The 72,089-nt window shown below is 36.2% G+C and overlaps 4 protein-coding genes across 4 annotated transcripts; 3 read left to right on the forward strand and 1 right to left on the reverse strand.

The window, feature by feature from the left end:
* Positions 1 to 7,187: 7,187 nt before the first annotated feature.
* Positions 7,188 to 13,173, reverse strand: eci2 (enoyl-CoA delta isomerase 2). The gene is made up of 10 exons (XM_065294745.2): positions 13,031 to 13,173; positions 12,501 to 12,663; positions 11,476 to 11,574; positions 11,074 to 11,256; positions 9,858 to 9,927; positions 9,653 to 9,755; positions 9,077 to 9,197; positions 8,885 to 8,974; positions 8,395 to 8,538; positions 7,188 to 7,929 (listed from the first exon to the last, which is right to left on the reverse strand). The coding sequence occupies exons 1-10, from the start codon at positions 13,081 to 13,083 to the stop codon at positions 7,774 to 7,776; spliced, it is 1,182 nt and encodes a 393-aa protein (XP_065150817.2). The 5' UTR covers positions 13,084 to 13,173; the 3' UTR covers positions 7,188 to 7,773.
* Positions 13,174 to 15,641: 2,468 nt separating this feature from the next.
* Positions 15,642 to 22,208, forward strand: cidea (cell death inducing DFFA like effector a). The gene is made up of 5 exons (XM_065294746.2): positions 15,642 to 15,775; positions 17,152 to 17,290; positions 18,718 to 18,873; positions 19,851 to 20,023; positions 20,578 to 22,208. The coding sequence occupies exons 1-5, from the start codon at positions 15,720 to 15,722 to the stop codon at positions 20,684 to 20,686; spliced, it is 633 nt and encodes a 210-aa protein (XP_065150818.1). The 5' UTR covers positions 15,642 to 15,719; the 3' UTR covers positions 20,687 to 22,208.
* Positions 22,209 to 22,912: 704 nt separating this feature from the next.
* tubb6 (tubulin, beta 6 class V) lies at positions 22,913 to 27,537 on the forward strand. The gene is made up of 4 exons (XM_065294747.2): positions 22,913 to 23,062; positions 23,769 to 23,877; positions 24,058 to 24,168; positions 26,362 to 27,537. The coding sequence occupies exons 1-4, from the start codon at positions 23,006 to 23,008 to the stop codon at positions 27,423 to 27,425; spliced, it is 1,341 nt and encodes a 446-aa protein (XP_065150819.1). The 5' UTR covers positions 22,913 to 23,005; the 3' UTR covers positions 27,426 to 27,537.
* A 7,523-nt stretch (positions 27,538 to 35,060) lies between these two features.
* dipk1c (divergent protein kinase domain 1C) lies at positions 35,061 to 56,320 on the forward strand. Its single transcript, XM_065294748.2, has 4 exons — positions 35,061 to 35,851; positions 48,629 to 49,363; positions 52,105 to 52,269; positions 55,774 to 56,320. The coding sequence occupies exons 1-4, from the start codon at positions 35,639 to 35,641 to the stop codon at positions 56,032 to 56,034; spliced, it is 1,374 nt and encodes a 457-aa protein (XP_065150820.1). The 5' UTR covers positions 35,061 to 35,638; the 3' UTR covers positions 56,035 to 56,320.
* The last annotated feature ends 15,769 nt before the right edge of the window (positions 56,321 to 72,089 follow it).

The raw sequence follows: 72,089 nt of genomic DNA on the forward strand, positions 1-72,089 counted from the left end.
TCCAGTGTGCCCTCGCGGACTCGCGTCAAGGGTCTACATTATAAGAGCCCTGTCCCAAATGTGAGTGTGCCATTTGGGACAGGGCTGTTATGTTGTCTCATATGATGACATGTTTGTCCTGTGGCGGCTCCTGTAGTTTCTCGTTGCGTTTCGAAATTGAGGTTGGTTGCAATTCCCAATCACACCAGTAGATGCTGCTTAAAAGCCCATACTGTACCAGATAACGGAATTTCTTCCTCAGGTGTATGTATAATGTTTATCATCCAAACACGCAGTAAAGTCTTTAAATCTAATAAAACTTTATGCTTTGTTTGTCATTGTTTGAACTGTTCACCTAGTCATTTCCAAGTGAATAGTGGGTACCGCCTGTGGGCATGACCTCAATGAGAATGGACATCAATGAAATCAATAAAAAGGTGGCACCTGAGCAAACCTTGATACTTTTCTGTCATTTATTGAGCTTATCAACATCCCCGTCCGCATTTACTTTCCTTTGCTATTAGGCACGATGCAAAGCGGAGTCAATGCAACCCTTTCATCCATGAAAAATTCACAATACAGCACTAGCCTAGAGTTACCACAGAAATATTATAGCAAAAACATATGTACCAGTGCAACTTTCATAAAGTAAAATCCATAAAAGCCATCCTTCTGCTGCATAAAAAAAGTCCGCGCCTGCCTGTGAACAGCAACAAATTGTTTCACATAGGTTTACGCTGCTAAGGGAGGTTGCTAAGGGTGCTGTGCAGTGCACTGCCTCAGAAACAGCCCCCTAGACGCACCATTTGAGGGACATCCATTTAAAGTGGTGTCCGAATTTATTGTGGACATTATTGAGTACAGTCACTCATTCCCATAATGCACCACAATAATAAGCACACCCAGTGTTCGAATTATGTCAAAGATTATGGGGGTCCTCTAGCCTCTTCAACCCTGAGGACCCTGTCCCGGGTCCAGAATTTCGTATTTTGACATAATATAAAAGATTATTTTAATCTTTGATGCTCCGTCATGGACCCCAGTAACACATATGAGATACTGTTTGAAAGCTTAGAGTCTCTACTTTCTGCAGATATGCATCACTTTGACACATATTTTACTGTAAGAAAGTTATTTACACTTAATTTACACTATCACCCCCCCCCCCCAATATTTTTTGATATCATATAATATTCACATATTTCATATTTTTCAAAAATGACAAACATGGGCAAGTCTTATATCAAATGAAAGCTCTCACTCTCAGGAATAAGGCTACAGCATTATTTTTGTTCTAATATCAACACATATCCAACAATCATCGAATGAATAATAAGGTAAAAAATATGTCTTTTGTAAACATATGTGAAACTTGAGTGTGAACTGCCTCAGATAGCACATATAGCCACAAATGATACACCATCTTTTATTTTAGGTCCTACTGTAAACAATGAGTCCATTCACAGCATTTTCTTTGGTTGTTTGCATAATTAATCCCTAGCTTTTTATTATATGTGCAAAACAAAAAATTAATATTTTTATGAAAAATGTATTTCCGCACCCTTCAGTAAAATAAGAATATCTTTTGAATGCGACATGATAAAGAGTTCATTCTTTTTTTGGGTGTTTACTGTCTGCTGCTGCTAACAACCAGAACTGTCTGCAGTCTGCTAGAGCACACAGAACCAGAGTTATACACTATCAAAGACAGTGTTTACAAAATAAAAAATAAAATTTGGTGTTTCATCATATGAAAAACAACATAAATAACAATATTTGTCACAAACAGCAGCTTTTTATGTAACTTCAAAGGGTTTTCTTTAAAATGATATAAAGAAATTGCATTTATTCCACTGTATGTGGTTATGGGAGCACTTCAAATGTTTTTTGGCAGAAATTGTACACCATAAGCGTATTATTCCTCCCATCAGTTGGAGTAAAATAACTTTTGCATTTATAACGATAGAGAAAAAAATCCTTTTTCCTCTGTAAGCTGACAATTGCTGGAATCAAACAAAACCGTCTGCAGGGACCTGAGATACCCAGGGCCAGAGTTATATACTTTCAAATAAAAACTTTAGAAAAAAAAACATAAAAAGCGCCTATTTATTTTTGTGTTTATTAGAGGGCTGATATCACATACAACCATGTTTAGCACTTTCAATAGTGTTTTATGTAATTTCAAAGGGTTTCCTGTAAAATGATACCAAACTTTTGTATGTAAACCTCTGCATGTGGGTATGGGAAGCTTTTGAAATTGGGTAGGCCAAATCCAGGCGAAAATCCCCAAAATAGCTTCAGGGTGGAAGAAGCTAGCTAAGAAACCCCCCGAGCCAATTCCCCCGGTTCATTATAGGGTCGCCATGATTTCACACAGTCAGATGTGATCCTGGATCAACGTTTTAATCACAGAAATACCATATTACCCTTAAAGGGAAAGTTCGGCCAAAAATGATATTAAACCCATGATTTACTCACCCCCAAGCTGCCCGAGTTGCATATGTCCATCGTTTTTCAGACAAACACATTTTCCGATATTTTAGAAAATGTTTTAGATCTTTCAGTTGATTACATGTAATGTTACGGGTTCCACCCATAGTCCACGACCTTCAAGTCCAAAAAAAGTGCGTCCATCCTTCACAAATTAAATCCAAACGGCTCCAGGATGATAAACAAAGGTCTTCTGAGGGTGATCCGCGCGGTGTTGTTGTAGAAATATCCATATTTAAAACTTTATTAACAAAAATAAATACCTTCCGGTAGCGCCGCCATCTTAGTCGCGTCCTCATTCAGGATGAGAGCTGCGTAATGCGGACGCGACTAAGATGGCAGCACTACCGGAAGGTAGTTATTAACGTTAATAAAGTTTTAAATATGGATATTTCTACAACAACACCACGCGGATTACCCTCAGAAGACCTTTGTTTATGATCCTGGAGCCGTTTGGATTTAATTTGTGAAGGATGGACGCACTTTTTTTGGACTTGAAGGTCGTGGACTATGGGTGGACCCCGTAACATTACATTTAATCAACTGAAAGATCTAAAATATTTTCTAAAATATCCGAAAATGTGTTAGTCTGAAAAACGATGGACATATGCAACTCGGACAGCTTGGGGGTGAGTAAATCATGGGTTTAATATCATTTTTGGCCGAACTATCCCTTTAACTCAAATTTTACCATTTACCATTTTACACCTCAAATTAGTGTGAAATAATAGTTTGAGAATAATTTTAAAATCCCTAACCCAATCCTAAATCTTTCAATTTCTCCAGAAAACAGCGTAAGGCGCACTTGAGAGTTATTTATTTCAGACAGAAATCTTATGGATTCGTTTATTGCGAAATTGGGAAAATTGAGCATTTCTGGCAAGTTCAAGTTTTTAAATTACCTCGTTTTCATGCACTTCTTCATATTAGTGGGGAATAGTGAATGAGGGACATGAGAGTCATAACCGTGTTTCATCAGAGTTTTATCATTTTTTACATTATCCTGTTTCCACCGATAACTCTTCATGATCATTGCATTTCCCATCAATTTCCTGTTCTTAGGAAATCTACACCGAGCAGACAATGCTACCGTGAACCAGCCATGTAATCCTGCCAATAGCGGAGCTTCGTGGTGGATGTGTGATGGATGAGTTTTGCCTTCTATCCCAGCACCTGGTGGCTTACCGCTGCTATCCCCCTGTTTGTACAAGGTGTAACCTATTCTTACCCCTGCAGCTGACATTTGCAGTAGCGCACAGAAAGGACGTCCTGACAATGAACATGAGAACGTAATGGCGATGAAGACAAAAAACTCATACGGTGGGTGAAACCCAAGCTCAGAGAGGAAGATGGCCTTTAAATCACAACCTGCAGCTTTACGAGACTTGGAAAGGTCTGTGTTTTATAGCCTCATGCTGGACTACCCGAAAGATACCTAATGCATCCGTTTAGCTGGAAAGTATATTATGGATCGCGCCACGGATGACATAAGTAGTCGGCGTATGAGCGACGTAACTCGAAACAACTTAAATTTTGGAGATCACAATCTTGTGGGATTTTCATATTGGAGTGCCGTCCTAAAACTGGGGCATTGAGTGAAATCTAAAGCTAAACGTCGCTTCTTTGTCCTTAGCTGTGAGGTTAAATCTTCACTCCCCAAACCCTCAGACAGGAAGCAATCCAGATGTTTTAGGGGGTAAATTGTTTTTTATTTAAGTGACTCTAGGACAGTTCCTAAGGGTAATCTCAAATTAAAGCAGATTGCTCGTTCAAGTCCGCATTTTTATCCACTATCTGTCAAACACAAGAGAAAAATGCATGTCACAGAGACCGGACAACCAGGCCTTCAGTTTTCGCTCATTGTTTTATGAGCAGGGAGCCACGGCGGCATCATCATTTCATCTGGGAGTCTTTAAAGGTCCACCTGCTTTTTCATTTTATTTATGGATTTTTACAACCTTTTTATTGAAAAACAGTGGAGAGAGACAGGAATGGGATTCATGCCAAGTATCTAATTTCAAGTAGTCTTGTTTAAGTGATATTTTTATAGATACACCCAATGTTTTCCCCTCATGAGCAAAGCTATGCAGAATGTGGACATCGTGAAATGTTTTGATTAACACAATTGTCTTTCCTGTCTTGGATTTCCTAATAAAACAGGATGTTTTTGTACATGATCTGTTTTCATGGAATGCTGGATCTTGATTGTTCAATCGTGGCATTTAGCGGTCAAATAATATGCAGTAACTCACGACTCGACCGGAGATTTCAAGCGATCCGTGTTATCTATCCAACTTACACAGCAGCAGCAGCGAGTCGCATTATCAGATCATAAATAACATCATGAGGCAACACTTTCCATAAGGAAAATCTCAAGATAAACGCTTTCATTTACAGTTCCACCAAGTTGACGCCCAAATCCGCATGCTGGGCATTCGTTGAGTTGACAGACAAAACGCAAATGGATTTATCCATGACATCACGTGTCACCTCTAGATATTTGAATAAAAACACACTGTTACTTTTTACATACACAGGAAAACTTATCGCCCGACCGGTTCTCAAGTCTGAAGCAGACGGGCGTTTATCTGAATGATGTTGCACAGTAAAGCGCTATCGATTAAATAATCCACTGTCTCCTTTTATACTCTTCAAACGTACAGACGTTGTGGGAAAAGCTGAGGAATTACGTGTTCCTGCCACTCATAATCTCCAGTGGCATATTGAGTTTGTGAACCTTAACGGAGACAAATCGATAACCACAAACTCCAGACAGGGTTATTGTGCCCACTAAAGATAAGGGGCTCCTAACCTTTCAGCAGGACTGTCGCTTGAACTTCTTTCCATAAAACAGCTAAAAAATGGGGTTTGCTATCGGTCACGCAGAGGTTGATGCAAATCAAGTTAAAGATGCAAAGCATGTGAAGCTTCAAATGTTAGGTGAGCTCATTGCTAGGGAGATGCACGAATAGGCAGTCCTGGACTAAAACACATCTCCGTCTCAACTGAAAATAACTTGCACGTACGGATCTCAGAATTGATCCCATTGTTTTGTCTAGTGCAGTGCTTCCCAATCCTGGTCCTCAAGGACCCCCTCCCAAAACGTTTACAGGTAAGATGTTTCCTTATTTAAAACACCTGAGTCAACATATCTGCCTCCTTCCAAATGGTAAATATATCAGGAGACATCAAAAACCTTTTGTGAGGGGGTCCTCGAGGACCAGGATTGGGAAGCACTGATCTAAAGCCTGGAATAGACTGCAAGATTTTTGCTCTCCTATAAGATCATTACCTTATTACGCTGTGCGACATGGATCGTTTAAACTTGGGTACAACAAGCATGTAGACTGTCAGATGATGGCACGGAGGCTTCGACAGCTGCGTCACACGTTAGTGGTAAACAAATAGCAGTACGCATGTCCAAGCAGCAAACACACTGTGCGTTGATCATGCTGAATTTCTGACACTGTCAGAAAACTATCGTAGGCTATCTTTGGACGCAAGACCGGAAAAATAGAAGCACTGATAAAGAGCCACGATCATAAAAATCGATGGCAATCTTTCGTCTGGGACCGCCAAAAACAGGGTGACCATACGTGCCATTCCTAGACGCGTCCTGTCCAGGATTTCGTTGCGTCTTCCGAAAGTCGTATTTGTCGAACGCATACGTCAGAGAGGATTATTATTATTATTATTATTATAGAAAAGCAACCGTTACATTTTAAGGTAAGAATGAAACTACAATTGTATGTCTTATGTTTTTAACTGAACGGCGTATGCCACTGCAAAAAATTATTTTCAAGAAAAACATTTCTTAGTATTTTTGTCTTTTTTTCAGTAAAAATATCAAAAAAAATCTTAAATTAAGATGCTTTTTCTTGAGGAGCAAAACCACCCAAGAAAATAAGTCTAGTTTTCAGACCAAAAACATTAAATTTATTGATTTTGTGCATAAAACAAGCAAAAAAATCTGCAAATTTTTCTAAACACTAAATTCAAGAAAAATGTAAGAAAAATTAGCTTACCCCATTGGCAGATTTTGTTTTATGCTTGTTTTATGCACAAAATCAATTAAATTTGATATTTTTGGTCTAAAAACTGGACTTATTTTCTCGGTTTGTTTTGCTTCTCAAGAAATCTTTTTTTAAGAATTTTTTATATTTTTACTGAAAACAAGACAAAAATACTAAGAAAATTTTTCTCGAAAATTTTTTTTTGCAGTGCGGTCATCAAATAAGACCGAAATCCTGGACAGTACGGGTCCGGGAAGAATGGCACGTATGGTCACCCTAGCCAAAAATCGTGCAATGTATCCCAGGCTTAAGGCATATTTATAAAAAAATGCTTAAGGGGTGGTTTCCCAGACAGGGATTAGACTTGTCCTAAACTAAAATAACTTTAAGAGCAGTCCAAACTGAAAACATCTTGCACTTACATATCTTAAAATACATCAGGGCCCTTTGTTTTGCCTCAAAATGCACACAATTAATGTTTTTAGTAAGGCATGTTTGTTAAAACTAGTTATATTTCCTAATTAAACTAAGCCCTAGTCCTGGTTTAAGCTAATCTCTGTCCGGGAAACCACCCCAGTATGTCTTAATTTAACTAAGGGGCCTGGTACTGGCTTTTGCTATACTTTGTGTGTGAAACCGGGCCTTAAAGTTAAACTTTACCGTGGTGTAGTGCGCCATCTGCTGGATATATATTGTAACAACAAGCATTTTAAATATCACATTTTAATAAAATACCAAAATGAAACATTTACTGATAATTGTGGTATTACTCTCATACCATAGTATTACCATGGTACATGTCCAAAACAAAGAAAAACACAAGCTATTACCATGATACCTCTTTGTTGCAGAATGTATACAGTATAAACCCCATCACAAAAATGTTGTGCTATGTAATATAAAAAAATCACCGTTAGTGTTTAAAAATTATATTAAAATTTGAATTTTGGCCTTTATGAAAATATACTGCTGGGTTTAGATGTAAATGTGGTCACTATAATCAATAAGGCACTTATTTAACTTACTGTAAGTGTTGCTAAGTGCACATCTGGTAATTGGAACAAATGGTTTAACCTGATTTTAACATAATTATGTTACACTGTTAAATACAATTATATGTCTAATGTGATCGTATCGTACAGTATCCAATACTGTTCAACTCTATACAATACGTTATTAATACAACATTAAGGTTTGGATGTGGTTAAAGTTAACTACTGCTGTAGTTGAGTGCTCGCAGGTTAATTTCAAGTTCATTTGACACTATGAACGGGTACATCTTGGTCTCTCCTCACAGTTTAGATTTAGACTGAAAGAAGCTCATGATAGCCTGCATGCACTCATCTGAAAGCCAGCGCTCCACCAATCTCTCCACCTCTGCGTCATTCACAGCGTGAAGTTTCTCTTTCTCTACCCCTCGGATCAACTGCTTCGATAGGGCCAAAGACTGGTGGGATATAAGAGAGAGAGATCGATATAAGAGAGAGAGAATCAAGATTCATTTAACTAGGGTGAACATACATGCCATTCTTCCCGGAGGTGTCTTGTCCAGGATTTTGGTGCGTCTTCTGGAAGTCGTATTTGTTGACCGCATATGCCATTTAATTAAAAACAAAGACATAATCATAGTTTCATTCTTACCTTAAAATGTAATGGTTGCTTTTCTGTAATAATAATAATAATAATAATAATCCTCTATGACGTATGCGATCGACAAATACGACTTCCGGAAGACGAACCCGAAATCCTGTCCAGGACGCGTCTGGGAAAAATGGCACGTATGGTCACCCGTATTGAGCTATATTATTCTTTTTATCCAAAGCGACTTTAAATCTTTAATCAATACTTCATTTTACCCTTGACAAAAATGAGAGGAGCAACATAGGATCATGTTATACAGTCATGCACTTACATTCCTGGGCAGTTTGGCGTAGGCCTTCAGTCTGGTCCACACCTCCGTCTGAAAGCTGCTGTCAGGAAAGACTTCGGTCACAAGACCCAATTCACAGGCCTGGGTGGCCGTCACCTTCTTATTGAACAACAACATCTCATTGGCCTGCACATAGCGACGACAGTCACACAGTAAATAAACAACAAACTAACCAGCTGGGGAATATATTTGAGAAGATACTGACAAAGTCCTAAAATTGTCAGGGAGCTTCATTTAAGTTTCTAGAAGGTTTTGTGAGTGTTGTTGGCGTGGTCGCTTTTGTCAATAAAGCATGTAAAGTCTTTGATGTTTCAATCACTAAATATTCTTCTTCAAAGTAAATCTAAGAGTTTTTTCAGCCCTTTCATCATTCGCCTGGCACAAAACTGTAGTTACTTTGAAAACTGACTAAGTTAGGCATACAAGCTAATCTCACGTTTTAATCTTGAATTTTGACTGTGTATGCGGATACCTTTGCTGCACCCATCACTTTAGGGAAAAGATATGAAGAGCAGCCCTCAGGACTCTGTCCCAGCTGACTGAAGGGCGTATGAAACGTTGCCTACAATCACAAGAAATAGGAAATAAAGATACAATCAAACAAAGACACTTCAATGAATCTTGAACAGAAATGTAAGGTTTACTATAAAAAAAATCTGCTTACCCTTTCTGTGGCATAAACAACATCAAAAAGTCCTAACAGCGTGACTGACACTCCTACTGCGGGTCCATTTATAACTCCAATGAGAGGTTTGGGAAAGTCAATGTATGCCTTTACAAAACTCCTAAAAAAAATGTAAGCACATGTGTGTCCATAAGAAGTTTAATAACTATCAGCAGCTCACAAAATGGTTTAAAAGCAGTGGCAGCCGGTGACCTCTTTATTCGAAGGGGCACGATGCGAAGTTCATATCACGTCATGTGTGTGGTTCGTAATTTCAAAAGATGTGTTCGGCGTGTCAAGTGAACCATGTGCATCACGTGTCTTGTCAAAATAAGTGCCTGCTGCAGACACGTCTAAAGGGATTATGATAAAAGAGACGCTCGTGTTTGCCAGATACTCACTTAATCTCATGCATAATCAGAATTTACTGTTAAGGGAGTGCCTTGCGTGTATTTTGTGAACGTGAGCGTCACTTTTATCATAAACGGTTTTGACGCGTATGCAGCAGGCACTTATTTTGAATTTACGCCCCTCAGAAGAGCAGTCACGAGCCGCCACTGTTTAAAACTACTTTACCTTAATAACTCGCCAGATTGCTTCGCCAGCGCCTCTACGCCACCCGCTGGGAGGTTAGTGAAGTTGTTCAGGTCATTTCCACTGCAGTAATAATCTCCACTGCCTTTACAGCCATTAAAACAAAGATAAGCACATCAAGACATTGTTTTTATAAAACGCAAACGACTGAACATCATAATGCGGTGACATTTTAAATGGCACATACCCGTCATCACTGTAATGGCAGAATCATCTTTGCCAGCAAGTTCAAGAGCCTCAGTCAACTCATTGTACATCTGCAATATACAAAAACATATTTTTAATCATTTAGTAATGTCCAGGGTAAAAAAAAGACATTATGGATTTAATTCTTGTTAGAAATATGCAAGACAACGGGCCATTGAATTATAAGAAAATAATGCACATCCAGGGCGGTAATGCGTCACGACCAATGCACAGTACAGGTGGCGAGTGTGCATTATTTTCAATTATACCACGGGTCTGTTGAATGCTTTATTCTGATTGGCTGAGAAATGTTCCATGGGTGTTGATTATTTTTCTGTAAACCGCACACCTAACCTGTAAAAAAAGCAATGTTTGTGGTACTCGTGGTGTAAGCCGAATAATTGACCCGCATTACTACCTTGGGTGTGCATTATTTTCTTATAATTCAATGGCCTGCAATAATATTATCATTAATATACCATTATTAATACCATTGTCAATACTATCATTATTAATATTATTACTACTCATCATCCCTCCCTATACAACTACCATTATCATTAATAGTATTGATATTATATTAAGATTACCATTATCAATATTATTATTATTATTATTATTATTATTTTATTAATATTATTATTGCTATTACTACTACAATTACTTATTATTTATATGATTTTTTTTTCTTCTTCCTGATCCTTCACTCTCCCCCTAAGTCTGGATGAAATTAGTATTTTTGTTAATTTGTTTATCATTACTATTATTCCTATCTGTCATTTCATATTAATATCATTTTTCATTATTATTATTATTGTTAATAATATTCCTATTATTATTATTATTATTATTGCTTTTATCACCCTCCTTATCCATTTTGTTTATTTATTTACATCTAATTATGTCTGTTGTGCTTACGCTCCTTTATTCAAAAATTTTCCATTCTTAAATCCAATTACATTTACAGTTATACACATACACACACACACACACACATCTTACTGGTTGTTATGTATGTTTTGTGGATCTATGTATTTGTATTTTGCATTTCACTTCTAATCTGTAAATATTGTAATTGTCTGTTTGCAAAATAAAAAAATAAAAATAAAAAAAGGAATTCAATGGCCCGTCGTCAATTATTCCTTACATATTTCAAAGTCCCAAAGTTGCCCTCCAGGGTAAGATTTGAATAGCCCTGGTTAAGATGAATAATTTACCTCCACAGTGATTGCGTTTTTCTTCTCAGGTCGGTTTAGGCGAATGGTGGTGATGTTGTCCTCTGTGCTGACCAGCAGGGTCTGAAAGATCTTTGCACTCCCAGTAGGCTGTGGTGCCACCGCAGGGGCTTCTGATTTCAACAGAGATGTAATGAGCTCCACATATTTCTGCCTGGCCTCTTCCTAATAGTTACATTTTAAACATAAAACACACGCCTGTTAACATGAGTAGTACGTCAAAAATACGCACGGCAAACACACTGCATTGGGAGTACAGGGGTTATACTGTATGTTACAGAGCGGTTTGTATACGCCACCCTAAATTGTAACTTTAAGCTTTCAAAATGACTATTTATATATTGTGGTGTTTGTATTGGGATTGTATTTGTTGTGTTCTCCTACCTGCGACACAGACCCCAGACTTTTCCAGGCATCCCATTTTGCTTTGTTGACAAAGTCCAGCATGCCAGGTTTAGGGGTGTTACAGGGTCCCTGAGTGGCCTGATCATTCACAACAGAAACACAGGACAGGTAAAAACCCAGGATTTGTACAGTACTAGTGTAACTAATGTTTAGATCGCATACTAAAATATGTGGATTTACATGACTAGATTTTATTTTACTTATTTTTCTTGAAGCGTAGTGCACTTCTGAAAAACGTAAAGCATGCCAAACACTAAAAATTACATAAATACATCAAATCTACTTATTTATTGATTGATTGAAGCTTAGTGCTTCTGAAAAAAAAATGTAAGCATCCTAAATACAACAAATTACAATTATATTTAACATTTCATTAAAATTATTTAAAAACATCATTTGTATTTATAAAAAAAACAATTTCACCCTAAATTTCGAGCCTAATATAAAGATGCTACAAATTAAAGTTTGCATTTATTTACACACACACACACACACACACACACACACACACACACACACACACACACACACACACACACACACACAAACGTATTTACATGTAAGCAGACACTTTAATCCAGTAAAAAGTGCATTTTAAAGTCAATCTGTATTTGATCAGTATGTTTGCTGACATATTAAGCTACAGGTACAGTCAGTAGGAAGATCTGCCTAAACCAGTGGTCTCAACATGGTGCCCGCAAGCACCAGGTTGCCCGCACAGAGTCTGTGAGGTGCCCACCCACCAAGGCACATTCTATTAGTCTCAATATTTATTTATTACATATTTATTGCATAATATTCATTTATTACATAAACAATGATAAAAACTATCAACAAGTAAATAAAAACGTTTCGAGTAGATACCTATCAAAAAGTAGCCCTTCATATTGTTTTATCCATTTGCTCACAAAAAGGTTGGAGACCCCTGGTCTAAACCAATAATATTGTGGCCAATCTAAATTAATTTCCTTGACCTTTACTTAAATGATTTCCTAATTTCTCACCTGTTTAAAGAGTGCATATATTTTGAGTTTGACCTCATTCCCTGGGTCCTTTTTCAAAGTACCTAGTTGCTCTTTGGCCCTGTTAAAATCATCTACTGTTGCTCTCATTACTGCGGCAGTTCTGTGCAGCTGAACACAGGGGATGAATGAAGCCTTAGATACTCTGTATAGAAATACAATAAAACGTGATATATTAAAATGTTGGCTTTGAAAGACTATCACACTTCATTAACTGACCAATTTTATGTACATATAAATATGCAAAAAAATCCCGTGTAGAGAGGGAGGGAGGGAGAGGAAGAGAGAGACAGAGAGAAAGTGAGTGAGGGGTGAAGATCTGACATCACGATTTAGGGTAAAGGTCACCACCGCGAACATAGATTGCTTGTTTTAAATAAAACTAACGTTACATACAGATCATATAAACCAGGTGTACGGTAGTATTGTTATAACAATTACACAAACACATTTTGCAGACAAGATCAATACATCTGATCCAAAAATCAACCCTCGTTTAACGTAGATCTTACCGAGCTAATCGGACAAATCTCCACGGTGAGATGAATTTGAACACAGCTGCCATTACACAAACAAAATAAGATCAAAGTTTATAATCAGTCGATGCGCCGGGCTGCTGTCAATCATCTGGACTGGAAGATCATACGATCCCGCCTACTACTAATCATCAGCCAATCAGACATGAGCTTACTCTTACTTTATTCCGGTTTGGTGTTGCCCACAACTGTTAGAAGTTTGTGACTGCCATCTAGTGGTTGGAGTATTTGCTTTAATATCCATATAGCACTTTCTGACTCCAGATTTACACTAAATTGCCACAGAAAGTTTGTTCATGGAGTCACATTTTATCTTTGAGGCATTAATTTCGCTTGACGGTTGTTGTCTTGGAGATATGGGTGCAATAAATACATCTTGAGACAATGTGATTGGTCCATAATAGATCGCGAAGAGAAAAGTCACACGCATCGCGTGACCACGCCTTTGACAGTTCTAAACGATATAAAAACTTTAATAGATATTAAAATGACAGTAGAGATACGTGAGTAAAAGTAATATAATTATGTAATTTACTGAAAATTACAATTGTTATTTATGCACATTATTAGGCGTTTATCCCATTTGTGTTCTGACTCCATGAATATTTTTACAGCTGGTGATAGTCAGTCTCAGATTTAATCTTTAGATCATAATAACCAGATAACATCATCTCAAAGGCCCCAAAGCCAGATTGTTTTCAAGAACAATTTAATCTTTTCATATTTACAAACATATGTTTTTTTCTGTGGCCTTTACTCATTTTTTCTCAGTAATTTATCATCTTTGACTCAGTAACTCATCGTCTGTTGCCTTTACTCCACTTCTTTGCAAAACCCAAATGGCCAGCAGATGTGTTAGAAATATCACATTTCATAATCATCACAGACACACAACAGCCTTTAAGCTGCATATATATTAATGCTACCAAAAGTTTAGAGTAACTTGAATGAAATGTTAACTCTGAATCTTCTGATCTGAAGTCTTAAGTGTTTTTTTTTTCAAATTCTAAGCAAAAGGTGCTACATTGAAGATATTACAAATTAACAGTTTTATTATGGATTTTGTTCACAGTAATTGTGTACTGAGCATTCACTAATACACAAATCTATTTATATTCGTCTCAACAGGGTGCGATTTGCCGGGGGGGATGCGTGGGATTTCCCCCTTTCTGGTCAATGTATCCCTGCCTCTGCTTAATTATTTTTATCCCCGGTGGGGATAAATTTATCCCCCCCTCAAAGTGATCAGTGCTACTACACTAGTGGCGAGACGGATCACAAAACTTATCACGGATCCGTGGTTTGATTAAAGTCAATTTTGTTTTAAAATGCGCTGCTTTGGCTGGCTCTGATACAGCTGCCGCGCAGCCTCTCTGTATTCACCACTCTGCAGACTTGCTCAATGTCCGGCCCACGGCGCTATCTGATTGGTTACAGACCCGGTTACACCTCACGAGTAGCCTATCAACACATGCGAGATGGTTATGGAGCTGTGTGTCGAAACGGTGGAAGGCAGCATATTCATCCGCATATTAATAAAGCGGGAATAAACATCACAATCTGATTATCTGTTTATGATGACAAGCAGAGTTAGTGTCCCAGTCACACCACTGAGAATGGCCGAAGTTACACGCAGATGAGGCGTTTAGCGAGGCGCGGGCGCGTCCAGTTTGCGCAAATGAGGCTAAGTGACTAACACATAATGCATCTGTCTTTTCTATCATTTCACTGTAGCTCCGCATTGCGGTGTAAAGTTAATATTATTACTTCAAAAGCAGCAGTAAAACTGTTTCTACTGTAATGGTTTAACTTTGCAATAAATACATTGTTCATATTTATGTTTAAGTTGACACTACATTGTGCCATACAGTTTTGCCATTCAAGATTTAATTCTTGCGTGTTTTTTCGTTGTGCATGATCACAGCTCATATGTGTGGGGAAAGATAAGCTATTAGAATAAAAATATTGCGTAAGGCTGCTTCATGAGTTAATAAGAAAAAAGATTTTACAATTCCTGCAAATGCAGTGATGAGTTCATGTTCTCATTATTTATTTTTATGAATTAAAATGTTTTGAAATGTGCTGTGGACAGAGACGCATTATGTCAAGAATGATAAAAAATCGTCAATAAGCTCATAATTTGGGCTAAAATAGTCTAAATGTTAAGTTTTAAAACCATTTTAAAAAGCTGGTTATATTTTGATGTTTCTGCGCAAGTTCAGCAGACAGTGAGGTTCGGGTTTGTTCCGATCAGAGCTCGTGAGCGGAGAGCGCATTTCTGAATATTAGAAATATTTTAATTAGAAATATATAAAAAATAATAATAATATTATAATGGATTTTTGTTAGGTCAGACAATAATTACCAAATTTCTCTCTCATATTGCTCTTCATAACCACTGAAAACAGTCAAAAAAGTAAAAACTAGTGGTGGGTACAAAATAACTCGACGCCTATGAAAACATCCCCCCCTCTGTTTTTTTCACAAATCGCACCCTGCGTCTCAGTCACTGAGCAACAACCAATAATGAGAGAGATGTGTTAATATTAATGGTGCTTAAAGTTATTACATCAGCCTTTAGCACAAATTCCCTCTGTGGGTCAGACACATTTGCTGCTGAAAGTTTGTTTTTTTTAGCTCCAGTTCAATTCTTGTTTTTAAAATCATGGTTCTGTCAAGTATGGAGTATGCAAAAGCTTTAGTTCCCACATCTTTAATAAGGTAAGACATTATTGGGATTTTTTCTTAAATTTCATCTAGATAATTAAAGTTATATTTTAGCCAGTTATATATATTTATAAATTGTTTAAATTATATTTTTATATAATTTATATTTTAAATTGATTTACTGTGTTCTTTAAACACTAAAGTGTGATATTTAAAAGGTAATATTTAATTAAGGGAAAATGCCAACTTTTTATGCATTTTATATTGTTGGATTAACCTTTATGCAAGTTAAAACAAGTTTGTTTTTGCAAGTCATTTACATTTTGACCTGTGATAAGTTGACATAACTTGTAAAAACTGTTTGAAATTGTTTAACTTATCCTTTATTTAATTCATTTAATTATAAAAATATGGACAAACCCAACTAATGGCTAAAATTAACTTAGGCAATGTCGATATTTGTTTTAACAAGTGGTGGCCGGTGACTTCTCTTCTGAGGAGCGCAAATTCAAAATATAATTTTGGAGTGTCATGTGTGTTGCTCATCATGTCAAAATATGAGTTTGCTGCGTCATGTGAACCTATGTGAATCATGCGTCATGTCAAAATATGTGCCTGCTACACACGAAATGAAAGGGTTTATGATAAAAGAGACACTTATGTTCACAAAATACTCGCAAGACACTAATTTAACACTAACTCTGATTACACATGAGCTTAAGCGAGTATCTGGCAAACATGAGTGTCTCTTTTATCACAAACCACTTTGAAGGCACGTATTTTGACATGTCGCATGATGCACATATGTTCACATGACGCGCCAAACAGATATTTTGACAAGACGAGCCACACATATGATTGGCTAAATATATGTTGTGACGAACTTCGCATCGTGCGCCCTTGATAAAGAAGTCACCGGATGCCACTGGTCTTACATTGGTTGAAACCACCCACCATAGGTTAATTTAAATACAACAATAGGTCTTGTCTGTATTTTACACAACCCAGAATTTTGTGTGTAACATCTTATATAGAACATATAGATCTGTAAGGTGTGTCCATACATAGAATGAATTTATTTCTCATTTACTTTTCACCTGACATATATTCTAACTGTCTAGATTCACTTCTCTGTGCAAAATGTTTTAACCTAAAAATCTGGCCATTTTAACTACAAAAACAGTCAACAGTCTTACAGTTTGTATAACCATAACCTAATTCCCTTATAATAATCTTATTGTTAGGTCACTACGGTACTGTACGTCACAAATCCTTTTTTAAAGCTGCTATTTCTGGATTTTTAAACAAGTTGAGTCTAAAAACTATAAACTACTGTGGTTGCAGATTTGGTCACCAAAGCAGAAGTGACACATTTCAATACTCTCTCATATTGAAAATGGTAAATAAACACAGATGTTTTTGTGCTGCAGGTCTGTTTCATTGGTGCAGAACTCTCTCACACAGCGCATGGTGTCTCCCCCAGAGCCTCGTCCATACAGGGTTTGCACACAGAACCGCCGCAGGAGAAAAGGTTTCACAGCCACCTCTCTGGAAGATCTCATGGACAAGGTCTGATATTCTGTACCTGTTATGAAAAAACAACTTGAAAACAATCAAGTTCTTTATTCTCAAATGATTTTTTTTCTCATATAATAATGGACTTTATTTAACCAGGTCAATGTTATGCACAAAATACAGTATGTAGAATGAATTCAAGCATGTTGGGACACTTAATTCACTGTTAACCCAGATATTGTTTTTACTTAAAGAATGAAGTAAACATCACTTAATATTTTGAGTTTTGGACCAAATACTTAAAAAGTACAGTTCAATTAACTTTTAAGCGTACAAAATTCATTAAACTAAAACATTTGAGTAAATTGAGCTTAAAATTATTAGTTTATGTTAAGTGGAATACCCACAATCCTTAGCGCCTGAATATTTTGATTATTTTCTCCTTTTTCACAGAATAAAATTGATAAAAACGTTCAATACTTAAATATTTGTTAATAAAATGTCATATAGGTTTAAGCTTTTATATTATTGATGTTGTTTTGGATTAAATATAAAGGATTAAAAAAATGGCAACTTGATTCGTCTGCTACACCAACTAAATGTTCTATGTTAATACAACTTAACCTGTTACCCTGTGTATGTTATTTAGTGCAACAGGTTTCCTCGCAAATTTCTAGTATTAATTCACTAATCCATTCACTAGTCTATTCAACTTAAAATTGTTGTTAGAACAGCTTATATGTTTAAGTAAACTTTACTCAAGTTGTTAAATAATCATTACTTACATTTTTTAGGGCAACAAGTTTGCTTCATTTTTTTAAGTAAACTCAACTTATCTGTCCTTACCGTGTTGTCACCAATAACCTGAATTCACCTTTTTTTTCAAAGTGGGCTATTGTCTTTGCTTATTGTACATGTTTACACCTTTTTACATTTCACAAAATTTACATTTTTGACAAAAACTTTTTGTTTGTTTCATATTTGCATTAATAAAATGTGCCAGTGGATTTTGTCTTTGATCAAATAATTATGGAAACGCAATTTATTTTATATAAATTATTATTTTTTTATAGCTGAAAGAACTAGATTTTGATTCCAAAAATAAATTGGGTTTATAAGTCATCTGAGGTTATGCAATAGTTTAAATTTCATTGCAGATTAAATCCTATGCAGCCTCTTTAGCTGTGATGGCCTTTGATACGGTTGAAACTTTTACATATTAATAAAAAGGTCTTTTTTATTTAAACATGGTTTTATTATAAGCAAATGGAAGTGTCAGCTACTGTAGCTACTGCTAGTAGATATACGCTCTGCATACATACCGGACATAGCTGTGACATGCATGTGAGAGCTGCTTATTTGAGCTGGAAGAAAAGAATGACTTTTGGCCAATCTTGCAATAACTTTATATTTAGCCTATAATTATGATTTAATTTTTCAATTATTTAAACATGTGATGATATCTCTCTCTATGTATATAGGTGGCCAGTTCTTTTCTGCTAACATGTCATGCCCTTACTCTGGTACTAGAGGATGATGGGACTGTGGTGGACACTGAGGCTTTTTTTCAGTCTCTACCAACTAACACATTATTTATGGTCCTAGAGAAAGGAAAAGTTTGGACCCCAAATAAACAGGTAAGGTTAAAAGTTGTATACTTTCTAAGTTTTATGTTTTTTGCTTCGTATATTACACATATATAACCCAGCACTCTAAAAGATGTAATAAATTCATTCTATGGACACACATTATCCCAGCTAACAATTTTTGGTTCCCAAAACGTTCCCCTAACGTTAGTTTTTGGTTCCAATAACATTTTTTTTAAGGTTTGTTTTTGGTTAGCCAGTTTTCTTTAGAGAAATAGAACGTTATTTTAGGATAGTTTAAAAATAATCACCCTGCAACATTATGGGAACATTATTTTATGGTTCGAAAAAATTACCAAAAAATGTACACTGTAAAAAATACTTTGCTGCCTTAAATTATTTTGTTAAATCAACTTAGATTTACAAGTCATGTCAACAGAGATAGATTGTCACAACTTATAAAATATAGTTAAGAAAAGTCAAATTAATTTTATAAATTATAACAACTCCCATGTAGTTATAACAAATCATCTCTAGTCAAGATAAATAATAGTAAGTTGAAATGACTTGTAAATCTGAGTTGATTCAACAAAATTTTAAGGCAGCAAAGTATTTTTTACAGTGTATAAGTTATTTTTAGGTTATTTAAAAATAACCACCCTGCAACGTTATGGGAACGTTATTTTATGGTTGCAAAAAATAAAACCTAAAAATAATGTTCCAAGAACGTTATTATTTGGTTCCCAAAAAATAACGTTAGGGTTACATTCTGTGTTGCTGGGATAGATCTATATTTACTATGATGTTACACACATGCTATAACACAGCATATTTTAAAGTGTGAATACAATAAAAACAGACAAGTATAATCAGTATTATATTCCATATACCAGGATTAGCAGAGTCTCAGTTCAATTCTTAGTTTTAAACATAAAACGTGATTGGAAACATAAAGGATTTTCGATGCTTGTTTCAATCATTCACTTGTAATACAGATATTAGTTTCACCCCCTTTTCATTTTTCACAGATTACATCAAGTTCCACACAAACAAAGAGGAAAGGAGTTGCCAATCTGAGCTTTGACCTGTATAAACTAAACCCACAAGACTTTCTGGGTTGTCTTACTGTTAAAGCCACATTTCATGAAATATATACACTCTCATATGACATCCACTGCTACAAAGCCAAGGAGATCTTGAAGTAAGAGCACAAAAAACAAACAATGAAAGACAGTAGTAGTCTTGATGGTAACAAGCCACACTGAATAAGCAAAATTACTGTTTTAAAGTTACATGTGTACACCTTAACATCTTTATCAGACTTTACATTGTAAATGTTAGCTTCTGTGTAGTTTCAGATTGTGCTTGTTTAATATCTGCCCTCTGCAACTGACCCAGAATTTTGGCAGCTTTTAATTCTCACTCACATTTTTCCATTGGCTTTATTTCCCTCATTGGAGTGTGATAAATCATGTCCTGTAATGGTGCAGAGATATTATTTTTCACCATATGTTCTGGATCCAGTAAGGAGGTCAGCTTGTCTGATCATTTTCATGTTTGAATATTAATCCATAAATAGGAGAGAAATGCTAAAAACGTCTGGATCAAATTTGAAAAAGAAACACTGCAAATGTAAAATGTTGCATTACCATGGTATCAGATCTAAGGAGCTAGCATGCTACATATACTATAAAGTCTTCAAAGTGATGACACTCATATTTGTTTTGTTCACCCAATGCTGTTTTCTTTCTGCAGGTCTTTATTGCGATGTGTTTTGAATGCAACCAGAGTGGCCGGTCACGTTCTTCTCTGTAGCTCCACATATGCATTACAGCAGATTGAGGAAGACGAATACTGTGGCTAAAATCACCTCAGATTACAAATGGTTAAAAACATCTACCCTACTGTAGTTTTGGCTGATATGTATCAATGACAGCCTCAGTAACGTCTCTGGTTTATTATATTTTGCATGAACTAACTATAGCGCTTCAAATGTAAACTGAATATTCTGCATATCTTATCTTTCATCGCTGTCTGACAGTTTAACTAGTTTTGTAGCTGGTAGTCTTGAACAACCTATTTAAAGAAACGGACAGTGTAAAAAACCAGCCAAGCAAACAGGAAGCAATATGAAAACAGAATTATAGTTCGCAAAGACCGAGTTAAGTTTCTTTATGGGTGACCTGCATTTCTGATTAGTTTATAATAGTAAAGTGGTTTAAGTGGGATTAGACACATTTGTGTAACACATTCTTCATCAATGAGAAATCAAAGGAAAGTCTAAACTGTTGTGTCTTTATGGTTAAGCTTTTATGATAATGGAAATATATAGAATGTCTAGACATGAACTTATGATTTGCTAGACAGAGGATTTAGGTCACATACACATCAATATAATTATGAAACAACTTGACCGAATTGACTGGATATGTGACATGTCTTCAAAGCACTCACTTTCCTTTAACATACACTGTAAAAATGGTTTTGAGGCTTAGTAAATTTAACTAAATAAAATAAATAAATTCTATAAAAAAATGTATTCTTGTTTTTTAACCAATCTTTTTGTAAAAAATAACACAAACAGGTGAGTTGTTCTAAATGAAGACATTATTTATTAAATTCAATTTAATTTTATCATGTAAAATTTGTAAGAAGGAAATTAAATTAATAATTTTGGGATGAAACTACTTGAATTATTTTAGTAAATGTAGGCAGTGACCCTAAAAACAATACGCTGAAAGTACACAAAAATATAGTGCATAATTTTTGCATCCACTTTTTTGATTAAATTTTACATGGAATTTTAAGAATTTGCTTAAATTGCTTAAAATTCCATGTAAAACTTACTTTAAAAAAATTTCAATTGTTTAAATTGCTTAAAATTCCATGTAAAACTTACTTTAAAAAATTTGCACTTGTTTAAATTGCTTAAAATTCCATGTAAAACTTACTTTAAAAAAATTGCAATTGTTTAAATTGTTTAAAATTCCATGTAAAACTTACTTTAAAAAAATTGCACTTGTTTAAATTGCTTAAAATTCCATGTAAAACTTACTTTAAAAAAATTGCAATTGTTTAAATTGCTTAAAATTCCACTTACAAAAAAACTTACTTAAAAAGTGGATCCAAAAATGATGTACTATATATTTTACATTTTTTTAGTAAATCCAGCATATAATTTTTTCAGTGTACTGTACTGTACAACCGTACATAGTATGGTTTTGAGTCAAATGTCTAATAGGTCGAATGCCTATTCTCATTGTTTATTTTGTTAATGTTGATTTAAAATGCCTAGTTTTGTCTTAAAGTATTCATTGTAATATTCTTCACATATCTACTAACACTTAATTAACAGCAAGTTTATATTGTGTCGATTTATCCGTGCAATATGCTTACAACAAAATAAACTTTACTGTATCATCATATACTTTCATTTTTGTCTTCATATTAGTTTTTAATTTGTTTTATTGGTGTTTCATATAAAAATAAGAAGAAAGAGTAGGCTAGGTGTCTTCAAACATTACAAGAACATATACCAAGATCAAAATCATTCTTAGAGTAGTTTTCCTAATTTGCTTTAATCTTAAAGCCTCAATGTTTTAATCCTATTTTATATGTTACATTTTTAGCTTTAGTTCTGTTTTTACTTTAACACTTATTTCTACTCTGCATAATTGTTTTTTATCTTAAACAGTCTACGTCATACCAAGTATTTCTAGTTGTGCTTGAATAAAAAAAGTCTAGTTGAGCATGATGTGATTTCAAATCTATAAAGGTTAAACCTGAATATTCGTTTTAACAAACGTTAATATATTTAATTTTACAAAGCAAAGAGTAGCCTACAGAAACAATAGGCTTGTTCGACTACTTCATGCAAACTGACAAGCGGATGACGTCAAAAAACCGCGAGAGCGAGTCGAAATTAGACTTCTCTGTCGATTCTCTAATCGCGCTCGCGGAACTTGGACGTCATCCGCCTGTCTGTTCTTTTTGCGCTGCGTGAAGGTGAACAAGCTTAATGACAGCACACTCATGCGGTTACCCGGCTGTGTTACGTCACTCAGTTGTCGACCAATCACCGCAGAGTCAGAGTGAAAGTTGGAAAGTTGCAGACAGTCAGAAAGTCGCTGCAGAAGTCAGAACAAGTCATTCAGAGGAGCATCATCATACACATCTGATAATAATGAGAGAGATCGTTCACATTCAGGCCGGCCAATGCGGAAATCAGATCGGTACAAAGGTAATGTATTACATTGTTTACTGTGAATATCGAGCTTTATATTTTACAATGAAGAATAAAACTATTGGCATTATTCGTGCAGTCATTCATTGACTCCTTATATGGTGTTAAAAGCACAGTGGGTTATTTCTGGCTTTATGTTAAAACTTAAAATGTGTTTTAATGCACGTGTCTAAAGACTGACGCACTAAAGCGCATAAGCATTGACTCGTTACAGGCGCATCAGTATGGGTGTGGTGAGATGCGCCTTACTGTGCGCAAACTATTCAAACAATCTGAAACACTCAGACACTTTACTTTTTTATCGCTTTGTATCATTTCTTTCAGTTTTATTACACATTGATTAGTGTTTTATATATATAAACTATACAGTAGTGGCCAAAAGGGATGTCCAATGTATTTGTGTAGGAGTGTAAACTGAAGCTCAGCTTTGGTAGGAATTCAAGAAAAATACTCAAATGCACAAAACTTACTGTCAAGCCCCAAGTGAATGACAATAATGAATTGTACTTAATGTATAATTTATTTTATGTCAGCTTTTTGTATATAAGTTAAAACCACGTTACTTTTTCTCTTATTTTGATGGCCCTATCTGAGCAATTGTAAGAAAAATACCCTCCAGACATCTCTTTTGGCCAGCACCTTTTATTCATCACAATTCACAAAAGATTGTTGTTCATTTCTTGTGTGCGTCTAACACGTTTAGTTCTGGGAAGTCATCAGCGATGAGCATGGCATTGATCCAGTCGGCAACTATGTAGGTGACTCAAGCCTGCAGCTTGACAGAATTAATGTGTACTACAATGAAGCATCCTGTAAGTATGTGTGTCAGTGTCCTGTTTCACTATCCCTCTCAAACTCACATTGACTCTGAACAGTGTTGTCAGCTCAATGGAATTTTGTGGGCTGCTCGTTCTTCACTGTGCTTTAATATATCACAGTCTGTTGATATCTGTTTTAGTAGTTGTTTGTGTGTGTCTGTGTGTGTGTTTTAGCCCACAAATATGTTCCCAGAGCAGTGCTGGTGGACCTGGAGCCAGGCACTATGGATAGTGTTCGATCCGGGGCATTTGGACAACTTTTTCGACCTGACAGCTTCATTTTTGGTAATAACTGTTCTAACAAGTCAAACTCATTATGGTAAATATCTTACTATTGAAAGAGTATTTATGTAGCCTGTGTTTAAAATGAAGTCCTGTTAAAGAATGTTATCATGCAAACAGAATATTGATAGCAGGATGGCTACTTGTTGGTTATGTGGCCCCTCATGTAGTCATTCATGAGTTTGTCTTCATGATTGTAAGACATCAAACGTGACCCTGGACCACAGCATAGTCATAAGTAACACAGGTATATTTGTAGCAATAGATAACAATACTGTACATTGCATACTCTCAGAAAAAAAGTTCATGAAGATACAAAAGTTATCACTGGTGTGGTACAAAAAGTACACTTTTGTACCTAAAAGGTGCATATTGGTACCTCAAAGGTGTACATATGTAGCTAAATGGTACATATTAGGACATTTCTAATAGGTACCGTCCCAGTGATAACTTTTGTATCTTTCTTTCTGAGAGTGTATGGGTCAAAACTATAAATTTTATGCCAAAAATCATTAGGATATTAAGTAAAAATAATTTTCCATGAAGATATATTGTCAATTTCCTACCATAAATATATATATAAAATGCATTTAGCATTAGTAATATATGTTGCTAAGGACTTCATTTGGACAACTTTAAAGGAGATCTTTTCAATATTCAGATTTTTTTGCAAACTCAGATTGCAGATTTACATAGTGGTACCAAATGTAAATACATGTAAGAAATTACAGTATTACTGGGCATTACTGGCAACTAGCTGCAAGTAACTTACTGTAGATTTTACATTTATGTTATTTACTGGGAATAGTTTGGTCAAAGTTAAATGAACATGAAACATTTTCAGTCTTTATCTTCTACAGTTAGTTACTGGCAACCAGCACAATTACAGCACATATATATATATATATATATATATATATATATATATATATATATATATATATATATATATATATATATATATATATATGGTACATCCCATACGGCAAAATAATACATTTGTCTGACAATAAAAAATTTTTTATAGTTATGATAAATAATTTTTTTTTAGAAAGTAATGCTTAATTACATATATTTTTTTAAATTAGAAAGTATATTTTGTTTTATATATGTCATATATTAACATATATTTCAAAATGTATTTCAGTGATAACTAATACACTTTTAAGTTTTACAACCCATACAGAAAGAAATATGTTTTGCTTTGCCAAAATATAAAGGGTTGTATAAAACGTAAAAAGTATAAAATATATACGTATGTATAAAATATAAAATAAAAATAAGTATATATTTTACCGTTATTTTTTTGCAGAAAATTTATTTCATTTGAACCTTTTCAAACCTGTTATGTTTGCAGGTTTGTACCATATAAAGTTTGTTTTCAATTTGATGTGAATATATTTATATATACATATATATACATTTTTGTATTTATATATTACAATTTTGTATATATATATATATATATATATATATATATATATATATATATATATATATATATATATATATATATATATATATATATATATATATATATATAATTGTAAATATATTACAAAATATACAAAATTGTTAAAAAAATGAATTGGTAAAAAAAAAATTTTGAAAACATATTTCAAAAAAAAAAAAAAATTTTACATATTTTTTTGGCTATTTTTTATATTTTTAAATAGATTTAAAATTATATTTAAATAAATATATATATATATAATTTTTTTTTTAAATATATATATATATATATATATTCCTATATGGGATATAAGGACCTTAAATGGTACTGTCCAGAGACAGCTTGGGCCGATTTGTTTTACCATTTTTATTCTGACAGTGCAGACACAGATGTGTCATTGTGAAACATTATGTTTGTGTTTCAAATGTATATTAAAGAACTTTTACATATAACAGACACAATATATATATTCACTCATAGTGCGCCTCAAGCTTTATTTTGACATAAATAACATTTACTAATGCATGCACTGCAGTTCATCTTTACCACAGACATTGGAATTCTGTAACCTGGATGTATCTCAGGAATGTTCTATGTCCCAAGAAAAGACTTCACATGGAGCGTTCCTCCTCTCAGGTTATGATGCATGGTGGACAATTGGCACCAGTCTCCCCATGCTCAGTGGATTATATTTCATTTTCTTTGGAATCTAATCTTCTCCCATGGTTTTTGTGCCTTCACAGGACAGACAGGTGCGGGAAACAATTGGGCGAAGGGACACTACACTGAAGGAGCCGAGCTAATGGACTCCATCCTGGATGTGGTTAGGAAAGAGTGCGAACATTGCGACTGCCTCCAAGGCTTCCAGCTCACGCATTCCCTGGGAGGTGGAACCGGATCCGGGATGGGGACTCTTCTTATCAGTAAAATCCGTGAGGAGTATCCTGACCGCATCATGAACACCTTCAGCGTCATGCCTTCACCTAAAGTGTCCGACACAGTGGTGGAACCCTACAACGCCACGCTATCTGTACATCAGCTGGTGGAAAACACAGATGAAACCTACTGTATCGACAATGAAGCTCTTTATGATATCTGCTTCCGCACGCTCAAGCTCAACACGCCTACGTATGGAGATCTCAATCACTTGGTGTCGTCCACCATGAGCGGGGTCACCACGTCACTGAGGTTCCCCGGCCAGCTTAACGCAGACCTGCGCAAGCTGGCCGTCAACATGGTTCCCTTCCCTCGCCTACATTTCTTCATGCCTGGTTTTGCGCCGTTGACCGCACGAGGGAGTCAGCAGTATCGTGCCCTCACCGTCCCTGAGCTGACCCAGCAGATGTTTGATGCCAAAAACATGATGGCCGCCTGTGACCCGCGCCACGGTCGCTACCTCACGGTGGCTACGGTTTTCCGTGGACCTATGTCAATGAAGGAAGTGGACGAGCAGATGCTGGCTATTCAGAACAAGAACAGCAACTATTTTGTCGAGTGGATTCCCAATAATGTTAAAGTTGCGGTGTGTGACATTCCACCGAGGGGGCTCAAGATGGCTTCCACTTTTATCGGCAACAGCACCGCCATCCAGGAGCTCTTCAAGCGCATTTCCGAGCAGTTCTCGGCAATGTTCAGACGCAAGGCTTTCCTGCACTGGTTTACAGGAGAAGGCATGGATGAGATGGAGTTCACTGAGGCCGAGAGCAACATGAATGATCTGGTTTCTGAATATCAGCAGTATCAGGAGGCCACAGCCAATGAGGGCGAGGAGGCGTTTGAAGATGATGAAGAAGAGGTGAACGAATAACCGGCAAGCAAAACGTTTTGTGCAGTGAGGGTTTTTTAAGCTGTGATTTTTCTTTTTGTATGTGGATTGTAGTAAACACAAGTGTATGCAATAAATACATTTTGAAGGATAATTTGTATTTCTAAGTGAATATTTTGAAGAGATGCTACAAAACTGATTTATTAGGCACCACTGTAAAAACGATTTGTTGGTTTAACTTAAATAGGTAAGTTACCTGGTTGCCAGGTTCATTTAACTAAAATTTAAGTTGAATTAACTCAAAATTTAAAGACAACCAGTTTTTTTAAAGGTGAACCGCCTTTTTTTGCTTTTGGACTTTCAAATTGCACATTACAATTACAATCTGTCCAAATCTGCTGTAACCCTTCATACAGTACTAAACGTCTGTATCACTTAAAGAGTAATTGGCACACCTTTGTTGAATAAGTGGGTTAAATTATGTTACTCAGAAGTGCAAATCCAGCATTTTTAAATATTTTTGGTCTAAGAAATTTTCCTTATTGCACTAACTTTAAGTTTAAAAAATGCTTTAGGGGCAGCCACTCGCATGCATTGTTCAACACATGCATTGTTCATCGGTTTGTGTGTCCAGCGTCGGATGCAAATCCTGCTCATCCGACCTTCTATTATTCTCAACAGCTGCTGATCAGGCCATTCTGCATTTAGCCATGTAACTAACAATAGAGGAAGTCCTGTCTCAACATAACTATTTAACCCCACAGTATTAACAAACAGAAAAGGGCTTCAACTGGATCGTGAAACTGCAGAAAAATATACATAGTAACGTACAGTATAGTTTAAATAAACCTTTGGTAACACTTTACAATAAGGTTGTATTTGATAACATTAGTTAACATGAACAATACTTCCATTTATTATTCTTATTTCATGTAATTTCAACAATAATTTTAACATTTAATTCAACAATGATACAAAAACATATTTACAATCAAAAGTAGTTTATGCACATTGAAATAACATTAACAAAGATTAATACATGATGATAAATGTTAGTTATTTTACATTGTTAACAAATATATTACACAGTGTTACCAGTTTACTCTCTTTGCTACAGTATATAAGACCTAATGAGAAATTCGAGGGTGAACATTATACAATATTATCATAATATTATTATATAGGTGACACTTTACAATAAGGTCTCATTTGTTAACATTAGTTAATGTATTAACTAACATGAACTAATCGTGAGCAGTTCATTTGATACTGTATTTGTTAATCTTTGTTTACGTTAGTTAATAAAAATACTGCTGTCCATGGTTTGTTCATGTTACTTCACAGTCAGTGGCGTAAGCAAGTCAGTCCCGGGCCCATATGCAAAAAAAAATTACGGGCCCCCTTAAGCCAAAGCCCCCCCCCCAACCTTGCCCGTTGGCACTGTTAACTGTGACGCGCAGGTCTGTTACTTTTAATAAGGTAGTCAAATATTTTTACTTTACTTTTTTACTTTAAAGGGTAGATTTAAATAAAGAAAAACTAAATGTTTTGGGTAGTTTTTGACTCGTGACTAACTTCTCCGCCTTCTCTTTTCTCTTTAAGGCCCCACTTTTATGTTTATATTTGTCCATCCTTAATGTTCATGTAGATAGCCGCTATAGTAACCTCTCACACTGTGTTTTCTTTTCTTTTTTTGCCGCGGCGATACGTCATGTAAAAAAACGATGGCGTAGTCTATGGCAGCCGCAGAGTGCAAAAAAAAATATAAACGCAAACAAGAAATGACGGAGAAATTAGACATTATGGAGAAATAAGTAATCACTACACATGATATGGATACAAAAATATATTTAATGCAGCAACAAATAAAAATTACATTGAAAAATTTTTTTATTAAAAGCTGTGGCGTGCTCAGGGCCGGGCCCCCTATTGGCCCGGGCCCATTTGCACGTGCAAACCCTGCATGCCCAGACGCTACGCCACTGTTCACAGTGCATTAACTAATGTTAACAAGATTTAAAAAAGATAATTGTTTAAATTAACATGAACAAAGATTTTTTTTAATGCTTTATAAGTGCAGCTCATTATTAGTTCATGTTAACTAATGTAGTAAACTAATGTTAACTAATGAATCTTATTGTACATTTTTTCCCATATATATCAATAATCAATATTATTGGTCCTTCATATTTGATTAAGAATTTGAGAAAAAATAAAACTGTAATATAGTTCAAATGTTATTGAAATTATTTGTAAACATTTTATTAAGATATTTCTTTGAATTGTACATGTATTTTTTTGTATTTTGAATTATTTATCTTAACTTAAAATAATAATTAAATTCTTTAAAAAGAAAAAAATGTTTAGCACATCCTAGTGTTTTATCATTACTACTATCTATAACTTCACCAGAATTGACTTACAATATTAACAGACACCGCTTATCTTGACATCCTGACCATGTGCCTGGTGTTTTAACAAATAAGATCTTCATCAGTATGGCAGGAGCGTGCAGCTGTGGATGATGTGCTTTAAAGACCTTTGGTATGTTTAACAGCTGCTGCAGACTCAGCTGAGAGAAACTGGGTCACACTAATATAACCATAAATACTACCAGAATACTGGATCCCCCACAGTCCTATTAAAATCTTTAAAGTAAAAGTTCCTCTAAAAGGTTCTTTGTCAGGCTTATGGTTCATTTAAAGAACCTTTAACATCCACAAAAACTTTTTGTTGCCCAAAAGATGCATTATAGTGAGAAAAGATTTTTAAAGGGGATGGAAATCTGACTTTTTTTCATGTTTAAGTGCTGTAATTGGGTCCCCAGTGCTTCTTTAAGTAACTTAGTTTTGGTAAACCATTCTCTGCAAGCATGTGAAAAAAATAGGTCATTGAAATGTGCCCACCTTGTGATGTCAGAAGGGGATAATACCACCCCTTAATCTGCACTATCCAACCACGACACTGCCATTTAGTGCAGAGATCAGCTCATTTGCTCATTTTTGCTCACACCTACAATTTAGTGGCAATTTTAACAAATTATCTATATGATATTTTGAGCTAGAACTTCACATACGTACTCTGGGGACACCAAAGATTTATTTTACATCTTAAAAAGGTTTTCATAATTGCATTTGTAAAATTAATAAATGCTGTTAAAATCCTGTTAAATGTAAGTCTCTGTTTACAGTAGACCTCTGCTTTAACAGTATTACACATGAAATGGCAAAGCAAGTGGGCAAATCAAATTCCCAATAAGGCTTTGAATATCTATGTCAGGGATGTTAACCATGCAGAGACAGGAGCAGGATTGGACACCCCAGATCAGTTTACTTAGTGCAAACAGAATACTCCTTAACATTTATATAACATCATTTAACTGTTATCAGGATAGCAGTAGGAATGTTTTGGCAGATTGGCTGCATATTTTAAGTCTTATTTTATGGCTTCTTTCAGGATATTTATACCAAACATCACTATGGGATTCATTATTATAAGTAATTCTTAAATGTCAACTTTAAAGATCAGAATCTTTTCTTCTAAAGAGCCCCTAATACATTGCTAAAAACAATGTTATTTTGTGTATTAGGGGTAATGAAATATGGTTTATGGTTCAAACAACACATTATTTTCCACATACCGTACATTATTGTTGCTTCTCTATGCCCTGCCATTCTGAAACGCATTGATTTCTACAAAGTTTGACGTTCTGAACAGCATTGTGCTTCGATTGGACAGCTATCCAGCAGGTTGTGATTGGCTGAATTACTCAAGCGTGTGGTGTAAATGTGACGCCCCATACCATTTGGAAGATCAGCTCCCAATGGGACAGAATGGCCGTTTCTCAATATGCGTTCTATGTACTTGTGTTGCTGTGGACTTGTGAAAGGTCATCAGTCGTGTTCCAAGTTCTCATCAAGCCAAGTTCACATAACATCCCCGGATGTGTTCTTTATCCGGCCATTTTTTCGAGGATGCATCAGGAGGTGACTTTTTTGTATGGATTTATGACAGCCAAGTTTCCCAAAATGCATTTCGCATCAATGGCAATGCAGCTAAAAACCTGCACAATATATGAATTAAGAGCTGTTTAGTTGATAATATAGATATGTTAACTTCAAATCTGTGGTCAGCCTATATAAATATTTTCTCAGACGATTTAGATTTTAAAGCAACACTAAAGAGTTTTTGCTCTTCGCTCCCCCTACAGGTTAGAAGCGTAATTGTTCATTAGCACTGTCGTAAATACTGCAGCATAGCTGGCTCTGATTGGATTGTAGGTCTGCCGTAAAGCAAGTTTTTGTAGTTTTCACTCGAACTACAGGACAGCGACCCGACGGTTGGAAACTTCTTTAGTGCGGTTGTGGCCGATAGAGGGCTGCAAAGCGAATGTGAAAGTGCCGTTGAGTGGATGAACCACTGAAACTTTTTTGGAAACGTTATTTTAAGGTAAAAAAAAACTCTTTGGTGTTGCTTTAAAAAATGGTTGTGTTTTATATCATATTTAATTTTGTAATAAGTACATTAAAGCACACGTGTTGCCTGAACCACATCATTTTTAAATAGAAAACAAAAACTCGTACTCCGGAGTCTGAATTTGGTGTTCTTGGTATTGAGAAACGGCCAATATCTGCCAAAAATACCCAGATGACCAAGCTGATCGATCAACTTTGCCAACATGACTTGAACAGAATGTAACAGATTGGTAAGGTAAGGATTACTAAACGACAAACAAACACCAAACAACAAGTACTACTTTGTACTGCACTGTGAAAATTTTCTGTAGAAATTACAGTATTAATTGGTATTACTGGCAACTAGCTGCCAGTAACTTACTGTAGATTTTACATTTATGTTATTTAATGGCAACAGTTTGTTCAAAGTTAAATGAACATGAAACATTTTCAATCTTTATCTTCTACAGTAAGTTACTGGCAACCAGCTGCATAATTACAGCACATTTTTTACAGTATGCTCAAAACTTGTGTTTGAATCATGGTTTAGTTAGAAGTAAATTCTTTAAATATGAAAACATCGACTACTTACAGGCTGTGAGTCAGATACAGGACAAATTATGATAATGATCAGCTTATTACTACAAATTTTCCTGGCAAAACATTTTAAATGGAATCATTTTATTGCACACAGTTTGAAACGAATGCATCTGTTCTCAAATATTAGTGTTCACAGTTTAATGGAAAATCAAAGTAGGTAATAAGGATTTAAGCCGGCAAACATGAGAGTTTACAATTTGTCATAAAAACACAAGAATAGTATCATCCTAAGCAAACATTAATTACAGTATGTAGTACCTGGCCAATACATCTTATTTCAAATCTCACAAGATTTATTGTTGGCATCATTGCAGAATACTTATGGATGCATCTATTTAATTGAGATGCAATTAACTAACAATTGTGTGTACAATATAACAAAGTGATCAGTGAGTTTTCTTAGCTGGATTGTGTTTTTTTTTTTTTAATCAGACAATAGAGGGGTTGCAAGTTTACAAACATTGCAGGGTGCGCGCGCAACCAAGGGGCAGAAAGACCGATTGGTGAGCTGATCTGCTACTGCAACAACCTTAATTATTGAAGCGTTCTTTAATGTTTGTACATAAATAAGACTTGATTTTAGTTGTATCTGTTTTTCTGTCTTTATTTTTGCAGTGTTACTGTGATACATGTATGAATTATAATTTTATAATTATAATGCTAGTAACGTAATAGTCGCATCTACTGGTATGTTAACATCAGGCACCCAGCACTGACTCTGTTGGTACTATTTTCCACGCAAAAATTCCTTGGCATTTTGACTTACAGACACCGCTACTAGCATACAACACAATGCACGTCTCTTCTTTCTGCCCCTCGGTTGCGCGCGCAACCAGTTAGTGACGTCGCCGTGCAACCCGTCTATAAGCTATTACACTTAAACCCCTGGTCAGAGCCTGACTCCACCCACTGCAATATTTGAAAAATGCAAGAAAAGTGGGCAGATCCCAACGGAGATAGAGGGGACGAACTAAGCTCGTATCAAGTGTGTGGTGAGATCGTAACAAGGGCGTGGTGAGCTTGAACCTGCTTACGTCACGAGTTATTTCTTGGACCCAACATCCAATAGGAAAATTCAACTGCAGTAGCCACCGTTCAACCTGAAGAGGGCAGCACTCAGACGTTTTTACACCATATATTGTAGTATTGAAACACTTTATATCCAAATGTCAAAAAACTTACTAAAATCAATGAACAGCACTAATAAAGCTTCATTCTTACAGATCATTAACTAAAAAAAAGTTGGTTTAGGGTTTAGTTACTCTTTAATGCTGCACTGTCTAAATGCAAGTGCAGAATCCATATATTCCATATATCCTATATATATTTGTTATACATAAATATATAAACTCTTGTTATATACGACAGATGCATTCACAATGCATTTTAGCAGTGTTTTATCTGTGATTTTTTTTTTTTTTAAGTGTGAATCTGATTTTTAGTAAGGAAATCATTTGTGGGAAGCTGAATTAAAATGCTTTCAGTCACAAGGAGTTTACATTACCACTATCATTTAAAAAATATGCAGCATTTTTGTCAAATCAACATATATTTTATGTTTCTTTAACTTAAAAATGAAGTTAAACAATTTCAACTTGTTTTTATAAGTTATGTTAACTTTTCACAAGCCAGAACTTAAAATAGTAGGTTAAATTGACTTGCAAAACCAAGTTGTTTTAATTTCATCCTGATTTTTTTTTGTACTGTGTATGTTTGATATGTTATTACATGTAACAGTGTCATACAACCACAAGATGGCAATATTACACTTTAAAGAAATCAAATGTCGACTCACTTTATCAGTGAAGTTTATTTACCTTCACATTTTAACTTCAAACTTTAGATTTATTTTTTATATTTTAATAAATAAATAATAATTACATTATAAATGATAAACTATTTAAAAAAAATAAATACATGACAATTAAGGCTGATTTTAATGCCATTGGGCTATTCAATAAATTCCCCTTATTTAATACATCAGTGCGTAACGTATTATCACTATTAACAATTGTGATTCACAGCAGCCTCGTGAAAGCCCCTGTAAAGATTGCCATAGGTTTAAAACAGATAACTATTAAAACAAATTTGTTAATTCAGCATTTTATATCGTATGAAAGCAGAGGACATCTCAAGAGTATCTGAAATATCATAGAGCAAATAAGTCTAATTGGCAATTAAAGCAACCCAAGACCCCCTCCTCCAACATGTAGTGGGTTTCGAAGCAAAACTCATAAATTATTCTTGCAGCGGCAAAGCTTTTTCTTTTACAAAGGTACTGATTAAGGATTCTGTGCACCTGCGGCTGTAACAATCGACAGAAAGGCATCCGCTGAGATTCCCACTGCTGCAGTTACAACCACAACTTGCAAACTCAGCCCTCAACTTCCTCCTGATCCAAGAAATCAAATTATTGCGTATTGTCACTCTGGCACAACCCGTTCCTTATTAAATAACCAGTAATACTGGTCCAAAGAGCAGCTTGCATTTGTTGCGTTTAAAATGCAAACGGGGTTTTAAGCGGAGTGATCTGAACCCTGTGTCTGAAACGGTTGGCACAGGAGACAGATTTGGCAGAGCTCACAGAACACTGCAGCCACAGCCCAGAAGAGGTCTGTGTGCCGGCAGGAAAGGCCTCGCTGCCTTGGAAACAGAGAAGAAGGCGACCCAGAGGAGGCAAGCGCTCGAGAAGGGGGCGGGAGGCGAACGGGAAAAAGGTGGAGTGTTGTATAGGGAGAGAGGGAGAGCTTTAGAGGGGAATTGAGAGCCAGAGGCAGAGAGAAAGACAAGGGGAGTAGATGCAAGATTGAATTCAAGACTTCATTGAGAAGAAGAAGGTAACTGAAGGACAACTTGTGGGACTGCTAAAATGAGATTGAAATTGACTCCAGCAATCTGGCCCAGACTCTGAATTCCTCACACTGACTCGTTCATTCCCAAAACAAATGCAGGAAGCTGGGCGAGAGAGATCAGCACACCGCTCCGGATAACAGGAGCCAGTACGGCAACAGACCGGTCATGCGAGTCTCTGGAGAAGAAACCAGGAGGATAACTGAAGACACCAGAGAAGAGCGACAGGGCAGATATCCTCCACAACATCTCCAAGACCACCACAGATGTCCGGGGAAGGAACGGTGAGGAAGACTCACAGATACTTGTGTGGACGGGACGGAGGACTCCTGAGGAAAAGGGTCCTGACAGATGCGGGGGTCCCTGCGCAGGGCCCTGGGGTCGGCCCGCAGGGGCTGCTTCTTCAGGTGGCTGGGGGTGAAGGTGTGTCGTAGGAGCGTGCTGCTTGTCGTTCTGGTCTGGCTAGTCTCCTGGCTTTTCCTCAACGGCTTGGTGTTCGTTCACAGAAACATGTTCTCGGACTTTTGCACTGACGACAAGAGCAAACAGATTCTTCAGAGGGTGGTAAGGCTATGAAATTTGTTTGATTTAGAAGTGCTTGTTCTCGTAATAAATAGACTATTATATTACCTTGTCAGTCTTATCTAACTTAAGGAAATATGAGATGCAACAAATAAAATCTGGATTTGTATAGATTGTGTGCATGTTGGTGGTGGATTAAAACAGCAGAACATTAACATTAAATTCTTAACTTTTAAAGCCTTTTACCGTATCGATCAGCTAGATTTTAAAAAATGCAAATAATTAAACATATCTGTCAGAAAGTCAGTTGCCGATTTAAAAATAAAAGTTCCTTAATATTTCTCAAGCTGTATGGTTATTTAAAGAATCTTTAAAATCTGCAAGTTTTCCACTGCGGAAAAGAGAAAAAGGTTCTTTAGGGAACAACATTTTTTTATCCTATGGCACTGCTGTGAGGATAATTTTTGGCATCTACATTTTGGAAAGTGAAATCCTTCCTTAGGGCATCCTGACAAACTTTCTAACAAATAAAAGCGAGCATTTCATACTGTAGGATTAATCAGTCAAAAATGCATTATGGGTAGCAACGCTTACGACCTCCATTAAAGGATTAAGCATTGTTCCTCTGGGGAACCTAAAGCTCTTTTGAGCTACTGGTTAAAAGATGTCAAGTGAGTGCTGAAGGAACATTTTATTTGTTGCAACACCATGAACAGCAAAATCGCTTCTGGTGGTCATTAAATGGGGCCGGATGGCATCGTCCTATAAAAAACGGTCAATTAGTGGGAAACTTTATGCAAGCAAATTGTCATTACTGAAACTAAGTGTGTTGTTGTGAGTGGATTAAAAGCAAATATAACAACCAAATGTTAGAGTTGGAGTAAATCTATTGAAACATAAAAACTATGAAAAAGTAATTAAAAGTAATAAAACAAAAACTTTTAATAACTATAAATGACATGCTAATAATATATATATATATATATATATATATATATATATATATATATATATATATATATATATATATATATATATATATATATATATATATATATATATATATACACATATATATATACATACATTTTATTTATTGGTTTCTCAAATTTTTTCTGTTTTTTAAACCATTTTCGCATGGGTTTAGGGTTAGATTTCAGATTTGCGTAAGGAGGTTATTTAATATACAATTTCCCAATGTTTTGGTCTATATTTAAGCCATGGTCGCTTGAGTTGGGGTTAGAATTGGGGTTTGGGTTAGGATGTCATTTTTATATAACAAAAAGTTGTTCTAACCCTAAACCAAAGCAAAAATGTTAAAAAATGTTAAAAAATAGCAAATAAATGAGAAACCAATCAATGAAACGACAAAAAAGATGTGCCGTTTAAGTGAATGGGAAGGACTGGCATATCATATTCGCGCCAAAGTGGAATTTGGCGTATGTATAGCACGATTTTTACACTTCGTGCTATTTATACGCAACTCTGTGAGACTAGGTTGATATATTTGAACTGCCAATATGTACCTTTGAAGTACTAGTATGCACTATATATAATTTCTTTTTTCATTTTTTAAAAAAAATGTTTTTAATTTCCTATTAAAAATATAAAAAATATTTCATATATATATATATATATATATATATATACATATATATATATATATATATATATATACATATATATATATATATATATATATATATATATATATATATATATATATATTATATATATATATATATATAAAATGTTTTTATTTTTACTAAATTTAATACCATAAAAATATATAAAAAAAATGTTTCCTACCATAAAAAAGCTATATCAAAACTATTGTCTATTTAGTTTTTTTCTTTTGCACCCTCAGATTTTCAAATAGTTGTATCTCGGCCGAATATTGTCCTATCCTTACAAACCATCAATGGAAAGCCTTTAGATGATATATATAAATCTCAATTTCAATTGACTAGTGTAGTGGTCAAGGGTCACATATAAGCTATTACATTATTAAAACTAAACATTTTTATTATGGATTGTTAAGATTATTCAGCTTACAATATTTAACCTCCTAAGACCCGAGCTTTGGTTTGTCTTTTTTCAGATTTCTTCCAGCTACTTAGAAAGAACCAATAGATATAATAACCAAATATTTTTCTTTGAACATGAAGCATTGTCAACAGGTTCCAGTTACACAGAATGAAGTATTATGCTGCAAACAACAAAAAATTTGATGTCCGCGTATGTGGACACACCAGGTCTTAGGAGGTTAATGCCAAATAGTCCATAGATATTTTAAGAATTTATAGATCATGTATTTGAAAAAACACTGATGCAATATTTGTGATATACTGCAATGGAAGGCTATTTCTGATCCTAGTGTGTAAAATGTAAAAATCATAAATAATGGATCAGCATGTGACTGACTTCAAACAGCTGCAAGCTATTGGAATGCTGCTGTGTGCCAGAATCCTACAACTGATGACTGGGTGGAGATACAAACTACATTGTAAGATATTTGTCATTGAAGGATGCTGCCTTTGTTGGGTTGTACTGGAGTGAATTCAAATTCCAAGGAACATGATGAATATTTTGGAAACCGGGTTCGACAGTTGAACAGAAAACAAGTAAACAATAAACCCACAGTGCTTCTGTATAGCTCAGTAGAGCATTACATTAACAGCACAAAAGATCATGGGTTTAAACTGTGGGAACACACATGCTGATAAAATAAATATGTGACCCTGGAGTCATAAGGGTACATTTTAATGGGATTTATAACTTATCTTACAGAATAAATAAGCTTTCCACTGATTTATGGTTTGTTAGGATAAGACAATATTTGGCCAAGATACAACAATTTGAAAATCTGGAATCTGATGGTGCAAAATATCAATATATCGCCTTTAAAGTTTTCCAAATTAAGTCCTAAGCAACATATATTACTAATGATAAATACATTTTTGATATATTTACGGTAGGAAATTTACTAAATATCTTCATAGAACATGATCTTTACTTTAATGATTTTTGGCATAAAGAATGACCCATACAATGTATTGTTAGATATGGCTACAAATATACCCGTGTTGCTTATGAGGTCACATACAGTATATACCGTGTAATGTATTCTAAGTCGATCTGGATAAAGCATCTGCCAAATACATAAATATAACTCTTTTCACTGATAGCCACCTAAGGTCGTTTTGTGTATTTCATATTATGTCAGTTCTCTAAACAGTGGAAAGGAAACTGAACATCGTAGCTCAGCACACGCAACATGTGGTTAGACTTTTAAAGCAAATGATAAACGACTCTCATTAAAATAATATAATCTACACTGCTTATTTCGATCAATATGACATCCAGAAAGATTTATGAAGTATGATTGTTTAAACAATCTTCCGCCTCTTCTTCCGTCTCCGCTGAATGTTTTTTGTATAAATCCACAATGACATGCCACAAAGCTCCTTTTGCATCAACTCTATGGCATCTTGTAATTTTCAAGGAATGAAATGCAGATGTAGAAATTCACGTTTTCAAATTTTGATTCGTTCATTATGCACATCTAAGTTTGCATTACCAGCGAAATTCAGAAGCTTGGTTCTCATATAGTCACGTCAGATGTTTGTTTGAAAAAGCATCAAGTGAATTAAATTAAAATATTTACAGCCTTTTCCTGTTATGACACTTTAAAAAAATGCACTTAACATTTTAAGTTTAATCAACTTGAATTTACAATTAATTTCAACTTTCTTGACTTTGCTATAAATTGTAAAAAAATTAGGTTAAATTAGCTTTATTTTTTATAATTTAAAGCAACTCCTCACTAGTCAAGAAAGTGGAAACTAATTGTAATTTCAAATTGAATAAAACTTAAAAATTTAAGTTCAACAAGGAATTTTTGAAGAGTATGCACAATAAAAAAAAGTGATATTTAGATGTCAAATAGGCTAGTAGGCTTTTTCTCAAATATCTACATTTACATCTGCTGGGCCTACAATTCACTGCAGGATTTTATTGCACACTCGTGCGCGTTCGTGGAAGTTTTCCATCGTTCAAATTCCCAAACATTAAATCCAGCTTCTCGGTTGATGAGTTGTAAAACATTCTGATAGTCTGCCAAACAGTTAGCTTTCGTAAGGGGTTCAACGCTGCAATAAACAAATAAGAGTTGTGCAGATTAACACGATAAACTGTTTACGGTTTCTCCCAGCATGTGTCTGAGAACCTTTGGGCGATTACTGTCTGAACTATGAGACCTTTCTTTAATCAGCTGTGCCATCTGTCACCTGTTCGACAAGACCTATATGTGATCGGATTCTTGGCACGGGTTCATCAAATGCTCGACTGCTGTTTATAATGGCGATCTGCTGCAGGCACTTGACACAGTTTGGTTTTGTGTTTATAGTCTAATGTGAAGGTTAAGCGCAGATGGTCTACACATCTTCCATGTGGTAGGTGGACGTGGCCCACTTACTTGATGATTTTTTTTTGTAAATATCATTGATGTGTAGAAGATTTCATGCTCCTGAAAAGCATTAATTATTAATACTACACAAAACCAACTGTTACAGAATTACTGTAATGTATATGATGACAATGATAACAATATTTTCAAGATCATCTGTTGCAATCATTTGAAATGCGCATACGCACGCACACCTGTTTAAAAATTATGCTATAGATGGTTTTAGCGACAACACATAAATAATCGGCTTTTGTTGACCAAACTTAACTTCTGGTAGACAAAGAATCAATAACAACAGAGTCCCTTTATTTCTGATAACAAGCGAAACGATAACAAGTAAACTAGTTTGAATCATAGCTAATACCATTACACTGATCTAACATTTCTGTGTAAAATTATTGTATACAATGTTGAAAGAGCTAGGACATTTTCTAAAAATTGTTTGTCTGAAAAATCAGCCTGGACTGTTAATACGTAGTATTTAAACGTAACTTTTAAACGTTTTTTTACAGCTAAAACACATTACGTATCTTTCATTACATAAAGATTGCTTTATAATTTCCTTTTAACCATTGTAGCGATATGTTACCACCTAAACCCTACCCCAAACCTTACCCTAAACCCAAACCCTTTTTATACAAAATGTTTAGATACATAATGTATTCTTTTTATGTTATGCAATGTAACAGACAGATATATTTAGGAACATTTTAGTAACAATAGTATAGCATTCAAAACATATTTTAAGCCACCACAGTCCTACTATATGAAGTAAAGAGAAGTATTAAAGTTATTAATCCAAGAAAACGTTGATCCGGCTTCCCTCTGTCACAGCGGATTTTTTTACATTTCAAACGTACGGAAACGGAAATGGCGCAAATATGTCATGTGGCACGCAAAGAGCCAATAAGCTTTTGATATCACTGCCGTAAAGCAATGTGTCGTAAAGCTTCTTGAGGCGCGATATTTGGTTTCATCGGACGCACCTGGATCCGAACTTTACTTCCGGTTTCGTTTTTTTAAAGGTCTGACTAGTTGCTAAACTGATCTCTTGAACGAATGCCTTGTCGAAAATAACAAATGTTTTGGTTTCCTAGGTAATCTATGTGTTGTTTTTTTTTGCTTGTTATATAAATAAACTACGTTTTAAGGAACTTTGTTGTTATTTATTCTTAGCAGAATTTACCGGAAGTTACGTGCGGACCACGACAGCCATTGTTTATGTTGTTACTGCTGAAACCGTCTATAACGAACGCGTGATCTGACTTTACGGTTGCTTATGAGAACTCGGATCAAGATCGCTGGATAAAGGGCTGAATTTGGATCTGTTCCTCGCAATCGTATGAATTTTAAAGATGTGGATTACAGCAAATGAATAAAAGTAACATCTTCTGTGAATTTATGTTGTATTTTGGTGTAATTATTTCTTAATAGTAATAATAACGTATTGCATAGAAGACAGCATAGGAGAAAACGTGTTTTTGTGTGTCATGGCAAACAAACTTAATATAAAAAATAGTTAAATAAATACAGAAATGTTATTCATTTTAAAGTTACAAAAATTTCAATATTGTGAAATTCTTAAATAAATCAGAAAATATGACTGAAAACATGCCATTAATATGAGTAAGAAACGCCAATGCCCGCGATTTTAAATTTATGAATAGGAATAACTTACGTACAAATTTGTACGTTTGTAAAGCTGTAAATACGTAAATAATTTACGTATTAGTCCTGTCAAAACGTAGATATTATATGTTTCAGTGTGTTTTAAACGTAAGTAAATGTATGTATTGTACAACCACACTGAAACGTAAAAATACACACGTATTCTCATGAGATCAAGTTTGAAAAATGGACATATGTATCTCGGATGGTTTCAGGGTGAGTAAATTAATTTTCATTTTAAGCTGAACTATTCCTTTAAACATTACATTGTGTGAATGTCATTGCATCGCATTTTAAAGCATAATTTTTTAGGTTTTGCATTATTTAATATAAAACAACACATAGTACATTTAGATCTAATGTGATCAACGGTATTTAGACATTTTCTTTTTGATTTCAAACCATATAGCAGGATAATATTATACATAATTTAAGCACACCTGTGGTTACTTTGTTACTACACCCATGTACATCTGAAGGAAACATAAATTATTCCAGCCATTAAAAATTAACTTGGGATCAGTTGGATAAAATTATGTGCAAAAGTGGCTATAAAATGAGAAGATCCATTCATTTGCAGACCACTCACTTGTTTTGAGGTTATTTTCAATCCAGCGTTGAGTCAAAAAGAGTCAAAAGAAAATGTTTATATTTGACCCAACAATGGGTTAAAACAACCTAGCATAGGTTAAATTGCACCCCAATAGATTGGGTTCGTTCCTTGTTGACCCAACGCTGGGTTGAAAATTTCCCATATTTTTTTTCGATTGTACGGTTATCCAAAGCATACAAGAATCCATATGAAAAACAATTGCCTTTGAACTTTCTGGCTTGTTTTAGTGAGTTTTGTTGGCGAAAGTGATGGACTGACGCAGGCCAGCATATGCGGACATTCTTAGAATGCCGATACGGACTACCACAGATGGCAACGCAAAACAGTGTATCGATTTAGACAGCTAAAATGTGACTTAAATGCCAGCCCAACTTAGGGTAAGAGGTTTATCAAAATCCCTCAACCTCAAAATGAATTACCTACAAGCTGGTACCTTGAACATTACTTCCCTAAATACGGCAGTGGAAATCTCAGAGTTTGTTATCAGCTGGACATTGGGACTAAACATAGACTGAACTTACAGTACAAGACCCTCTCATGGGCCTCTCACTGTGTTAGTGTGGGCCAAAAAGGCATCTTGTAGTCACTCCGGGGCATCTGGTCAAAGCCAATGTTTTTTAGGTTTTTTCAGTTTTAAGTCCCCACATTTTTTCCAGCTTTGCATCAGATGGGGCAACAGTTGTTTTTAGCTCCCGTGTGCATGTAAACTTTCCCACCGCAAGGTCTGGACATATTTAAGATGAATGGGCGTACAGTGCCTGTGTTTGTGTGTTCACTATAGATCTCTAGATAAATGTGAGATTTGAAACGGAATGCATGGAGGCACCAAAGACCCTTGCTGACGGGTAGGGCACAGATCAGAGAAAAGTGCGCCGTATTTCATGTTTGTAAGCTACATGCTGACAGAAATATCTTTTTTCTTACGTGTGGCCAAAATAGACCAATACGTAATGGATATTAAAGTACCATATTAAAGTACTGATATAGTATAAGCAATATACTCTTCATATAAAGCATCTAACCATAACGTATGAATGATATCTCTAATAGTCTGGTTTGTTCAGGAGAGATACGCTATTACTTTTCCTTAAAAAGTCAGATTTTTGCAGATAATAACTCAAACTTTTGACTTCATAAAGTAAACAGCTATACAAAATACCCACAAAGCTAATTTTTCCAACATCAAGCGTAAGCCATATTTTCTTTAGAAAATGTAAAAAAAGGCTTGCATTGCCATGTTCAGCCAAGTAAGCGTAATAAGCATGAATGTTTGAGGTTAAGAATACATCAAAGTTATTTTTGGTTTTATAAATAATGAATACAAGAAGTCATGGCTTATCTGTTGAAACACAGAGGACACATTTTTATGTAATGGGATACAGAATGCCAGCCGTTAATCCATTCTGAATAGATCATGACAGGGAAAACATATCGCTAGGACCATTAACTATCCAAACCATCCCCAGACCGGGCCCACATGACAGCTGTTTACTTTGGAAGGTGGCAGTGCAATCTCTCAGGAACCTTCATCACCCTAAACCCCCTGGGCTCCAAAACTGACAACTCCACAATAAGCTCATTTTTAATGGCAGAAGTTATAAGAAGATAAATAGCAGAACTGTTTTAACATAATGCATAAAATGATCATTCGATTATTTTGGGAGATTAAATGTGTGAATGCAATAAAATATGCTGACAGGTGGCTTTGGAGCCATACTGTACATCTCATAATAGGCACATATCCAATAAGTGTGATGGCATTAAGATTGCATTAATTAAATACATTACGCATTAGATTTAATAGCTTTAAACGTTGGAAAGGAGCCACGTTGACATGTGGGAAATCTGTGCAAATAGGATAATAAGAAAGTGTTTTTCTCGCATTTATCCTTTTCAAAATCGTTTTTTTATATTTCTTGATAAAAGTAAACATTGTGACCAAACCATTTATAATTCTTAGCTACTACACCGTACCACTTTAAAAAGCAAATGTAAGTTCACAACACAACGAAAATAGGCCACAAAACAATGAAATAAAGCCACAACACAACGAAATAAAGCCACAACACAACAAAATAAAGCCACAACACTATGTAATAAAGCCACAACACAGCGAAATGAAGCCACAACACAACAAAATAAAGCCACAACACAGCGACATGAAGCCACAACACTATGTTATAAAGCTACAACACAATGAAATAAAGCCACAACACAAAAAAAAAAGCCACAACACAGCGAAATGAAGCCACAACACTATGTTATAAAGCCACAACACAGCGAAATGAAGCCACAACACAACAAAATAAAGCCACAACACAGCGAAATGAAGCCACAACACTATGTAATAAAGCCACAACACAACGAAATAAAGCCACAACACAACAAAATAAAGCCACAACACAGCGAAATGAAGCCACAACACTATGTAATAAAGCCACAACACAGCGAAATGAAGCCACAACACAGTGAAATAAAGCCACAACACTATGTAATAAAGCCAGAACACAACAAAATAAAGCCACAACACAGTGAAATGAAGCCACAACACAACAAAATAAAGCCACAACACAATGTAATAAAGCCACAACACAGTGAAATAAAGCCACAACACAACATAATAAAGCCACAACACAATGTAATAAAGCCACAACACAGTGAAATAAAGCCACAACACAACATAATAAAGCCACAACACAGCGAAATGAAGCCACAACACAACAAAATAAAGCCACAACACAACGAAATAAAGCCACAACATAATAAAGCCACAACACAACAGAAAACGCCACAATACAACGGAAATGCTCCGGACCACAAGGGGGCACTTTGACATTTTCTTTGTCCCTGTACAGCACATTTTACTTTCTATCCCATGACATATTTTTCTTTCTCCAAGAAAGAAAGGTCTTAGTTTGATCTTTTTCCATAGTATAGTCTCAAATAAATAGCATAGTCCTTCAATGTTTAAATGGTTAAACGGGAGTCAATAGCGGAGTGCTGTGATAAAATTCACATAAGGTAAAACGATAGAATCACGCACATCCAAGTTAAATGCGGGTGCAGGATCAAATCAATGAATAAGTAACAAAAGAGAAGGAACCGCACACCAAAAAGCTCCCTTTCATAAATTTATTAGGAGTGACGTTTCGGGTCTCTACAACCCTTCCTCAGACTACCCGGAAGTTAACACAGTTGCCTATTTATATATAGTCAATGTGTCATGTGATTACACCACACTCACATAACACAAATACACCAAAATTCATCATTTACAAAAACATATACAAAAAATATATAAATATGTAAATATATATAAATATAAACATATAAATATATATACACCATACAATTTTACATATCCCTAAAACGTATACCATACCATTAAACAAAAAAAATTGTATGGTATACGTTTTTTTTAATGGTATGGTATACGTTTTAGGGATATGTAAAATTGTATGGTGTATATATATTTATATATTTATATATATATATTTACATATTTATATATATTTTTTATATGTTTTTGTAAATGATGAATCTAATCTACACAGATGCAACAGTTATTTTTGCAAATCATAAATTGTTACACAAAAAAAATATTAATACACGAGATAAGGGGAATCATAGTGGTGAGCATTGTGGTGATAGTTTTTATTTATTGTGTGGCTGCGTTAAAAAATTCTCATGCAAATAACGATTAAAATATTTTCATAAGTTAATAATAATAAGTTTGTTGTGTGGCTGTATTACGTTTATTTTATGTAAATAATAATTAAAATGTTTTCATAAGAAACCTTAATGTATATGAACTTGATTTGTAAGAGCACTTTGGGGTTGGACTGCTTGCATTTCTTGGGTCCGATTTTAAAGCCCCCAAACCCTTTCAGCGGTGAGGGTGGACGCAGCGATGTCCTCTGCTGCCGTCAGGTCCTGAGGCAGATCCACCTCCCGTTACACGGCGTGCCCGATTTATGCTGGCAAGCTTGGGATTCCCCCGTCTCCTGACATCATTGTAGCGCTTGGCGCAACGATATGCCAGCTGATGAGACAATTGTGTCTATTTCCTCTCACGCCTGTTTAACCTACGCTGATTTGGGCGGATTTCTCCTATCCCCATACAAAACAACTTCTCTGTCTTTGACTGCTCTTACAAGAACGTTGGTCTCCTCGGCTGTGAACCGCTCCTGGCGTGCGCCTGGTAAATCCGTCATAATAATAGCAACCCGCCATGGAACTTGAGCCCTTGCGTTTAAAGGGAATGTTGGATAGCGTTCTGATTGGTTTATTTGACGTTACGCCCAAACCACACCTATGAATAATGAACCTACTTCAGACCAACCCCTTATTGATTTGCGCCCGGCGCAAGAGTTATTTCTCACGCCGGGAAAATAGCAACAGCGCCCAAGATCCGCCCACAAACTCACTTGCGCGTTGCGCTTCGCACTTGCGTTTCAGATCGTTATAATAGGGCCCATAATGTGTTAAAATTACACAATGTGTTAAAAGCTTAACTCACAATCAGAGGCGTCATGCCCATTCAAACTGAGGGGGCACGTGCCCCCCTGGTTTTTTTTTTTAGTCAAATGGATTTTGCATGCAACCTCAAAATCAAAGAAGCGTCCATTAATCTGTTATTTGTCTTTTAATCTGTCTAATATGCACAATGTTGCTGCTGCACTTTGCTATCTGAGGAATTAAAACGTGTAAGAAACGCTCACAACATTTCCAAACCCCAGTACGGTAATGTGCATTTAACCTCCTCTGTGTAGAAAATGTATGGTTTAAAATGTGACCGTCTTGACGTTATATTAGTAGATTTCTAGATTCATCTTCTTGGTACAACGCCAAAGTTCGCCAGAGTTCACGGGGTCGTGGGATCACACATGCTCACATATGAGGTAAAATTTGATGCAATAATGCATTCCTCTAATAATTTTATCTACAAATCATTATTGAACATTAAAATCAATCACGTGGCTATAGCTTATGTCATATTCGTTGTTTATATACTTCTAAATGGATTTAAAATTACATTAATTTTATAGGATGATGCAGTTGCTTTGCAAAATGCATTAATGACACAATTAAAGAAGTAATTTAATAAAACTTAAATAAATAAAACATGCCGTTTCAGATGTAAATAAGATACCAATATGTCATTATTCCGATTAAATAGTATTTGATATGAAAGTTAGTCAACACTTTTATTTTGGAGGTTTTTGTATGAAAGCAGCGGTGTTCAGATTGTTAGAAATCTAAGATGCCATGGAAACGACAAAAAGCAAAGAAAGCTCTATATTTTGTTTGATGTCTGTGTATGCACAAATTTCTGTGAGTTGTACGCACTGTTCCCCCTTCAAAAATAAAATTGGTGCATGACGCCCATGCACACAATGATGTGGAAAAAGTCCATTTCCGTTGTGTTGTGGCTTTATTTAATTGTGTTGTGGCTTTGATTCATTGTGTTTTGGCTTTATTTCGTTGTGTTGTGGCTTTATTTCGTGTTGCTGTGGCTTAATTTCGTTGTGTTGTGGCTTTATTTCGTTGTGTTGTGCCTTAATTTTGTTGAGAATTTTAGTTTGCTTTTAAATTCCGCTGTGTTGTGCATATTGGGCCACCGTAACTTTGTCATTAAAACAATGAAACTATGTTTTATTTAGAAAATGAAAATCCAATTGCAATGGCGCAATACTATATGCCAGTGTTTGCCAGGGCATTGCTATGTGTTTGGCAAGGCCCTCGGTACATTGGGTACTCTTGGTGGTTGTTATTTTGAAGAAAGAATGTTTGGTTAATTGCTGATGGCACAAACAAACGGCTCATGTATCCTTAAAAACAAAATGTTTTTTGATCTTCCAAGTATAAATCATAACTTTAATTGTAGTTTAAGAGTAATAGCATGCCACAGAATTTGAGGCATCCCTGATATTTACAAGGCAAACCTTTGTCCAAAAAAATTTACGTAAGTCTCAGCTGTGTTTGGCTATTATTTTAAAATGCAAAATTGCTTGCTGTCAGTGATGTGTGCAATAGCAAGCTGATGTCCTGTTATGCATCTTTGTTTCAGTGTGACGATTATCAGCAGGGTGTGTTGACTGGCGATCTTTGCGAAGACCTCTGTGTGGCCGGACATGTGGAATACAAACGGTGCCTTTATTATGAGAACGGCAAAAAGGTCATGTCCGCCAACTGGCGCGGCGTGCCTGTCGTTCTCAAGTCTAAGCTGGAAAACTTCTCCTCCTATGAGGCTTTAGCTCTGCTAGAGTACCAGGATGCGGCGGGGGGAACGGGAGTCGAAGAAGAGCTCTCACCTCTGGATGTCGTCTTTTATGCCACCCTGGAGATCAAGAACTCTCTGGGCCTGGAGACAGAAACGAACATGACTCTGCCCCGGCTGTGGGGCCAGAGGCTAAAGGAGAAAGAGCGGACTTACTCACGAGCTGAGCTGGCCTCGCTCTGGGCTCTTCTTCAACAAGAGGAGTATATTTTTCTTAGAGTACTGCAAGATTTAACCCACCATGTGGCTAAGATCTTGGGGTCTTGCGGTCACTTTTATGCAGTGGAGTTTTTGGCTGCGGGACACGCGTGGGACCAACACATCTTCTCTTTGGAGGAGTTGTCACTCAGCCCTTCACCGAGCCCCTGGAGCGGAGGGGAGAGGATGTTAACAGCAAGAGATATGGTGCCCCGGGTAGCACTAAGCTTTCTGGAGATGGTGGAGCATTTTGAAAACGATTTTACCCACCGCTTACATCTCTGCGACATCAAGCCGGAAAACTTTGCTATCAGGAAGGACCTGACTGTGAGTTAACACAAATTTAAAAGAGGAGCATTTATTACAGTGTGGCTGTCATTGTTAAACTAAACTAAGGTTGCTTTCATTAGAGTTGATATTTTTTTTATATTTAAAATAAAACTTGTATTTAAACAACCCCAAGGATGCAAATAATATTAGACTGGTCAATATTAGTAGATTATAATCATAAGCTTATAATTATTTTCTCACCGTTTGGTAAATTGTCACTTTACCGACATTTTCTACAATAATTATTGTACGGTATTAAGACAATTAATTATTACATTTAAAACAAAGCATTAAAGTAAAACAGATTGCATTAATCAAGTGCCCAAATTCTAACTAATTATCATGAATACAGTATATAACAGTTTATATGTCCTCAAAATTAACATTGATTGCATCAAACACAGGACAAATATTATAATTATTATTATATTATAAGAATTAAGGAGTTTAGATGCAAATGCCGCTAAACGTCACCTCCATCGAAAATGAGATAATGAAATTAACCCAATGCTTATAAGTTCATCAAATACTTTCGCTTTAAATCAGACATAAAGAGTCTGATCAAAAATGCTCATTCACAAGAAAACATGTCAGACGCACTTAGAGGGTTTTGCATTTTATCTCTTCAATTATATTCTTAACTTTTGTTTAAAAATTAGAGCAGTATTTAGAGACGGGAGATGTCATGTAGTCTGTCATGTTTCAGTAAAGCTATAAAACGGCTCATTCAGCATTTTTGTCAAATCAAATATATTTTTATGTTACTTTAACTTAAAAAAATACGTTAAACAATTTCAACTTGATTTTATAAGCCAAAGCTTAAAATAGTAGGTTGAATTGATTTGCAAAACCAAGTTGTTTTAACTTCTGCTGCATATTTTTTTAACAATGTGCGGGTTTAACTCTGCAATGTTTTTTTTTACTATAAACATCTGCCATCGAGCAGCTGCTATTTATGCATCGTATCATGCTTGTGTTTGATACCCATCTATCTCCGCAACTTGAGATGTTCAGCACGCCATTTTGCAATACAATGCATGGTAATATTTAAAGCATTTTTTGCAGAAATGTTCTGCAGGGGCATTTAGTTTGATAAATGTTAATTTAGTGCACAATTTTCAGTAATATTCTAATAAAATTAAGAGCTCAGAGCTTTGCCAAATCTTTGGTGGTTCTTATTAGTTTAAAGAGAGGCTTTACTAGGAGTTTATAGAGGTTATACAGTATGGTGTAACAAACATATACACAGGAAATTAAAAGTCTATGTTAACTTAAAAAATCTGAGTTTTAAAATCAAACTTATTACAAAGAAATTTAAACAAAGAAATGTTATGACTTTTGAAACATTCTTTATGGAAAACTGTGAAAAGCATGCTTTCAGACATTCTTTGGAAGAATCATAACATATAGTATATATATAATATAATTCAACGGACCCGTATAAATACATATAACATATTATTATATGTATTTATACTACGGGTCCGTTGAATGCTTGAATCTGACTGATGAACGTTCTGAGGTGTGCAATTATTTTCTGGGAAATGCACAGCAAACATAGTTCCAGGCAGCTCTCTTGCCCGTGTAACAGTTCACTTCGCATAGTTAACTGTAATAACAGACTAACAAAAACAACATGACTTGATTTGATGATGATGATTTTCCAATGCAATAACAACGCTGTTTGGAGATGCACAGAGGTAGCTTCATTCACACAATCTCGCGCTTGCTTGCTCTCTCTCTCTTTCTTTCTCTCTCTCTGTCGCGGAAGAAATAGCCCTACTCACAATAGCGGATGAATCCCTTTAAATATATCATGTGATCAATGTCTTAAGGTGTGGTAACCATAGTATAAGCAGAATAATTTACCACAGGCCGTTGAATTATTGAAAAATAATGCACACCGAGACGGCATCACCACCTCGGGTGTGAATTATTTTTCTAATAATTCAACGGCTCGTCGTCAATAATTCCTTACGTATGTATGTGTATAAAAAATCTGTTTGTATATATATATATTTATATATACAAAAATTGTGAGAGGTGCAAAACAAAACAACAAATCCTAAATCAAAGCAACAAAACAAACTAAAATTTTAAAACAAAATACCAAGTCAAAAAACAATGACAACAAATACAACAACAAAACTTGTGGATTTTTTTCTACATGAACTGCAGAATGATGCCAAATTTGAACCCACAGTAAGGCCAATACATACTGTATTTATGTGTACACTGTGTTACAAAATTTCTTGATTGACAAAGCTGTCGTCCAATCAGAAGTAACTATTCTGTTTGCACAATGAATACAGTGTATATACCTTTTCCGGTTAAGTGATTAGTCATTGTGTTTTCAAACTTAATTTGTTTTCGGACTTGTTGTTTGTCGTTGGATTTATTGTTGTATTTTTTGACCTTCCATTTTGTTTCTAGATTTGCCTTTGTGTATTAAAATTTTTTTGAATTTGTGTTTTGTTTTGCACTTATTGGCCACCGTTTATATGTGACCCAATCTGTAAAATCCAAAGATTTTCCATAAGATCATCCTACATAATGTAAAGATTCTGTGATGATATAACCTTGATATCTTAAATATTGACTGAGTAAGATCATGTCAGAGATTAAAATCAATGGGAAATCCAACTATCCTCCTAATCTCAAAATCAGGGTCACATACATTAATAAAAATGCACACGTATACATTTTTATATGAATGCATTTTGTGATTTGTGGTTTAGGTGGTGGCAATAGATGTGGACATGGCTTTTTTCGAGCCTAAAATGCAAGACATACTTGAGCAGAACTGCACCAGTGACAATGACTGCAACTTCTTCGACTGCGTTTCAAAGTGTGACAAGAGTAAAAACAGATGTGGGTCTAAACGCAAAAACAGCAACCTACAGGTGGGTGAACCTCTTATTACAGTCCTCTCATATACAAAACAACAATTATTTAACAATTATAAAATAGTTTGAAGCAATTCATGTATATTGCCAACCCAGTCTCACCCCATGGCATCAATATTTGACGACACTTGACCATGCGTCAATATGTTGACGCGGAGGGTATACCTTTCGCGTCATTTTTGACGAACTGGGGACTTCAATACTATTATGTTCGTTGCATTCTCTTTCCTATTTTCTTACCATTTTCGCGTCGGTTTAGGGTTAGATTTACATAATGACATCCCTACCCAAACCTAACTCTAACCCCAACGCCAGGTGACAACTGTTTAATTTCGCGTATCTAACTCTAACCCCAACGCCAGGTGACAACTGTTTAATTTCGCGTACCTAACTCTAACCCCAACGCCAGGTGACAACTGTTTAATTTTGCGTACACTGTTTAATTTTGCGTAATCTAACCCTAAACCGACGCGAAAATGGTAAGAAAATAGGAAAGAGAATGCAACGGACATAATAGTATTGAAGTCCCCAGTTCGTCAAAAAATGACGCGAAAGGTATACCCTCCGCGTCAACATATTGACGCATGGTCAAGTGTCGTCAAATATTGACTAGTGTTGCTTTCGTCAACGAAATGTATGACGAAATATCCTCGTCAACGAACCTTTATCACGTGACGAAAAAGAGACGAGACTCAACGTAAATGCTGGTCATGTGACAAAAACTATAATAAAATGTATAATACAATATTGTTGACGAATAAAAACGAGACTAAAAGTGGTTTACTAAATAAAAACTATGCTAAAATGTGTCTTCATTTTCGTTGACCAAAACGAGACGAGACGAAATGTTATAACGTTATTTCGTCTAGCCATCTCCTGGCACCCCGCCACCTGACTGCAAATTATCATATGTGTTAAATGGCGCTCTGCAAATCGATCCGCAAAAATACGTAAACGTACCGCGAGAGCGATTAGAAAGCATGCAGAGCAGTCTGTTCTCGCGATGCTTTGATATCATACGCAATCCGTTTGCGCAGTAACACGCGACACGTCACTTTTGATGGACAGCTGCACCCGCGAGTACACCGCTGCATTGTCTTCAAATGGAAACTAAAAGTCCAAAAGGAAACCCCTGCATCGTTTTCAGGTGAGTTCACAAGCCTGTTAATATGTATAGCGTTGACTGCTGGCACCGCGAACTCATCTGTGTGATTTAAATAATATAACAATGTACCAGTTTGCATCTTCAATTGTTTAAATGACATGTGCTGCGTTGTGTTTTGAAGCATGGTAAATATATATATGCTAAAGACGTTGTTTTATAACTTATGTGCTAACAACAAGGGTCTGTGTCCTTATTTATTATTTGAATTAACTAAACTTGCTTAACTAAATGCTTGAGTGTTAAATCAATCAAACAGCTGTATTATTAAGAACATAACCATACATACAAACTTTTGCTTTTGTTAATAGACATCTTATGTTTCTCAAAGCTGGCTTTTAATTTACTTACAAGAAAGATATTTAGTAATTCTCCAAAATTGCTTGGATTTATACTGACACGTAAAATTAGCTTTGTCACATTATAGTGCTATTTGCAAAACAAATACAGATATACTATATTGCATATTTGTATAAGTGTAGTTTGTGTTGCTGTCAAAATACAATTATAAATGATAACAATAGCATTTTAATAAAGTGCTATAACATTTTAATAAAGTGCTATTCTCACACATAGCCTACTATAGTTGTGATTTTGTTGTTGTTTTTTAACTAAAGGTGGCACCACCGTAAAAGTCAGCTTATGGCACCCATCTGACCAGCAGTGGCCCTGTGTGTGTGTTTCTGCTTAAACTACTCTGTTTTGATTATGTAGACTTTAATGTAGACTCTTTACCTACAGTCAAGGTTAAATAAAATTAAGTAATATATATATATATATATATATATATATATATATATATATATATATATATATATATCTTCAAATCAAGTAAATTCCAATCAGAGCATCTTCCATGTCTGAAATGGATATATTCTTAAATCTATGAAAATTTTGGTTTTGTCTATACTACTGCTAGGTACTTATACTATATTGACTGGGTTAAATAGAATTGCATTACTAAAAAGAGACTAAAATACAATTTTCATTGACTAAAACTAGACTAAAAATGTCACCAGTTTTCGTCGACTAAAACTAGACAAAAATAGTCAAGGATAATTCTGACTAAAATAAGACTAAAATGCCCAGACTTTTAGTCGACTAAAACTTGACTAGACTAAAAAGAGTATGAACTGACTAAAACTAATAAAAACTAAAATGTCAGCTTGACACAAAGCCTAGACTAAAACTAAAATTAAAACAGGCCGCCAAAAACAACACTAATATTGACGCCATGGGGTGAGACTGTGTTACTATTGCAGTATTTTATAGCCATGTGGTTAGTAATTATCTATGTGGTAAAGGTGCTGGTTTACTCTGCAAAAGAACAGAAAATTACTTTGTTTTGGAAAAGTCACAAAGGAATACCGGTAAAACAGCCCGGAGGAGACGACTATTCTTCAGTGGTAAACACTGGCAGGAAAAATGCAGGGAATGTTAATAGATCATAGTATCGCTGATGGGAATCAGATAGTGCCATCATTACTGGTTCCAAACACAATGAGGGCTAACAGGGACGACCGAACCTAAAAAATCCAACAAGCAGGTATTGCATCAAAGGGCTAACCATTCTCTCTAAGCTATACTGTAAAAATTAAGTAAATTTCAATTTTAGCAAATGGACGAGGTAAACATAAAATGGAGCATAGCGCCAAAAATACCATAAACAAGATAACGTTGGCCATGGCAAGAGTAAAAACACAAACTGATGTCCAATTAAGCAAACCCTGTCCTAGTTTACGTTAATGCTTCACATGATGTCTGCAATAATACATAACAAAACAACAAACTACAATAATACATAATTTATTTTATCTGAATGGCACCTACAACAAATGCATGTTTAATTGATTCAGCAATTAAATACATTTCGAATCCCATGCTTTGTCCTAGTCACGCAAACGCTTTCATCTGTTTCATCTGCGTATTTCGTAGTCAACACCTGTTGTCAGTGCCCACTCCCTTTAAGAAGATGAAGCTAACAGACAAACTAGCTCCATGAAACCAAGTCCAGCTCCGTGCTACAGGTGGCTGAGACAGAGTCCGTCTTTCCATCCCCGATCACTTAACACAACCCTTGGTGACCTCTACCTTCCCATTGTATGGCCTGCCATTCAGAACAATAAGGGCTTTGTATAGTTTAGGCCATTGGGTCAAGGAGACCATCACATTTCGCGCTCGAGTCCCTTTCAAATGGCACGCAAAGCGAATGTGGCCGATGATTGCTCCGGAGATGATGAAATAAAAGCAGGATGGCGCTAATGGCCGTTTCCGTCATCCGTATACCAAACGCTTTTCCGTCAAGAGTCAATACCTGTCATGGCTCTTTCTTTCTGCAGGTGATCTGTGAGAAGATCTTCAGGTCTTGGTTTTCTCCCACGCTTCTTGGCGCAAAAGCAGGGCTCCCCCTACAGGTAGAGCTGCAGCGAGCCGTGCAAGAATGCGCCGAAACGGACGGCGGGGAGGATGCGGGCCGAAGGCGGGCGGTGAGACAGCAGCTGCAGGGCCTCCTCACGGAGCTCATCGAGGAGGATACGGAAAGCCGAGGTGAAGGCCGGGAACACAAGATGAGACGTGTCCACACCTCACTTAACTTTTGAGGGGACGTTTTGGATAGCTGTACAAGATGTGCAATGCTGGAGATCTTTTCTGATGACTGGATTGTCTAAAGTCTGGACTACATTCCTACAGCTTTTAAAACTAATTTTTAACATCGGCTGTAGAGAAGTATGTCACTTATATTAAGAGTGTAGAAATACCTCTTACTGCTCTCAAGGATACTAAAGATCATCTCAGATAATAATAATATCAGTTTTATTTGCTGGAGAGAAATTGTTTAACTGTATATTTGTATAAGCATTTCAATAAATCATGGTTTAGTCACGATCCTACCTTTCAGTTCTTACCAGCAGGAACCAAACGCTGCGTCACGCTGCATTATATTCTGTTCACAGTTTGCCATGAATCTAAGAGAAGGCTCAAAGATTCAACTTACATTTGGTTCCTATTGCCAGAAGAGAAAAACTCTGTTGGTTTGTTTGGATATAACTTCAATGTTTTCATCTTCACAGGGGATCAGGTTCCAATCTGCCTCCAGCTGTCTTTTAGGAGAGGGTCGGGTAGAAAAGACTAAACAGAACCTTTACCCAAAGGGTAGGATGAGATATTGCGTGATTAGGGCAGAAAGAGTACGACCAGAGCTCCAGAAACATATTACCCAACAGCAACTTTACTGATTTATGTTGTTCTGTCGCAGTTGGACAGCAAACGTTTTCACGATTGGGTTGCAGAGGTCATCACATTGTGTGTCTCCATGGCAACGACAAAGATCTGCTTTTGATCTGAGAAGTAACTTACTGGCGGCAATACAGACATATATTTGGAATCAACAGTATTGTTCCTAAAGTCACATAATTGGATGTTTTTATTTTAAACAATTTCTTAAGCTAAACAGTGCATGCAACATTCAAACAAGATCAAAAGCTGGTTTTTCGCCTGCTTGATTTATTTGCATTTTTGGTAACTTTGACATGGGTTTCTTAGATATTTGCGAAACAAAACAACGTTTTGTTGTGTTTTTGGAGAGTGGGGTAGATTAGTTGTTAGATTATGAAACAGTGTTTGTAATTATACGCTGTTTACATCATGGTTTCCACTGTTTAGGAAGAATGAAACTGCAGGTTTTATTAGTCAAAGCCTTGCAACCGCTTGCAGCTCATGGTTGTTTATATCAACTGCCCTGTGTTAAATTATTCTCTTTTATGTTGGAGAAATCCAGTGACTAATGTGCTTAATATAGTACAGGAGCCAGATTTTCAACACATAGGGACGGTTTCCCGGACAGGGATTAGACTAGTCATAGACTAAAATAAATCTAAGAGCTGTACAAACTGAAAACAACTTGCACTGACATATCTTAAAATACATCAGTGCCTTTTATTTTGCCTCAAAATGCACACAAGTAATGTTTTTGGTTAGGCATGTTATAATTTCTAATTAAACAGGGTCCAGTACTAATTTAAGCTAATCCCTGTCCGGGAAACCACCCTGTAATTATTGGATAAAATTAATTTTATTTTAAAAACTCTGAATTAATCTTAAATAATGTGTATCTTAATGTTCAGAGAGATTGATTTTAAATTTGATTGCAAAATTATTATTATAATTTTTAACCCCTTAAGAGTCACCCCATCCTTTTGAGTGGGGGGGGGGGGGGGTGAAAAGTTGAAGTTAATATAACTCTGGCATTTTTTTTTTTTTGGTCTGGAAGTGAACTTTCACTGAAGTGTATGGAGGTGAAAATATTAAACAGAAAAATTGTTATAGCAGTTTACATTTATTTTAATAAATAAAATAATCCAATAAAAAATGTATTTATAAATAAAATTATAAAAGGGTAGATTTCTCAAAAAAGTAATAATGTAAACATAAAGCCATAAGTTTCAAGCAGTTGTGATCCAAATTTCAAGTTAAAATCCCAAAAAATTAGGTTTGTGTCACACTTTTAGTGGTTTTCCAACAATGTCCACTAGGTGTCAACGGTTTGCTGCATACTCTTGTCACAAATTAATAAATTACTGTCACTGCATTATTATTACTGCTAAAATGTTTTGAAATATGAAAACTACATTCTTAGAGCTTTCTAATGATATATAGTTTGTCAACATTTTTGTAGATTTATACTTGGATATAGTGTTATGAATATAGAAAATTAATATGCATTCTTGTGGAGGAGGGCGTGTAACAAAAACTACATTACTGTCACTACATTATTTCATCAAATGACCTTGACATGAAAACTACATTCTCAGAGCTTTCCAGTGATATATAGTTTATCAAGATTTTTTGGGGTTCAGAGTAGGGTTTTAGTGTAATAAATATGTAAAAACAAATTGGGCCTACATGTGGGCATGTGACCTTTTTGAAACTGACTCTCACTCATTTTTTTCTCAAAATGGTGATGATATATGGAAACTACGCACTTAGAGCTTTCCAATGATATATAGTTTGTCAAGATTGTTAAGGTTTAGAACAGGGTATTAGAGCTACATATGTAAAAACAAATTAGGTCCACCTGTGACCCCATGAAATTTTAGAAACTGATTCTCACTATGTCATAATTTTCCCAAAATGGTGATAAAATATGAAAAACAATACTCTTAGAGCTTTCCAATGATACATAGTTTGTCAAGATATTTTAGGTTTATATATGGGGTATTAGTGTCACAAAAGTAAACCTTTAAACGCACCCCCCCAGTGACTGAAAAGAGACAGATTTAAACCTTTTGTTCTGACAGTGTGCTTATCGCACACATTAAATGCAGCAAAATATTGCGATTTTAAAATTAATGGCATTTAAAGGTCATGTTTGTCCGACATCTCAGGAATGTGCTGTACTGCAAGAATAGAAAATAGATATACTGTAATAAAGAAACCAAGCATTTTGTGATTACAAAATGATCCTTGTATTTTAATGATCGCAATGCAAATAGATTCCTGCTTCTTCCCCAGATGATAATTACACAAAATCTCTTATTTAATATGCTTCGGCAATGTCAGGACTCTGCCTTGAAGTCTTGTTTAATTTGTATTATGTCATGGTGGCAGAGTTCTGGCAGTCCCTGACCTTGTGTGGAGGTTCATGCCTTGTTTTTGTGTTTGGCATGTACCTCCGGTGTCTTGTCATTTGTCCCCGCTCCCTCGTCCTCCTGCTTATTGTTAATTATTACTTATTCCCATCACCTGTTCCCGCTCGTTATCTTGTTTGCTTTCTTCTATTTAATGTCAGTGTATCTTTAGTTCTGTGCAGGTTCATTGTGTTCTGTTGCTGTGTTTCATGTTCCAGTTTAGTCTGGCCATCTAGTGCAAGTTAAGTGTTTAATGTGTTCATGTCGTGTACCCCCTCGTGGGTTTTGTTTTTGGTGTAAAATAAAGTGTTTTCTGTTTTTCCCCGACATCGTCTGCATTTGGGTTCATCCGTCCTGCTAACCCTCACAGATGAACCTGCCAACACTGAACCCAGCGACGGTGTCGGGGGCCGTCGCATCATCTCCTGTTCCGCTTTTACTGCCCATTGCTGTGCGTCCAACTCCCCACTGGTTGAGGGAGAAGGAACGCACAGCACTCTTCTATGCACTCTGGAGAGCCATCGCCATGCCAGAGCCCTTTCTGAAGAGGTCTGCCGCCGTGCTCGGTTCGTTCCTCGGCTTGGCCGCTGTGGGGTTTACTGCAGCTCACGGGATGGCTGAGCTTGAGCCAGAGCCGGAGCCCGCGCAGTCCGCGCAGCCAGAGCCGGAGCCCGCGCAGTCCGCGCAGCCAGAGCCGGAGCCCGCGCAGCCAGAGCCGGAGCCCGCGCAGCCAGAGCCGGAGCCCGCGCAGCCAGAGCCGGAGCCCGCGCAGTCCGCGCAGCCAGAGCCGGAGCCCGCGCAGTCCGCGCAGCCAGAGCCGGAGCCCGCGCAGTCCGCGCAGCCAGAGCCGGAGCCCGCGCAGTCCGCGCAGCCAGAGCCGGAGCCCGCGCAGTCCGCGCAGCCAGAGCCGGAGCCCGCGCAGTCCGCGCAGCCAGAGCCGGAGCCCGCGCAGTCCGCGCAGCCAGAGCCGGAGCCCGCGCAGTCCGCGCAGCCAGAGCCGGAGCCCGCGCAGTCCGCGCAGCCAGAGCCGGAGCCCGCGCAGTCCGCGCAGCCAGAGCCGGAGCCCGCGCAGTCCGCGCAGCCAGAGCCGGAGCCCGCGCAGTCCGCGCAGCCAGAGCCGGAGCCCGCGCAGTCCGCGCAGCCAGAGCCGGAGCCCGCGCAGTCCGCGCAGCCAGAGCCGGAGCCCGCGCAGTCCGCGCAGCCAGAGCCGGAGCCCGCGCAGTCCGCGCAGCCAGAGCCGGAGCCCGCGCAGTCCGCGCAGCCAGAGCCGGAGCCCGCGCAGTCCGCGCAGCCAGAGCCGGAGCCCGCGCAGTCCGCGCAGCCAGAGCCGGAGCCCGCGCAGTCCGCGCAGCCAGAGCCGGAGCCCGCGCAGTCCGCGCAGCCAGAGCCGGAGCCCGCGCAGTCCGCGCAGCCAGAGCCGGAGCCCGCGCAGTCCGCGCAGCCAGAGCCGGAGCCCGCGCAGTCCGCGCAGCCACTGCCGGTGCCGGCGACAGAGGCCGTGCCGCCGACCCGTCCCGCGCAGTCCCAGCTGCGTCCTCGCCCCAAACCCCCGTGGACTGTCCTGTTTTCTGTATCCTGTGGACTTATGTGTGTTTGATTTAGTTTTGTTTTATCTTGTTTTTGGCACCTCTTGTTAAGTTTTAGTCTGATGTGTTTTAGTCTGATGTGTTCTAGTCTTGTCATGTTTATTATCTGTCATGTTCTTGTCTTGTGTGTTCCCTTTTTGGACCCCAGGTGGCGTCCTTTGAGGGAGGGCTACTGTCAGGACTCTGCCTTGAAGTCTTGTTTAATTTGTATTATGTCATGGTGGCAGAGTTCTGGCAGTCCCTGACCTTGTGTGGAGGTTCATGCCTTGTTTTTGTGTTTGGCATGTACCTCCGGTGTCTTGTCATTTGTCCCCGCTCCCTCGTCCTCCTGCTTATTGTTAATTATTACTTATTCCCATCACCTGTTCCCGCTCGTTATCTTGTTTGCTTTCTTCTATTTAATGTCAGTGTATCTTTAGTTCTGTGCAGGTTCATTGTGTTCTGTTGCTGTGTTTCATGTTCCAGTTTAGTCTGGCCATCTAGTGCAAGTTAAGTGTTTAATGTGTTCATGTCGTGTACCCCCTCGTGGGTTTTGTTTTTGGTGTAAAATAAAGTGTTTTCTGTTTTTCCCCGACATCGTCTGCATTTGGGTTCATCCGTCCTGCTAACCCTCACAGGCAAAGTTTAATGTTCCAATTAAAATTGCAAATGTCTTTGGCTTGTGGTTATCGGTAATAAACGTGAGAAAATGAGTATTAATGTGTCAGGATTATCTACTGGTTGACCGATAATCCAAAAATGGACTAGCAGGTTAGTGAGGTCAGCTAGATATATTTATAAGAATATTTATAAAGAGGAGCTTTAATGTGAATTATTTGTATGACGCAACTCCTAAACATTCTGTGCTTATACTCTAAAAGGTGTTGGGTTGTTTTTAACCCAAGGCTGGGTTCAGGGTTGGGCAAAGATACATCAAAATGTATTTTAAAATAAAATACCATAATACTTTCGTTTTAACTAGGGATGCACGATCTTGATTTTTCATTGCCGATTTTCATACCGATTTTTTTTACAATCAATTGGTCGATTCCGATCCGATTTTTTTTATTCTTATCAAGCATCAAACAAGAAAGAATGAAAGTATACATAAACAAGATGTTTATTTGGTATTTAACAGGCTAAACTTTTAAAACCATAACTGTAACCATCTGAAATTAACAGCAGTAACTGTGCAGTAGGCTACGTTCAATACAAACATAAGTGGTTAAATGAGACCATGACATGGATTAATCATTTGATTGTTACCATGAATATAATAATATATTCTGTGTCAGGCAGTCATTCATGTAATGGTATGCAAACAAAAAAATCATAATCCTACTAAACAGCTACCTCAGCTACAGGTAGGGGAACAAAACGCAGCAATCAATTATTTATTTATCACATCATTGGATACCTATTTAGCAGTTGAAAACAAAAATGTTATAATTTCAACAATTATTAAATGATCAATATGTTTAGATGTTATATGTAGCCAGAAATTTAATCTGAAAGTAGCAATCAATACATTTTATGGTCTGGGGCTGGGCAAAGTTTTCAGCAGGCACCAATCAGAGGCCGCACTTCCATGATGTCATCGTGTAGACTTCTTAAAATTTATTTACATTATTTTAAAAATACTAAAGTATTTTCATCAACCCTATCAAATGCAAATTACAAAATACTTATTTGTTTTTAAAATACGTATTTGAAATACATGTATCAAAAACACTGCCCATCCCCAGCAATTGGGTTAAAACAACCTAGCATTGGCTCGTTTTAAACCATCACAGCGGTGTGTCCAATACTGAATATTGTTTTTAACCCAGCCCTGGGTTAGAAACAATCCAGCACTTTTTAGAGTGTATGCTTCAGATCAATGGTTTTAAATTCCTGGAGGCCCACGTGCCTTATCTGGCACACCCATTTAACCTTACAGGGCTCTCTTATAACATGCTGATGATTTGGATCAGGTGTGTTAAATAATGGAGACATTGTGCAGTGCGGTGGGTCTGCAAGATCAGGATTAAAAACTCCAGCCTTATATTGAACTATTAGACTGTCAACAGCCAATTAAATAATTCCTAAATCCATTCGGTTTAAAGCTCTGCTGTTATACAGCCACCACTTTTTTTTTTAAACTGTGCCTATAATGTCTATTTAATAATAAATGTGCCCCTGAAACAGCACTGTGAGGTCTTTTATTCCTTTTTAACCTATTACATAAACCCTTCTTATTCCTTTTTCTATAATGAAGTCTCTTTTTACATTGTTTTAGGTCAAATTAAGGTTCCAATCATTAAATTCAGTATACATGCATTCAACCCATACCAAAAGCATCTAGATGTTGAAGTTTTCTTAATCTACCCTTAGGGGCTGTTTACACTTGGTATTAAGATGTGTTTTTATCGATCGGATCACAAGTGGACGAGAGAGACACATTACGTTTACATCTGGTATTTAAATCCGTATCTTTTGTCCACTTTCGACCGCATCTGTCCTGAATACTGTGAGGGGACGGTCTGTGAGACGGTGGGCGAGTCTCTCTGCTGTCATTCAAACGCGAGCGGGAGTAATTATGAGTTTATATGGACGCAAACTAATATTATGTCGGAGTCCGCTGCTTGTTTAGCAAGTATACATGCTGCACAGTGTTTTGTACGTTTATATGTTGGAGCTTTCTCTGAATTTTAGCGCAATTGTTGAAATAGGATAGCGCAACTTTCACACGCTTTCAAAACGAAACTACAGAGAACACCCGCAATAGTTTTATCAATGAAAGGCTAAAAATAGCGCTGTTCACCGTATGTTCATGCCAGAAGTCAAAAAAAGACGTAAAACTTGTGTTTAATACCTCAGATTAGATAAATGGGCGGAGAGAAGGCGGTCGCGTGTGGCTGTTCGAACACATTCAACCACATATGCGTTCCGCAACTCCAAAGCGATCCGATCGAAAGTGGTTTCGACTACCTCTGGATGTGGTTGAAAGTGGTCGAAAGTGGACGCGTTCAAAACGTTTTGAACACCGTTTACACCTGGCATTAACGTCGTCCACTTGTGATCCGATCGACGAAAACGCATGTTAATGCCAAGTGTAAACAGCCTCTTAGATGTCATCAAACCCCAGCTGCAGGCCCCAAAGGCTATGTAAACAGAGTCCAAAAAGATATAATTTCATGTTAAAAGTAACAACGTAATGACAGAACTGCTTAAAGTACAATGAAATGTTGTGCCTATTTTATTTCATTTCTGAAAAGCAGACAAATATCTTTGAGCAGAAATAGACACTATTTATGCATTGTGCAAAGATAAAAAAAACAACAACATGGGCCTAAGGGCTGCCATGATGTGCTGAACTGCATCTACTTGCCAAACGTCAAGGAAATTGGAAAAACTGTACGTATCCTGTTACTACATCTTGGAAGAATGATGCAATGTGAATGGAATTCATTCTAAGCCTGACAATATAATAGAAGACACAAAAGAAAACATAATTTCTTCAAAGGATGGATTAATAAAGGAAGGCAAAATAAAATAGAAAGAACATAAAAAATGCTAATATGCCGAAGACTTAGGCTAGCTCCATCACATGGTAAAGTTGATATACTGTAACTATATTGTCGCATTTAGGCGCGTACTTACACTATGCATACTGAACCGTTCCTGAGCGCGTTTGACCCCCAAAGTCAATTTTGTTGGACTAGTCTAGTGCAACCACTCCGTACTGTTTTTGAGTGTAGTATGCTTAACCATAACCTGGTACACTTGCAGAGGTGGTCTAGTACGGTTCAGTTTGGTTAGGGCGCTGGGCGGTAGTGTGAGGGCAAACCGCATGGATCTAAAGCTTGATGTCAACTATGCGACTGTAAAACAGACTATACTCCAGGCTTTAGAAGTCATCAACAGTTTTTTGTTGTCAAAACATTGACAAAATCTGTTTTACATACGATTCCTGAGAAATATTCCCTGGAGTAATTAATGTTGTAATTCCTGACACAATAGAAACCGGTTTAGGCTGTTGAGTGTTTGGCATCTGGCCTCAGACCTGACGTTCAGAAATATACAGCTGCACCAAACTACTCCAACAAATGCAGTAGTTATTAGCTAGTAAAACAACAGTGATTTCTTGAAAAGAAAAAGCAATTTCCAATTAACCAAGCATTTACAATCCCCTGGATGCTAAAATGTGCAAATTCACAGATTCTCCGCGGAGTGCATTCTTGATAAGGGGAGTTTCCAATAACACATACAGCTGCTTTTAGATTTGTTATTTACTGTAGACACATATTGACTTTGGCTACATGAATCACTGTGTAGCAAATAACACAACTATTAAACTAAGCTTGTGGAAACTGTCTTTACAACACTATTAAAGTACAAAAGACCTGGAATAATTTACAAAAACCTCTAAATCAATCAGGGATCTATCATCATTTTTAACAACTAAACTGCATATATGCAGCGTCTTACTTTTTAATAAGATTACACCCAATTATTGTTTTCAAGTTTCTTGGCCTTTTGTCTTGATGGTTTTGTATGTGTACTCTAAAAATACTGGATTGTTTCAACGTATGAGATTCTCTATAGCGAAAATTGTCCACATTTTACCTGACCATGGATTGAAACAACCCTGCACTTTTTTTAAATCTGCCATGTGAAAATAACAGGGAATGTCAACTTAACCCTTATGTGTTGTTGGGGCCATTTTGGGTTTTTTTGCGTCTTAATTTGGCCACAACTTTCTCTGTGTTTCAGAAAATGGATTAATTTTTGGTGCCAAATCTTATGTTTACACATATTTTAAGAAAATGCTTTGACATTTTTCAAAAACTCAACAATATACCGTGGGCAAATTTACTACCCTTTTGTGTTGTTAGTGGCCAAAAAAGGCCACTAAATTAAACTGCTGTTAAAAGGTATCAGATTATTATTATATATATTTTTTTTTGCATAAATCTGTTAATCAACCTCAGTAATGTTCAAAACAACAAAATGTTTACACAAATTCCATGATTTAAACTTTTTAATTCCCAAGTTTATAAGTGGTGTTATTTATTTGGAAAAAACAAACAAGGGTTAATAGTGCCACGTGGTGATCAAAAGTAAAAATGACAAATTTTACCTCTTTGCAAAAGGAAAAAACACCAACAATCAAGAATGCATGATAATAAGGTGTCATGGCTCTGCAATCAAAAAGCATTGTTATAATGGAAGTCAATGGGGCAAAAATGGCAACGAACCATAAATGAGGGAGAAAAAAATAAAATCTGATGCTGCACAAAAACAAAAAATGCATCAAAGCCAATGTTTTTACCAATCAAAAAGACTTTGAAAAAGGTGAAAAAGAAATCCAGTCCACAATCACTTTTTATATTGAAAATCAGTCATTTTGTGTGTTTTTCCCCCAAATCAGTGACATCACTTATGAACTTATGCAATAAAAGAATTAAAATCATGCTATTTTTGTAAACATTTGGTAGTTTTGATCACTACTGAGGTTGAGTAACAGATTTATGCAAAAAAAAAAAAAAAAAAAACATTTATTACTGATACATTTTTACAGGCGTTTAATTTAGTTGCCTTTATTTGGCCACTAACAACACGAAAGGCTAGTGAACTTTTAAAATATTATACAGTATATATTAAACCAATACATTAAATTTTAACATATACAGCCGCGAAAAAAAAATAAGAGACCAAGAGATCCTTTCAGTTTTTTGCATTTATTTACTGAAAATAGAAATGGGAAAAACATGGTCAAAATAACAAAAAGATGCATTTTTAAATTTAAAAAAAAAATTATTTTGTTTTTGAAAAACCCTGATTTTAAGTCACATTGTTCAGGTCTTGTCATGCTTTCATTTTTTTTTCATTTCCTGTTGGGTGACTTTATGTCACTCCCGAGGTTGTTTTTATTGAAATTGTTGAAATGGCACAATACATACAGTATAAGTGATTATGAAAGTAAAAACTGAAGTGGTATCTTATTTTTTCCGTGGCTGTATATTGTAGCCGTTGTTTCTGCAAGCATACTGTACATTGTGGATTCAAATACATACAGTACAGTGCAACAGATGTTGACTCTTGGCAAGATCCTTCGTGAATCGTACAGACTCAAGTGGGAAAAAAAAAGCTTAAATACAGTACATGCATACATAATGATTGTGTCATGTCTAATAGAGCCACAAAATTGTCAAATGTTTACTCATGACTTGGACAAAGTACAAGATAATCTTGAACACTGCACAACATTGTGGTATGAAATAATTCAAATGGTCTTATTGATCTTGGACCAAACCAAACTGACTCAACTTCACTTGCTATTTTTATGTCCAACCAAGAACAAACAGATTACTGGCAGAAGAATACGAAGTCATGTGAAATGAGCAAGACTATATGCCCAGAAGCAACTTCTTGTCAAATCTTGACACATAAGCAACCATTCCTTACAAAGAAAGAAGCCAAGCCTCTCAATTTAATTTTTTTCTCTCTTGAACATATCTAATATTCCCCTTACATTTACAGTTCATTACACATTCACAAAGCCTGAAGTTTGGTAATTTTTAAACACCTAATGATGTGGACAACTAATCTGTCGCTAAACCTATGATTTATTAAGTACATTAGGGTTTCGGTGAGTAATTAAGTAAAAAGGGTCATTTGTGGAGGCGATAGTGAATGCGGCTTACGGCAGTCTTCTCCAGTGGGGCTTGTGATAAATTACTGTATGCTCTAAAGCAGGACCACACTGCAATTACTTCATGGGAAAACGGTAAGAAAAATCCACTGCAGCTGTTTTATTGGGATGCCCCTCAAATTACAAAGATCCTCCGCTACAAAGCAAATACTGCTGTTAGTGGTGCATTTATCACGGAGGTCAATGCAGTTTACCAGGATCAGGGAAAGAAAAAACCAAAGCCTCACTAAGCACATCTTGAAGCCATTAACAGACTATTATGATCAATCTACTTAAGTGACCATGAAGTGTGTAATTGCTTTGATGTTAAAATACTTTCTCAAACTGCAAAATGTGTTAAAAAACTGTGAAGTATAACCATTTGGAGGTTCTCCAAACAGTATAAATGCAGTGGCACTCTTAATATTGTTTGTTTGTTTGACATGTCATGGCTCAACTAATGGAGCAAATCTAAGCTGTGACTATACTTGGCATGGCGCATATCCGGAAAATGCCATTTGAACAAGTACTATATCTGCTGCATTTTTTCTCCAAATGTAATGTTTTTTAAATAAATCACGTTACTCATGTCTAATCTGTTTAGCAAAGAGAGCCATCTTTGTGCCAATCTTCATTGTCTTCATATCTCTGGGGCTTTTTTTCTTTCTTTTTGACTGCAGGCTCTCTGTGGTTTGAGCTTTTATGGTTTTGACAACAGACCCAGATGTATTAATTACTTAATAATTAATAAATCAAGGTGTGTACACATTCCCCCGATGATTGCTGTTACAATTTTTTACTTGAAAAGCTGCATCTATACGGCAAGTTTAAATTTAAAGCGACTGCTACACCCCTGCCTTCATGTGAAAAGCACCAAAATCAATGTGAAGACAACTTTTATGTCAAATACTTCAATTAATTCAATTAGAATAATGGCATATTGACATTATATTTACATCTGAAATTGCTTTTTTGTTTATTTACATTCTGATTAATGTCATTTTAAATCCATAATGTATATAAACAATGGAAATGAGTCACTGACTTTAGTCCCCTAAGTAACTTTCAATGGCAGGGGACTATTTTCGGGCAGTGCGTAATATCACTAGGCCTTGATAACTCTTTGGTTATTTTTAAGCGCGATGCTAATGGTCTAATCAGATTCAATGGATTGTGCTATGCTATGCTAAAAGTGGTAGCGCCAGACCTGGAGATCAGCTGAATGGATTCCAAAACGGTAAAAATCAAATGTTTATCTCTAGGGCAGTGGTTCCCAAACTTTTTCAGCGTGCGGCCCCCCTTGTGTACGGTGCATTCCTTCGTGGCCCGCCCCAAAGAAAATTTGTGACAAAAACTGTTCTAAAACTCAACATTTTAATAAAAAAAAACATTAAATTATACAAAAAAGTAGTGCTTTTGGTTAGTAGCCTTATTTTTTAGGTTTAATTACACAGAATTCATGATAAATTAATGTATCTCATAAAATTTCATAAAACTGGGGCCCCCCTGGCACCATCTCGCGGCCCCCTGGGGGCCCCGGCCCCCAGTTTGAAAACCACTGCTCTAGGGGACCTGGAAAATTAGTATATTTTCAAAAAAGTGGAGTGTCCCTTTAATGTTCATTGCTGCAAAAGCAATAATGCTATAATCTACACTTTATTTTTTAACTTAAATTTAATTGTAAATATAAAAAAAACTTTTAAAATATGTAGGAATAGGAACGCATTTTGCACAAAATTTTACCTCATATATGAGCATTTGATTCCACACCCCCATGAATTCTGGCGCTTTCCCAAGATGAATCTAGAAATATAACAGTCACATTTTGAACCATACAGTTTCTAAACAGTGGAGGTTAACTGCACATTACCGTAATGAGGGTTGGAAATGTTGTAAGCGTTTTTAATGACGTTTTAATTCTTCAGATAGCAAAATGCAATAGCAAGAAACCCAGCGAATCCGCGCTCAGATTTTGATGACATCTGCGACTGCACTGTTGCGTCTGCAGCACCTTCCTCATGAATTAAGTAACACGATCAAAACCCTATCAAAACGGTGAAAATCTCTGAAAAGGATGCAGCACAGAATTTATAATATTGTGCATATTAAACAGATAAAAAGACAAGTAACAGATTACTTCTTTGATTTGGAGGTGTCATGAAAAACCATTTGGCTCAAAAAACTGAAGTTTGAAAGGGCATGACGCCTCTGTATTAGGAGTTGCTTCTCTTCAGCCCTGACAGTAAAAGAAATAGGTAGGATATAGAAAACTGGCCCAAAATTGAGAAAAAGATGAATAAGGAAAGAACAAAACTTGGTTTTCATTTACTATTGTTATTCCACCTGAAGCATGTGTCGAGTCTCCAGCCACCGAAAAATCAACTGAAACGTACACTGACAGAAGCTTAAAGAAACAGAAAAAAATAAACAAATGTATTGAAGAAAGATAATACATAACTAGTTTTGAAAAGAAAGAATGAATCCTGAGGCAACATATGGTGTTGTGTGTGAGGTGAAATCTGGTCTTTTAAAGCTCATAATGGATTTAAATGCTTGAGGCAAAACAAAACCACTTCTGGCAAATAGCTCTTGTTGTTTGATCAGCAGCAAAATAAAAGAAAACTATTTTAAACCATTATCAAGTTTTTTTTTTTTTTGATCAGTGGATAGACATACAGAATTGATTGCTTATTGTTCGATGTAGATGTTTGGATTTGGATATACAGTAGTGTTTCTGTATCCCAACTGTTACAGCACTACTTTAGCAGCACAAAAGGTCATGGGTTCGATTCCAGGGATCAGACATACTGGTAAAAATGCATATACTGTAATGCACTGTAAATTGCTTTGCAAGTGTCTGGCAAATGTGTAAATGCTAATAATTTAATAAAATAACTTTTCATTACTCCAATGTGTAATTTTTTTATATTTCTCCTTCCAAGGACTATTATGTAAAAAACATCAGCAAGTGATATGAAAACATCATGGGTTTGATCCTAGGAAGCACATATCTAGAGATAAAAAGTAAACACTGAATACAATGCATTAAAATGTTGGCCATAGAGGACTGTGTAGATACTGAGTTTATTAACCCTCTGGGGTCCGACCATTTTGGGACACTGTTAGAGGTTCTGACATGCTCTAATTTGGTCTTTTTTCTTGCTTTAAACATATTAGTGGCTAATATCACATAACACTGTATTCAGCACAAAGTGTGCTACAACATGTTTGTATTTTAAGGAAAAGATGTTTATTCATGGCTAGTTAAAAAAAATAATTGAAGAAAACTATTGGCAGAGTTATCAGCTAATGTTTGTGACTTGTTTCAGGATGATGGTCACGGAGACAGAGATGTCTGAATGCACACCCTGTTTATTTTCTTTATTTGTTAAAAGCACAACGTTTTGTTGGTATTAAGAAGGGACTCAAATAAAAGTAGACACTTTACAGTTTTGAATGATGTATTATATATATGTGTATGATTATGAATGACAGAGTATTTTAAGTAGTATTTGCGTGGAAGAGGAAAAAATGCGTCAAAACATGCACTGCGTTTTTTTGGACCCCAGAGAGTTAACGGTTCACCAACTTTTTTTTACTAAATTTTAAGGGTTCATAGGCCAGTGTAACATCCTTGACCCAAACAAAACTGCTCGATGCTTTCACCGTCTTGATTGTCCTTATTTATCATTTTGCAGAAGAATGTGCATGTGCGCAGGTGTGTAGTGTTTATTTGCAAAGGAACATAACCAACTACTGACCTGTCATGCGTTTTTTGGTTTTTTTCACGCACCCATGTAAACTTGGATAATTTTGACAACATTGCGCACGTACAATATGTGAAATTTCTCAAAAACAAAAACCATTTCAGTTGCCGTGTAAATTTAGCCTAGGATAGCTCAGGAACCTTCATGGAGACATGGGTCAGATGGGTCTGAGGACAGCCTGAGGAAATCCTGAAATGCTTTTATTAAAGACATTTAATGTTTAGGAAGAAAGAAAGAAACTTTTTTAAAAGTCTTAATCTCATTTCTAAATTGATATATGAGATTCAACTTGGGGTTTTCTGTCTCATGGGCAGTTTAGTCACAAAAGAGAGAAGAAAGGTCTGGAATCCATAATAGATGCATTCATAAGTGAACATTGTCCATTTCACAGCAAACGGTGAACATCCAAGACAACCTACTGAAGTGGAACACAAGCAATGTCACCCAACAAAAAGAAGAGCTTGCTGAAGGGCTGAGAAAAGAGCAAAAGCGTTGTGCCACTTTCTTTTGTCTACTGATTTTTAGGGCATCCTTTCTTTGAAATTCAGTTGCTCTTTTGACAGGGGGTGGGCTGTATAGACTTAAAGCAACCACCCAGAGTACCCTTGAACCATAGCAACCACAAAAAACAGCATAGCAACCATTTAGCTATAGATTGTCAACCACAGAACATTTATATATAAAGAAATCTTTATCTCAGTATTTTTAATTTGCACATTCAATCTAATAATTTTAAATCAGACGTCTTCAACCTTTTTTTTAATAGATAGTGAATTGAATGTTTATTCCTCTACCATAAGCCATCTCTAAAGGCGATGCCATCCTCTAATATATATATATATCTCATCACAAGATCTCTGTGCATTTGAAATGCCATCAATAAAATGCACCTGTGTTCATATCCAAATAATATACTTTTTTTCAAGCATTTATTGCATTTTAGATGAACATTCGTTCTCAACATCTGGGCACTTTAAATCTAATCCATTCCAAACAGTTCTTGTGTAAAATCAGGTGCAG

The sequence above is a fragment of the Paramisgurnus dabryanus genome, chromosome 22 (genome assembly GCF_030506205.2).
Source record: "Paramisgurnus dabryanus chromosome 22, PD_genome_1.1, whole genome shotgun sequence".
Classification (NCBI taxonomy): domain Eukaryota; kingdom Metazoa; phylum Chordata; class Actinopteri; order Cypriniformes; family Cobitidae; genus Paramisgurnus; species Paramisgurnus dabryanus.

Coding starts and splice junctions, on each gene's coding strand:
- eci2 (XM_065294745.2), bottom strand. CDS start 13,083: ATGGCAGCTGTGTTCAAATTCATCTCACCGTGGAGATTTGTCCGATTA. Junction 11,257..11,475: donor GTCTGGGGTCTGTGTCGCAG/GTAGGAGAACAC, acceptor TGTAACTATTAG/GAAGAGGCCAGGCAGAAATA. Junction 9,928..11,073: donor AAAACGCAATCACTGTGGAG/GTAAATTATTCA, acceptor TGTATATTGCAG/ATGTACAATGAGTTGACTGA.
- cidea (XM_065294746.2), top strand. CDS start 15,720: ATGGTTCTGTCAAGTATGGAGTATGCAAAAGCTTTAGTTCCCACATCT. Junction 17,291..18,717: donor TGGAAGATCTCATGGACAAG/GTCTGATATTCT, acceptor CTATGTATATAG/GTGGCCAGTTCTTTTCTGCT. Junction 18,874..19,850: donor TTTGGACCCCAAATAAACAG/GTAAGGTTAAAA, acceptor CATTTTTCACAG/ATTACATCAAGTTCCACACA.
- tubb6 (XM_065294747.2), top strand. CDS start 23,006: ATGAGAGAGATCGTTCACATTCAGGCCGGCCAATGCGGAAATCAGATC. Junction 23,878..24,057: donor GTACTACAATGAAGCATCCT/GTAAGTATGTGT, acceptor TGTGTGTTTTAG/CCCACAAATATGTTCCCAGA. Junction 24,169..26,361: donor ACCTGACAGCTTCATTTTTG/GTAATAACTGTT, acceptor GTGCCTTCACAG/GACAGACAGGTGCGGGAAAC.
- dipk1c (XM_065294748.2), top strand. CDS start 35,639: ATGCGGGGGTCCCTGCGCAGGGCCCTGGGGTCGGCCCGCAGGGGCTGC. Junction 35,852..48,628: donor AACAGATTCTTCAGAGGGTG/GTAAGGCTATGA, acceptor TCTTTGTTTCAG/TGTGACGATTATCAGCAGGG. Junction 52,270..55,773: donor GCAAAAACAGCAACCTACAG/GTGGGTGAACCT, acceptor TTCTTTCTGCAG/GTGATCTGTGAGAAGATCTT.